The sequence below is a fragment of the Miscanthus floridulus genome, chromosome 8 (assembly GCF_019320115.1).
Source record: "Miscanthus floridulus cultivar M001 chromosome 8, ASM1932011v1, whole genome shotgun sequence".
NCBI lineage: Eukaryota > Viridiplantae > Streptophyta > Magnoliopsida > Poales > Poaceae > Miscanthus > Miscanthus floridulus.
Window position 1 is genome coordinate 116,031,518 of NC_089587.1, and position 72,089 is coordinate 116,103,606.

Sequence of the window (72,089 nt, forward strand, 5' to 3'; positions counted from 1 at the left end):
GCGGCACTTGCAGCGGACGTGCCGGCGGCTGCTGCTGCAGACGGTGCTCCGGTGACGGTGGTGATTGGAGGAGGGGCACGGGAAGTGCGGCGCGAGCTGGGGAAGGCGAGGGTATGGCCGGCTTGGGCGGAGGTGAATGGGAGAGGCGAGCGCACGGCAGCCCCTGTGTGATGGCCATGGTGGACGGCCGCGGCGGGAATCGAGCGCACGGCTGATTCCGGTGACTAGGACCGCTGCAGCTGGGTCAAGAGGGTGCGCAAGGATGATGCGAAGCCGTGGGTGCGAGCAATTGGGCGGAGATGACGCGGCCGCGACGAATTTCGCCGGCGCGTCGTGTTCGCCGGCGGCGAGCAGAGAGAGGAAAAAGAGGAGGAGCGCCGGCTGCTTCGCGTTTTAAAGGACGATGACGACGTCGCGGCTTCGGCAGCGTCTTCTCGAGCTCGGCCTCGCGCACGGCCGCGTGTCCACGCGCGCGAAACGGCGCGACTCCGCTGGGCGCTGCCGCTCGCCGCTCGCTGCTCGGCCGCTCCCGGCTTGCCCCCCTGCTCGCGAGCGCCCAGCCCCGGCGGCGGCGGCGCGACGCCCAGCCCTTGAGGCGGCACGCCCCGGCCCCGGCGCCCCGTCCGCGGCGCGGCGGCAGCCAGCCCCAGCCCCGCCTCGAGCACCGCGTCCAGGCCGGCCACAGCAGCAGCATCCTCCTCGCCTGCTCCCTCGCCCTTCCATTCGCCGCCGCCGCCACGGACGCGAAGAGCGAGGACGCGCCGGCTCCTCCTCGCCTGCTCCAGCGCCGTTCCGTTTTGCCCCGCCGCCGCCGCGGACGCGAGGAGCGACGACGCCTCGGCGCCCGCCTCTCCGCCGCCTCCACTTCGCAGGCGCCTCTGGTAAGCTCGTCGAGGTCCATTGTTCCAGATGAAGTGTGCTTTTCCCTTTTGTTCTTTTGCCTTTTGTTCTGTTTCTGAGTTTCCATGCTGCATGACTGGTACTGCATCAATCGTCCAATTTAATGACTGGTGCCATATTTCTTAGTTTTGGTGGCCATCTTTGATACCCTGATGTCACTGAAGTTTCCATTTAATTTTTAAAGAACACATACCAATGATTGCCGGCAAGCATTGCATAATGCAGACTGAGTTAAAATGCATCAGTCTAGGAAAAAAAATGCTTGCATCAATATCAGTTAAGGCCACGTGAGGTATGGAGTGTTGTTCTGAGAAAATTCTGTAAAGCAATACCAAAGAACTGATGTGTGTTTGTCAGGAATATAAGGAAAGAGTGAAGCATCTCCCAGGCTCTATAACGAAAAGGGCTTATATGGCCATCGCAGTTTAGTAAATCAACTTCTTCAGAATTTGTCAGGAATAATGAAAACTGTCCATCATATTGCTCTATGGCCCCTTTCACTCGCATGGATGGATGGAACAAGAGAGAGTGCCTATTTTAAGATGGCAGGTAACTGAAGTTAAGATGGCATGTAATTTGCGGTTACCACACTATCAGTGCTGCGCCCCTGAACCTGATAGTGTCCTAACAGGGGCGGCTATCAGGGGCAGGACTTCTTTTGGCGAAAAGTTGTCCCTATGACCACTGACTAGGCAAAGGACCATTTCTGTCTGATCTTGAGGCCCTTTCCCCTGATGAACTGTCGCTTAAGAATCTGAACCTTAGTGCCCAGGAAGATGAAAATGCCTGGTCAGTGCCAATTCTACATCCATAATTGATTAGAAGTGGTTTAATGCCATTTTGGGCTGGCCCTGCCTCAAAAGTTTTAATCTTAAATTATGCACAAACTTATAAATTAGGAGTGACCTGTCCAAACTTATAAATTAGCATAGTTATTGAATTTGTGGACAATGGGTGTAATACAATAACCATTATATGTATCGTGGCAATAATCATTAAATTTAGTTCTTCTATTTTTTTTTCTCAAGGGGACCTGTTTGCTGTTTTGCTAAGAATCCAGAATTGACAGTCATTTGGTGGTAACATCGGGACATTGCTGCTCATGTATTTATACCAAAATTGTTCCTTATGATGTCTCTCTGATAGGAGGGAAAATGGTTGGGAGGGAGGACTGCAGACTTCACCTGAAAAATTCTATATTGGCAGGCTTAATGTAGGTATAGCATTCTTCAGACTCTGAATATAACTCAAGAACACTGGTTTGGCAATTGTGTTGACTGACCACTCAAGTAAATGGACGGTGAATCTTTGGTAGGGTGCATTAGGTCTAGGAATGCCACCAACCTATCATTTAGCAAAAAAAAAAAAAAGCAGACCCTATAAGTAAGAGACTGTATGGTGTAAGTAATTTACGCTTGGCTGTATAGCACAGCATGCCTCATGTAATTTAGATTTGGCAATGGACCGTGAATCTTTTCCCCTTTTTTAACATTACAGTATGCCTCCTGTAATTAGTCAAGCCAGAACAAATAATGTTTCTTTTTGATTAACTGATGCAAAAGGACATTCCAAATTCCATCTTACCCAATGTGGTTTTCTGATAATCCAATGATACTACAGATGCTGATGTGATACTCTGATGGAATCCTATTTTTTTTATTATCTTTGATAGTTCTGTTTTTTTTTTTTGAAAAAAGTGTTGTTCAGAGAAACTGTTGTGTTTTTATTAATCCTGTCTGATGGAATATTTATTAGAAATTGGTATCTGGTTACACGTCATTTGACCTCGTGGTGTTCATATAACAGGTTTGTGATTGTAAAAACCTGTAAAGGGATCGAGTAGAGAGAAGATCAAATCAGGCCATCCAGCATTGGCCAACAACGAGGTGCCGACCAAAGAAACACTAAAGGAGATTTCTCAGTACATTGGACTGTAGATAACTCATGTTTATTCCAGTCATGTTTTAAAGATATCCAGATTAGAGAGCACTGATATGCTACACAAAACCTACTTCATAAGTCTATGTGATGTGGTTATGTTCATATAAATAGAATTTCTTATTTAGTGTATACATAGTTGCTGAAAAAGGCTGGATATCTTTCATCATGTTGGTCAATGATTCCTGACAATCCTAGCCATCTCAACAGCCATCCTGACTTATCTTTTTAGTCTTAATTTGCACCAGTGCATAGAAAAACAATATGAGGTCAACTAGAACCATTGGTTTAACGGTTCATGTTATTTGCTCTACTTGTTCATCTAACTAATAGAGATCCTATAATCATGTGTCCAAGGATTACTTTGTCCTTCAGTACTTAGTTGTTACAACCTGGCCATGTCTCTTCCTATTTTAGATTAATACAATGCAAAATAGTGGTTCTCGAGCGCCATTGGGAGACAAGACTAACACAACTAAAGAAGGTTACAGAATGCAACATGCTATCGAATATTCCATTGTGTTTCCTATGTATATGTTATATCGATTTTTTAAAAACTATCACCAGTTGATGCTAAAGACCAAGAACAGAGGGCTCGATGGCATGCAATGTCCCAAGAACAGAGGGATGAAAAAAATAAGAGGCTACGTGAGTCATCATAATAAAAAAATAAGCATCAAGTTACCGAAGCTACCAATAAAAAAATAAGCACTTATTTTGACATTGTTACTAAATTTGACGCTTGTTTATTTGAATGTGACTCGAAACAGTATGTTGCTAAGCCAAGTTAAAATTTATTTGTCTTCATTTCAACACACTATTTTTTGATACTCTTATTGCGTTGAACATTTGAGGCTCCTAACCTACTATTTTTTTCTTACTTTTATTATGTTGAATTGCATTCAAAATTTTAAGGTTCCCGTAGCAATGCACGGGCATATGCTAGTTTTATTTTTTAAAAAGTAGTTTAGTGGTGGTCACGGGGCTTAGGCTAGCCATGAGCTTAGGGTGTTGGAACTAAACACCAATGAGACACCCAGAAATCCAATCATCTTATTCTTTATCCTCTATTTTCCTTCTCATTTAGTATGCCCCCCTTTGGCACGACTCCAGCTCCGGCTCCTTATAAGGTGTCCTGCCAAACGACATCTAAAAGACAGGCTCCTTGCAAGGTGCTCGGAAGATCTAGAGCCGTTTTTGTACTAAGAAGCCGGAGCCAAAAAAGTGGCTTCTCCCGGTTCCTCCTCAAAAACTATAAATTATTACAAAACTGGCGTCGAAACCATTTTTACCAAATGTTTTCCAACACGGCTTTAGCCCCACTAGAGGTGCTGCTCCACAAGAGCTGGAGTTGGATCCCTTTTATGAGGAGCCGGTGCGAAACTAGCCTTAAATCCATGCAACCAACTTCTCCTTCAATAAAAAACAACTAGCAGTAGCTCCCATCAATGTAGCACTCAACCTCCTTGCTCAATCCTAATCAGTGCTGCTACCACTTTCCTTTCTCTTTGCTCCAATCTAATCCATGCAAAGCAAGAGTAGCTTGGGGCTAGGAGTGAAGCTCCACCAGCAAGTAATCAATGCCAGCCCTAGCCATCACACAATCCACCGAGAAATTGAGTGCAGGGGCCGAGAGCTGGCCTCAGATGGCCTTGGCTTCAATCTGTAGCCACAGCCGTGTGCTCTTAACCTTGCCAGAGGCATGCCATCCCATCGATTGCATCTTCAAGAATCAAGATGTCGTAGAAAAGACCACCACCAATAGAAACTCTGTGTGGCCTCCTCTTGATCCTCCACCATTCACCGAAGTTGCCCTCCTTGGAGCACCATTTTCGTCCGTTGAGTGGTGTGCCACTATTGTCACACAGCAGCTCGGGACTAGCTCATGGGTTCACAGGATGTGTGGGGAGGATAAGGGAGAGGGGGGGCTTGACGGGTGGGCAAATCTGAGTCAACATGTTGACTAGGCAAGTTGATCTAGTGTGGTGGCCAAACCAATGAAATAAAACTGTCATCAAAGGGGTGTCGTGGACAAATATATCCACCTTACAAAGTTGAATGGCCAAAGATTTCTGGTTTTGGAGTTCAGGGACTGCAATCAAACTCCAATGATAGTTTGATGGCCAAAATGGAGTTCTCCCTTTTTAAAAAAGTACAAAAGAAGAGTTAAGAAAAGATAGAATAAGTGCACAAGTTTCAACTAAACTTGAGATGAAAAGGCTATTGCAGTTAATAAGATTAAAATTTGAAAATCAAAATTTAGGTTCATGACATTATAATGTATATATGTTGCAACAAAAGCCATCATAGTTTAAGCTAAGATTTCAACTAAATACACATTAAATAAGACACATAAAGAAAAAAACTATGGATATACATAATACATAGAAAAACATGGCAACACCACAACAAATCAAGTTTATGGCATCATAGTAATCGATAAGTTTATAGGTATCTATTATGTCTATTGTGTTAGAAAATGAAAAAAATGTGCAATTTAATATAAGTAATTTTTATTAGTCTGTGTTGGTGAGAGACAGAGTGGACTAAAGACAATTGTGTATTCATTTCATGCCTATTACTGTACATGTCAGGGGTATATATAAAGGACGGAATCTTTGAATATACCACTAGATTCCCTTTTTTACCCCTAATCTTTGTAATACATTCATCATCTCCAATACAATGTTTTATGAGGTTACATCAGTCATTCTTACAAACAATTGCATCTCGTGTTTACAATTGTCGTGATTGAAGGACTTCATGGAGACTTCATTAGTCTTTGTACAACTAGTCTTCATATCTCAAGTCTTCATGTGACCACCCAGCTTCGTTTCCAATAATGTCCCTCTTCCAGGTCTTCGTCTTGCAATCGGCTTTGCCGAATTAAGGATGCTTCTTCCAAGTCTATTCCGAATGTCACTTTTTCTCTGTGAAGCTCCAACTCCAAAGGTTATACCTCTGCAAATTGACATTGATTATCCAAAAGTTCCATTATCAATAAAGGAGGGACTGTTCTCCAAGGTCGAAACCTCAACAGTTAGATGTATTAAACATAACCAATGCTTATGTCTCCTAAATTCCTAGCCTGCGTGAGATTTAATGAGGCCGAGAGTTGGGTTGATGGACTACATATATTGTTACTTAAATAGATGGAAGCATGTTAAGAATTGTGATCTATCCACAAACTTTAGATAAGCAAGCACCTGGCCTCGTTACATAGAAGCAACGGTAAAGCGAAACCAGGCACGTCCAAATTGAGAGCTGCTCAAGCTGCTTCTGCGGCAATCGATACGTACATCATTTCCCACACCGCAGCGCATTCCAATCACGGATCTGCGGCTGCTTGCCACGCCTTCTGCACGCGCACCACCGCTACCTGCTTGCCTCCCCTACTTCTCTGCTCTCACCCGGCATAGCCGTCGACGCCAGTGACTACCAATTCTGCACCATGACAATCTAACAACCACTCCTCTCAACTTCTCAAGTATCGCTCGGTTCCTCACAAGCCTGCTTCCCTGCTACTACAAGTCTATACAACCTAATCCAAAGATCTAGGACGCCACGACCCCCACAACAAACATTCGTCTTGTGCATTGGCGGGCAGCGGCACCATGGCAGCTTGGCCACCACTTGCTTGGCTGACACAATGTAGGATTACGAAAAAAAAAATAGCATCTCACTCTATTGCTTATCTTCTCCTATACACCCTCCGTTCTGTAATATTGTGGAATCTCCTTTGTTGCCTAATATACACACATGCCCAGCAACATAAAATGGTGAAAACAAAGGAGATTCCATAATCATTCATCAAGAAATAAATGCATATGGGATCACTTCTGTCCGGATAGGGTAAAGCCACCGCAGCGACCATATTCCACATTAACAATCTCAGTCCCAGGATACGAATTCTAGCAATACATATACAGCGCACCATCAAATTTTGCAAGAGGAAGTTGTACAGGCATGCATTGGGTATCATCCTAGACACACAACTTGGTAGTGTAGTTCATAGCTGTAGGGAATCAAAATCTTGTAGCCCCAATAACATGTCTACTCTAATTATTTCAGTATAACTGCAAACTTTGAGAACTGTCAGGCTCATGTGTTGCAGCCACTTAAGCATTCTTAGATGCCATTTCTCCTTACCGCCATTGTCTGTTAATAAAACAGAGTACATGCATATGTCAAATCATTCAATTTCTTACTGTTGCAATTGTAGCTGTTCAAAGGATGTTTTAATTAAAACTTACAGCTACTAATATGAACCTTAAATGCCAGAGTGTACCCCACCAACCACATGCAATTTGTTTTTAAGCAACCATGCTATGAAACTATTTCGCCTAGTATAATTTGTATTTGTGCAATAGGTCATCATTGATAGTTGAGGGAAATACGAGCAGCAGGAAAAAAATCTCCGAATGATGAGATGGTCTCGTCAAAACAACTAATGAAACATGCTTTAAAAGTCGCTTTAACCAAAATGCAGTGGCACAGCAGCACAAACAAGAAGAGGCTAAGTGGGCAAAGTTGAGCCTGCTTACTCGCATATTTACTTATTCACACAATTGAATTGACAATTTAGTTCTTTTACCAAAATAGAAAAGCAGCAAAAATTAAGTTTGTATACTAAAAAAGAACAGGGTATGCAGATTTGCAGAGAGAACACATGAACAAGCGGCTATGTGGAGAACAGGGTCAACCCTTCAAAATAAATTTTATACAATGGCATCAATGGAAAAATTATCAATGACAGACAACAGACTTTAGAGCAGAAATACTTGCAAACATTAAACACTAATGTGGTAATCCAACTAGTTTCCCATTTACAAAATTCATGGTGATGGCTGTGACAAAAGGGTACCACAGAAGCTAAAATGCCAGTTTTATAGGACGACGATTAGACCTGCTATGTTGTATGGTGCAGAATGTTGGCCTACGAAAAGACGACATGTTCAACAGATAAGTGTCGCGGAAATGCGTATGTTGCGTTGGATTTGCGGTCATACAAGAAGGGATCGAGTTCGGAACGATGATATACGTGATAGATTAGGGGTAGCACCAATTGAAGAAAAGCTTGTCCAACACCGGTTGAGATGGTTTGGACATGCGTAGTGGAATCCTAAGTCAGGATAGTAACGTGAAGAGAGGCAGAGGAAGACCGAAGTTGACTTGGGTAGAGGCAATAAAAGGAGACTTGAAAGGATGGAATATACCCAAAGACTTAGCCTTAGATAGGAGTGCTTGAAAAACAGCTATTCACGTGCCTGAACCTTGATTGCTTCTGCTGGGTTTTAACTCTAGCCTACCCCAACTTGTTTGGGACTTAAAGGCTTTGTTGTTGTTGTTGTTGTGTGGTGATGACTGTGCCTAACCAGTTATTTATATGATTTCTAATACAGATAATACAAGATTTGATCATTTTGCATTCTCTCGGGATAGTACGCTTCTTGTTGCATTGGGACAATTGACCACAAGAAACAGATCAATGCTACTGCACACAAACACGTAAAAGCTAGATGTGCAAATGGGTTTTGCAGTTAAGAGTAATGCACACAAAACATCATGTTGACAATAGAAAATATGTACTAGCTTGTACTACGCCACATTAACAAAAGTATAGCCAGAGAGTAAAGGGTGCAGAGACCTCAGACGATGTTGTCAGCAGGTGCATCGCCTTCGATGCCGGGCGACATCCTCCACAGCTTAAGTGTCAAACTGGGTATGGTGACAATGCAAGAAAGCACCATGGAACCCATTATCCCCTCCTCACCGTCAGAGATCCCTTGGCTGGTGACAGCGCGATCAGCACCAAACAACCAACAAGGCTGAGCAGGAGGAAAGCTAGAGATGCGAGCCATCCGATCAGAGCAGTGTCACCCAGCATGCTCCCCATTGACGCTCGAGGTATCTGATGAGGACAAGCATTTCCAGGTGGTCAGGCAGGCCAATGAAACACAAAACAGTTTCAGCGATCACAGGCACGCATGGATTCCAAACTTCCAATACAGTCTAGACTCGCCAGTATTGGTTAATCGAGTACAATAATCCGGTAGGATTAATTAGGATCAACAAATTTGAAAGCAAGTTGAATTTCTGTGGCGTTACCTTGTCGATCCCCATCCCCATGTCGACTCCGAGATCCGTGACGACCAATCGCAAGGCGGCGCTCAGTAGCTGCAGGAGGACGGCGAGGTCGAGGAGCGCGCCGAAGAGGACGGCATCGGCGGAGAGCTCGAGCAGCGCGCTGAACACCGTGAAGCCCATGCCATAGGCGCCGCCTGCCGAGGTCAAGTCGATGAAGGCCGCGGCGGCCACGCCCGCGCTAACGACCCACATGCTGGCAAAGCATAGGTAGGTCAGCGCTTTGGCCGCGGCGCTCCAGCGCTGGAACCGGCGGCGGCGAGGCCTTGGCTGCGCCGCCCGCGACAGCGACCGTCATGGGAGCCGGGGAGAGGGAAACCCTAGGTTCGTTGTAGACGCTTCTTCTCGACGGCAGTGGACGCGGAGTGGTTTTGGGGAAAGGAAATGGGGGTCGGTGGAGTGCGGGGATTTGCGAGGAACACGGGAAAGGGATTTAACGTCTAGTATAGCCGTGAAACAGGCCGTCAGGAGAGATGGAAACGGCGTGCGTCCGGTCACACATCTTGCGTTTGGGTTCGGCCTCATTAATCACACGGCGTGCATAATATCAGATGCCGCGTAGAATATTTTTCGGTAAAATATATGGTAAATCATTTATAATAGGAAACAAACAAAATATATCTTGTATTGACTGGATTATCCTAATTTGTGTCACAAAATCCTATGTTTGGGTTCACTATCATAGACATTACATATTGGAGTATGATACTATTTATGGTAGACTATACTTTCACTAAGGCTAGTTTTAATGGGAGTTTCATGGGTAACGTTACTTATAGGTCGACCGTCCAGACAGACCCCGTATAAGTCGGTATGTTAAGCCTCAAGTCCAATGGTTCCCGAACGAAGAAGATCCCCCGACTGATCCCTTCATGATCGCCTAGGGTTCGGGGGCTATGTCCATAGGGTACGCTCGCGTGCACCCTCTAGCAAAGAGATCCGGGTGAGCCTAACTCAACCGCAACTTCCGCTTGGGGCTCGGGGGCTTCCCCGAGCCTTGAGCTCCCGATCTACGGCACCTTCGGGCCGGACCCTTGGTTCCTACCTGGCTAACGATGCTAGCCAAGGTCCGAGCACAAGAAGACAAGCCCCAGGCTGCCGATGCCTGGGGGCTCCTCGGCGTCACTCCCAAGGCGTGCCCCTACCAACTGCTCCTCCGATAGGGTCACGTCCAGGGCGTGAAAAAAGAAGACAAAGCTTTCCACGGCCTCCGGGGGCTCGAGGGCTTTCGAGCCCACGCGTCAGCCCCTAGAGCCGACCTCCCTGCCACCAAGAAGACTCCAGAAGGTCTCACTCGGGGGAGGCCGGTCCAAGCCGACACCGTCTGACACGCAGAGTGTCAAAACAGAGCAGCCGGACGACGCCTAGGCTTCTTCGGCTCCAAGACACCTCGACGGTCCATGACGCACCACTGCAAGACCCTCCTAGACTCTTGCACACATTGACCATAGACTAGAACCCTCAAACCGACTTGTACCCGACCTATCTCATTATATAAGGGATAAGGTCGGACCTAGAGGGGGAAGATCCCAGTTCGATCACCAAACACTCCAGTCCATTCCATCTACCTCCACTCTGCACCAAGAGCAAGGCAACCCGGCGAGGGGCACCGAGAATACCTCCTCCACCACATCCCGTCGTCTCCTTCCTCTCCAACGAGGGGGAGACTCCACCGGCGATGAGACAACCTTAGGATTAGTACCAAGCTAACCCCCTACCAAACTTTCTTCCATTACACTCTATTGTAACCCTCTAGATTTTAGGTGCTCTTGAGTATAAGGATCATCAGCTGCTGGATGTAGGGACCGAATTGGCTCGAACCAAGAAAAACCATTACGTCTTCTCTGTGTGATTCTTGTGTTCCTGAGTCCACCCGAACCATCGGAGACCCCGTACTCTGACACCGACTCAAACAACATGCTTGCCGCGGTTTTGACCCCACGACAGCTGGTGCGCCAGGTAGGGGGCAGCGTCAAGTGCGATTCTAGCTCTACGGTGGCTGGAGCCACCTGCCTCATCGCCTAAGCATGCGGCGCCATCTAGACGGCGGTGTACGCTTCCCCAATGAGTTCTCCGTCATGGCTGGCTCCTTCACTCCGAGCTAGGTCCTCAACTTTGGGAGCCTAGCCTACATCGCCGACTGCCATGGCGAGCTTCATCCACTTCACGGGGCTGCACCAGCGGGCAACGAGCCCCTGGCACCGCCTCCTCCACCAGGACTCTTGGGAGTAGATCTTGAGGTTCTGGCCCATTAGATCCACACGTGGTCTGGGCCCAAGCCCTATCGTGTTAGACCGCCGCCAGATGTTCTACAAGCTGGCCAACATCCACCACCAGATTGCCACCGGTGAGGTGCTCCCGCCACCTGATCGCTTCTAGTACTACCTCCCAGACTTGTCTTTTAGGATATAGAACACGGTGGTGTCCTTCCAGCTGAGCTAGAGCACCTCATCAGTCGTGAGGCGCCGTGGAGCATCATCGTCTCCGACGCAATAGGGGCTGGCGTCCCCTTGCTCCCTGCCTTCCTCGAGGTCCTCTCGATGAATGGGCCAGAGTACGACTTCGACGACATTGACTATGACACCCTGCCGCGCATGTGTGACCACATCGACGGTGATGATCTTGCTGAGGAGGCGCCTGGGCTCATGCCGCTAGACCAGAGTCTCTGTAGCCACATGGCCTACCTTCAGGAGAAGACAGACCGCTTGCGCGCTCAGCAGGTGGACTTGGAGGCTGTAGAGGTAGAGCTCGAGTGCCAAGGGTAGGACTTTACGCGGTAGCAGACCGCGCACCATCTCGGCGACGACGATGACGCCCACACAGGGACTCCCAGTGGCCTCTGCTTCCCTCGTGCGGCATACAACATGGTGGCCACCGCTTGCCGCCTGGAAGACATCTCTGACACACCAGACCCAAAGAACAACAAGCGACTGAATGAGGCAAAGCGGCTCCTCTATGTCACCCTCAAGTAGCAGGCCAAGAGTTCAGCCTCTCGATGCTGCGCCGTGCTCTCCCGACCGTCCTAGACGATGACCACTACCAATGGGGGCGCTCCGACGCTCACACCCCATAGGTGGCGAGGAGCTGTGATGACACCTCTAGCAATAGCTCTGACTGGCCATGGACCCAGGACACCAAGCCTCGGTAGGAGAGAAGGCGCGACCTTTCTCCTTGACGCCCCCTGCACACCACCGGATCAGTGACGACCATGACATTCGCGACACCATCGAGGCCAGGCGCCATGCTCAGGCACAATCCCATACCCCTAAGCGATGGGGTGGGCCCCCCGTCCTAGATCACTTTGGCCCCCTGGCGTTCGGGGCAGCGATCCGAGTGGCCCCCTACCCTAGGCATTTTCGACCACCGATGCACATCTCCAAGTACGACGGCGAGACCAACCTGGACCATTGTCTGGAGGACTACTGCCTCGCCATGAATGCCGAGGGTCAAACATTGACTTTGCCATCTAGTACCTTCCCTGGCTTCTGTCAAGCTCAACCAGGGCTTGGCTCAAGTAGCTCGAGCCCAGCAGCATCCATGCTGGTGCGATCTCCGTTCGGTCTTCATCAGTCACTTCCAGGGTACCTACACCCAACCGAGGAACTCTTGAGATCTTCGCAACTACAGGCAGAGGGCCGACGAGACCCTCATGGAGTACATTCAACGCTTCTCCAAGAAGCACAATGAGCTCCCAAACATCATCGATGCTGACGTGATCAACGCGTTCATCTGCGACACGACATGCGAGGCACTCATCCATGCGCTCGACCACGAGACCTCGTGCATGACACGGGAGCTCCTAGACGTCACCACCCAATAAGCCACCTGCAAGGAGGCCATCCAGGCCAACTTCAGCAAGAAAGCCAAGGTCGTCGGCCACCTCAACGATGGTGATGGCGCCTACAATCTTGCCTCATCCTAGCGACGCCGCGATAGGTGGAACAAGGACCGAAAGCGCCGCGCGGAGGAGATGGTCACCGTGGCTGTGGGGGTATTAACCCCTATACCCTTACGGCTAAGCTTGGGCCGGCCCGGATCGATGGATCCGGTCCACCCGAAAGACGACGTGCGGCCCAGCCAACCTGATCGGAGTCCCGTATAAGGAGTCAAGGCAGATTTGGCGATCAGGCAAGATCCTGGTCGGTTAGAATAGGAATCCTTATCCGGCCACATATGGCAATTGTAACTGACTAGGATTGGTTTCCAGATCTGTAACCCTGCCCCCCGGACTATATAAGGCGGGCAGGGGATCCCTCTAAAAAACATCTCTCATTGACATACAGCAATACAAATCAGACGCAGGACGTAGGTGTTACGTCTTCTTGGCGGCCGAACCTGGATAAAACCTCATGTCTGTCTTGCGTCACCGTCTTGTTTGTGGCTTGCACATCTGTCTGCCGATAATCTACTATCTTGGGCATACCCCTAGGTAGACTGCCGACCATATTTCGTCGACAGTGGCGCGCCAGGTAGGGGGTGTGCGTACTGCTCTCTAAGCAAACAAGATGGTCATCGTCTCTGCCTCCATGGCTACGCCGAATGGCCTCAAGTTCACCGTCGGCCAGATCACCTGGACCACCGGCTCTGACGACTTCATCGCCATGACCATGGAGGAGGCATGGATTCAGTCTGCGCCGACCACTGCTTCACCTGCATCAGCTACGGCTTCGACCATGATGGGTACGGCTCCGACCACGATGGATCTAGCTCCGACCATGGTACATCTGGCTCCGACCACACCTGCATCATCTTGAGCCACGCCGATAACTCGTCGTCTGCTTCCCTGCTACAAAGGGAAGCAGATCGACAACACTGACCTGCTCGACTCCATCGATCGGGTCGGCACCAAACTCGCTGAAACCCTAGCTCTAGTAAGTACGATTCAAAGTCAACCTAACGAGCAGGTAACCACTCCCCACAATAGATCTACCCGACCAGCTCGGACCAGTCGTCCTGCATGACTTGGTATAGATCTCGTGGTCATATCTACTCCTGAAGGGTGCTCCGCTCGTCGCTGGCCAACCTCCGCGACGGGTCTCCGGCTCTCCGAGTACGAAGCCTCGATGGAGAACAACCAGGTCTAGCCCTACGGCCTGTGAAATGCTGCCTCTAGCTACGCATATAACCTACAACGCCGCTTGGATCTGTGTTTTATGCACCGACCTCGGCCGAAGCCGCGTGACTTCGTCAACACGATCCGGACTGAAGATTATCAAGAAGGATCCATCCACACAGTCCAAGAGGGCGACTCTAGCTCCTCGTCTGGCATCGCATCTAAAGCATCTGTACACACCGAGCTTCAGCATCACAAAGACGACGGCGCCAAGTACTATCTGGATCTACCAGACCATGCCTCGGGGTTTTCACAATTCCCGTCTTTCCCGCCAAGATGAGGGGATTTGATCCATGTTGTCAGCAATGACGAACCGCCAGCGGTTGGCGAAACAGAACAAGAAAGGACCGCGCGCGAAGCATGCAATATTGACCGGTTTAATCACTAACAAATCGAAGCTGAAGTAGACCAGGAGGCGCGACGCATAAGGGTCCAGCCATGCGACCTCAACGATGCTTTCGACAGGGTGGGGGACAAACAGGTCTTCAGGACTCCAAGTGCCAACGTAGCCGTCGCCATGGCGACAATGCAACGGCTACCCAACACCCCAGAAACCCAAGCGGGTCGCGATGAAATACAAGCCTATCTGACGGCTGCCATGGCCTAGACCGCAGAAATTATAAATCAAGTCTGGGCTCCATCCATCTTAGTCGAATCAAGCCACAGCCGCCAGCTCCCAAGTCGCTCATAGCCACTCAACCCACGTGGCTCGCGCAACAATGACCCATCAGACAACCGTTAAGGCAGAAACGGTGGCCACGATGGTGGTCAGGATGACAACCGCCGTCGGGAGGACAATCGTCGCGACGTCTGGGATGATAATCACCGAGACAACCGCGACAATCGCCGCGATAACCGCGGTCGCAGGGCTAATCCAGATGGCAATCGAGATCATCGTGATGGCAATAATGATCTCCGCCATTACCTCGGTGGACGCGATCTGCGCGCTCGCATCAACCAGAGAGCTGACGATCGAGCATCCTACGAAAGCTATCGCTGTATGGAGTATGACACTGCCCACGGTCTGCCGGGTTTGAAGCAGTTTACTCCACACCTTCGCCAAGTCATATGGCCCAAGAATTTCAAGCTCAAGAAACTTTAGAAGTACGACGGCAAAGAAAACCCCGAATTATGGGTCATGCTCTACGAAACCGCGTGCAGATCAGCCATGGCTGACGAGCACGTCATGTCTAACTACTTCCCAGTCGCTGTTGGCCATGTAGATCACTAATGGCTGGTCAGCTTACTTTGATTCTTGGCAGGAGCTTAAGCAAGCCTTCATCGACAATTTCATCGCTACTTGTGAACAACCGGGCAACAAGTACGATCTGCAACGGATCCAATATCAGAAAGATGAGCCACTGCGCGAGTACGTCCGGTGTTTCTCAGAGATGCGCATCAAGGTCCCATCAATCTCCGACAATGAGGCAATCGAGGCTTTCATCACTGGCCTCCGCTTCCACGACGCCCTAAGAGACAAGCTCCTCCGGAAGAGACCTGAATCGGTCACAGCACTCCTATCCACCGCCAAGAAATATGCGGATGCCGATGACACCAAGAAGATAATTATTGAAGAAGCAGCAAGGGTTCCACGTCCGACCACCCCCCACACCACGACGACTACCGCGACAACCGTGGTCAGAACGACAGTTTTGATCGCCGCAACCAGCGCAACGACTCCCGCGACCACCGCGACCAATGTAATCAGCGGCGTAACCGCTGTGATGATTACAGGAGCAAGCGTGCTCAGGAAGACGACAGCGAGGTCAATACCGTTAAAAAGGGCGGTGGACGTCGTAATTACGAAGACGACTACGCCAAAGCATTGAAGGGGCCCTGCCAGCTCCATCCTAAGTCAAACCATACCATGGAGAATTGCCGCATTCTCAAGTCTATCTATACGCGTCAACAGGCTCCGGATACATCCGACAAGCCTAACGATGCAGGGGAACAGCGCAACGAGGATAACGACGACGACGATGCAGACCCTCGTCACAAGTACATCAAGCCAACCGATCGTGTGCACACTATCATTGGAGGCAAAGTGTCCATCGAGACCAAGCGGGAACGCAAGCTGCTCGCCCATGCTTGCTTGAACGTGGCCAACGCCGATAACCTCCTCGCTGATTCGCGGCTCCCTCTGTGGTCTCACCGCGAAATCTCTTTCAGCAGGAAGGACCAATGGGCCGCAATACCAAAGCCAGGACATTTTCCCCTGGTCCTCGATCCTTGTATCAACAAGGTCCAGTTCGACAGAGTACTGATCGACGGCGGCAGCTCCATCGATATACTATTCAAGAACAGTCTGCCCGCCCTGAAGATAGCTCAGGCGGATCTTAAGCCATACGAGGCATAGTTCTGGGGTGTTCTCCCCGGACAGAGCTCTACACCTCTTGGGCAGATCACGCTACCTGTGCAGTTTAGGACCCCGGACCACTTCCGCACCGACTACGTCAACTTTGTGGTCGCTAACTTCGACGGCACCTACCATGCTATTCTTGGTCGACCGTCGCTCACCAAGTTCATGGCCATACCTCATTACAGGTATCTGGTGCTCAAGATGCCTACCGAGAAAGGAGTCCTAACCCTCCGAGGTAACGTGTACGCCGCTTACACCTGCAAAGACGATAGTTTCAAAATAGCAGAGGCCCACGACCTCTCTATTCGCGTGGCCGAGACCATGCTCGACGCTAAGAAGACCTCAGCCGACCACCTAGAGATCCCAGAGCTTGAGGCTCCACGCAAGAACATCAAGTCAAAGGAGCACAAGGTGATCCAGCTGGTCGATGGTGACCCCAGCAAAATGGCCCTTATCGGGGCCAACCTGGATCCCAAATAGGAAGACGCGCTCGTCGGGTTCTTGAGGAGCAACGTGGATGTGTTCGCATGGAAACCTGCCGACATGCTCGGTGTACCTCGGAACTTGATCGAGCACTCCTTGAATGTCAACAGCAAGGCCAAACCTATCAAGCAGAAGCTACGACATTTCGCTCACGACAAAAAGGAGGCGATCAGGGTAGAAGTTACACGGCTTTTGGCAGCCAGATTTATCAAAGAAGTGTATCATCCGGAGTGGTTAGCCAACCTGGTTCTTGTATGCAAAAAGAATAATGAATGGAGAATGTGCGTTGATTACACTGATCTCAACAAACACTGCCCTAAGGACCCCTTCGGCTTACCTCGCATAGACGAGGTCGTAGATTCAACCGCCGGTTGCGAGCTCCTTTCCTTTCTCGATTGCTACTCTGGTTATCACCAGATCGCTCTAAAAAAGGACGACCAGATCAAGACGTCTTTCATCACGCCTTTCGGCGCCTACTGCTACATGACTATGTCGTTTGGGCTCAAGAACGCCGGGGCTACATACCAACGCGCCATTCAGGCCTGCCTCGCAGACGAGATAAAAGACGACCTTGTAGAGGCCTATGTGGATGATGTAGTTGTCAAAACCAAGGAAGCACATACCCTTGTTGACAACCTAAAACGCACCTTTGCAGCCCTCAACACATTCCAATGGAAGTTAAACCCAAAGAAGTGCATCTTTGGTGTTCCTTCTGGTATATTGCTAGGCAACGTCGTCAGTTACGACGGCATACGCCCTAATCTAGAGAAAGTCAAAGCTGTCTTAGACATGAAACCCCCTAAAAAGGTGAAGGATGTCTAGAAGCTTACCGGATGCATGGCTGCTCTCAGCCGTTTCATATCAAGATTAGGAGAAAAAGGGCTACCATTTTTCAAACTACTCAAAGCATCCGAGAAGTTTGAGTGGTCAGAGGAAGCAGACGCTGCCTTCACGCAGCTAAAACAATACCTTACATCACCTCCGATCCTCACTGTTCCTAGAGAAGATGAAACTCTCCTACTTTACATTGCGACAACCAATCGGGTGGTCTCCACTACCATGGTGGTCGAGTGCGACGAGTCGGGCCACGCCTATAAGGTACAGCGGCCAATTTATTTCATTAGTGAGGTACTCAACGAATCCAAGACCAGGTACCCACAGATTCAGAAACTGCTCTACGCCATACTGATAACATCCCAAAAGTTGAGACATTACTTCGACGGATATCGTGTGGTGGTCATGACCGAGTTCCCTTTGGGGGACATCATTCGTAATAAGGATGCGAACGGGCGCATCGTCAAATGGGCAATGGAGCTATGCCCCTTCTCCTTGGAATTTGCAAGCCGTACTACAATCAAGTCTCAGGCACTCGTTGATTTCATCGTCGAGTGGATAGATTTAAGCACTCCTGCCTCTCTGGGATCCGACGAATATTGGACGATGTACTTCGACGGCTCTCTCAACATTGACGGTGCAGGAGCAGGAGTTCTTTTTGTGTCACCATCCAAGGAGCAGCTCCGGTACGTCCTCAGGATTTATTTCCCGGCATCTAATAACACCGCCGAATATGAAGCATGCCTACATGGTTTACGCATTGCGGTTGAGCTTGGTGTTAAACGTCTCTATGTCTATGGAGACTTGGCTCTGGTCATCAACCAACTCAACAAGGACTGGGACACGACCAGCGAAAAGATGGACGCATACTGCAAGTCGATAAGAAAGCTAGAAGGCAGGTTCTATGGCATCGAGTACATACACGTGGTCCGGGATAAGAACCAAGCAGCAGATGCGCTATCAAAGTTAGGATCATCCCGAGCCAAAATCCCACATGGCGTATTCGTCCAAGACCTGCTCACGCCTTCCATCGAAGAGGAAGATTCCACGGTCGACAAAGCTCCAGACCAGCAATTGGTGGCTACGGTTCCGGCGCCGAGCACAACCGAGCCGCCTCCGACCACTCATGAGCCGGACTGGAGAATACCTTTCATCAAGTACTTAATAGATGGCAGCGGTTATACTGATCGGACAGAAAACGAGCGCCTGATGCGTCGCAGTAAGCAGTATCTGCTCATCGATGGCAAGTTATGGCGCAAAAATGCAAAGGAGGAAATCTTGATGAAGTGTATAACCCGGGAGGAAGGCGAACATCTCTTGGACCAAATCCACTCTGGCTCCTGCGACAACCACGCGGCCTCAAGAACACTGGTTGGTAAGGCTTTCTGGGCAGGGTTCTATTGGCCGTCAGCAGTAGCCGACGCAGAGAAGCTAGTCCGCCACTATGAGGGTTGTCAGTTCTTCGCCAAGAGAATCCACGTACCAGCACATGAGATCTAGACGATTCCAGCCTCTTGGGCCTTCGCATGCTGGGGACTGGATATGATCGGGCCTTTCAAACCCGCCCCTGGGAAATTTACATGCGTCTTCGTGCTGATTGACAAATTTTCTAAGTGGATAGAATACATGCCTTTGGTACAGGCATCCTCAGAGAAGGCTGTCACGTTCCTCGACCAGGTCATCCACCATTTCGGCATACCCAACAGCATCATCACTGATCTGGGTACTCAGTTCACTGGGAACGCTTTTTGGGACTTCTGCGATGAAAGGAGCATAGTAGTAAAATACGTCTCAGTGGCGCACCCTAGAGCTAATGGAGTGGGCAAATGGCATGATCTTGGACGCATTGAAGAAGAGGATGTATAGAGAAAACAACAAAGCTCCCGGATGATGGCTCAAAGAGTTACCAGCCATGGTCTGGGGCCTCAGAACTCAGCCTAGTCATAACATCGGCGTCTCACCATACTTTATGGTTTACGGCGCTGAGGCAGTCCTCCCACCAGATATAGCTTTTAGATCAGCACGGGTAGAGAACTTCGATGAAGACAAGGTCAATGAAGTACGGGAGCTAGAAGTGAACAACGCAGAAGAGAAAAGGCTCAATTCTTGTGTACGTACGGCCAAATACCTTGCTGTTTTGTGCAGGTACTACAACAAGAACGTTAAAGAACGGTTCTTCGTGGTCGAGGATTTGGTCCTGAAGTGGAAGACAAACCAGGCTGGTGTCCACAAACTCGCAACCCCATGGGAGGGACCCTTCATGATCAAGGAAGTCACACGACCAACGTCTTATAGGTTAGCTCACCTGGACGGTACGGACGTACCAAACTCATGGCACATCGACAAGGTTAGACGTTTCTATGCTTAACTACTGAGATATGTACTCCTCTTGTACTTGCGATTTACTTCAATAAAGCAATTATGATTTCTCCGACCACTCTAATGTGTCACTTCGAATTTTATGGTTATTCTAACTTAGCCAGTAAAAGCCGACCACCACTCCTTCTACGGTTTTTGGAGCAGGACCTGTCTCTGGTTCTTCCCAACGCGTGCATGGGATCCACTCTCTACGTTACGGGTGATCGGCAGGCCCCCTTTGGTTTGACTCGTCCGCGTCTATGTGTGCACAGGTCACCGTACCTCACACTCTGACCACACAGCAAACTAGGGCCGCACAAACTTTTCGGGATGATGTGTTGAGCAAAATGGTATAACTAAACAGAACGTTAACATGTTCTCACTTAGTTACACCAAGAAAAAGTTTCAAGCTTAAATACGTTTTATACAAAGAAAACAAGCTTATAATGATATACAGTTATGTTATTACAAGCTTGCCTGAAGAGGCTCAAGTTTACAATAACACAACTATGTCCTCCTTCTACAGCTCTAAGCCTATTACATTGGTTGGTCGGGGCGCGTGGCACTTACTGCTCGCCGCTTCCGATATCCTACTCGGGTCTCGGGGACTCTTGTGCTAATCGAGCTGAAGGGGATGGCCCCGCCGGTGCCTGGCTGGTCGAGACCATAGGCTTCGTTGGTTGGCTTGCAACTGACAACGTTTCCAGCTGACTTATCGATGGTGTCCCCTATACAGGTGCTGTCCCACCTCCACATAGGTTAATGTCGCCAATTATCTTTGACGACAAGTCCAGCTGGGCCGTCCGAAGCTCCTCCACCTTGTCTGGGTCTACCTCCTTTGGGTACCCAGCCTCCAGGCACTTGAGATCGATTAGGGGGTAGTGGGCATGCACCATGCTTAGTACATGGGCACCCGTGTACTCACCCGCCTCCTTCACGAACTCTTGGAACCATCCCCACGCTTGTCTGCATCTCTTGACCAGTCTGAGCTCGGGTGTCCTTGGCTCTTCCTTTGTGAGCGCCGGGTCAATAAGGTCGAGGACGGGCACAATGCCAGTTGCCACTTCTTAGCACCGGTTCTTCCACGTGTCCCGCTCCTCGGTGGCCTCGAGGCATCGTGCTTTCGAGTCGTCACGCTCTTTGATCATGGCCTCTAGGTGCCTCTTGGCATTGACTTTCAAAACTGAACACCGTACAAGACATCAAATGTAATGACATGACAAGACAAGGTGGGCAACAGAATGAGAAAGGAGGTCTAGAATACTTACTTTTCAGTTCCTCCTTCATTTTGGTTGTGCGGTCCCAGAGTTTAGACTGGTCGCACGCTAGTTTCTTGTTGTCCTCCTTTAGGCAACCACATTCTACGGTCATGCGGCTATTCTCCCCTTGGAGGCGGGTCACTTCAGCTTCTAAACCTGTATTAAAGCTGTTACTGCCAACAATGCAACAACACAAGTCCTGCACTTGCTATGATAAGATTAAAACTTACTTGTTTTCTCCCACTCTTTGTTATTGAGCTGGCCGACCAGGTTTTGGTTCTGTGCCTCTTGCTCTATCCTCTCCTGGTCGGCGGCTTCAAGTTGGCAGTGCAAGTGTTCCACCTCGGCCACCAGTTCTTTGTTATTTGCCATGATTCCCTCAATCTGGTCGAAGCACCTCTTTTGGTACTTCGCGGTCTTCATCAAGTCCTGCATATAAACAAGCTCAGTCAGACAGATCGACTACATAACAGGGTCAAGTGGTCAAGCCAAACATACCTGGACTTCTATCACCAGACGCTTTGCCGCCCGTTCGACTCTTAGGGTCTCCTCGACCTCTGGGATTTCTTCGTGCATAACCCACTCATCGTTCCACCAGCGCGACACATATACATGTTGTCGCTTATCTTGGGGATGGCCCAGGACCTCTTCTACTTCGTCCTCTACAGCTTCCTATTTAGGGGGCAGCGCTGGTCTAGAATCTGCAGTCTCCGCGACCACCATGGCTTTCCCATGAGTCGTTGCATCGGCAAGAGTGCTTTGCGCCACCTCCAGCTGCTGCTCCTCGGCTTGGTTTGATTCCCTTGGCGCCAAGGTATCCACCTCAGCAGGGTTAGTGCTCGAAACATTTGTACTCAGCTTGGCTATCTTCTCGACGAGCTGCTCAGGGGCTGTCGTTGGGCCGCTTGCCTGCTGAGGTTCCGGCGGAGTTTCTTCTACAGGTTTCTCTACGGCTGGCTGCTGGGCAATTTCTTCTGCCATTGTTGGCGAAGTCGTGCCGCACCCGGCTAGCTAGTCGGGGTTTTCGGTGGACGCCGACCTAATGCACCATGGAAAAAGTTCAGAAGACAATAATATTCAATACAAATTACAAGCTTACGTCAAAGTCACAGATACTTATAGCTTTGAAGCACGGAATGATGTGGTGAAGGAGCGTCTCCTCGATCGCCCCTGCTCCGCGTGCTCGGCGGGTTCCACCGGGTCTTTCCTGATTACCGGTACTGGCGCTGGGGTTTGATGCTCAACACTTCCCTTGCCTGTCCTCTGTGTTGCAGTGGTCGGTGATGCGATCACTGCTGGCACAGAGAAGCCACCCTGCTCCGTCGACCCCATTTGTCTCCTCCTCTTTCGGGGGACGAGCTGGAAGATGTCCGCATCCTCTGCTTCGTCGTCTGAGAGGGGGAAGATGGCTTGGCGTCGTTTGTTGGTAGCCGAATGCTTGCCGGCAGCTCTGGTCGATGCGTCCTCCACAGCCTCGAGTGCCGCCCAGTGGACGTCGTCGGTCCTAGCGCTGGTCTGGGCGGCTGGGTCGGCAACTTGCGGCCAATCTACACCAGGGGGTGGAGACACGAACATTGCTGCCCGGTCACGACCATTACTCTGAGACACATAACGGAGACAACAGTCAATTTCTTGTTACAACATGATTCTACAGTTACAAGGAAGCATCATTTACCTTTGGGGGAGGTCAGGCCAGCTTGAAGGCGTGCTTGATGTCATTTAACCTGACGTAATTTGGATCGGCCAGGTTGAATAGCTCCCTAATCCTGGCCTTGATTTCTATCTTGTCGAGCGCCTCTTTCCTGGTCCTTGTTGGATCTGCACTTCCCTGGTACTCGAAGCCAGGATGTACCCTTTTCTGGCGAGGCTGGATCCTTCGGCTGATGAAGTTCCCGACCACACTTGGGCCATCTAGCCTTCCCCACGGGATCATCCCGAGCAGTTCTGCGATCTGCTCCAAGTTCTTGGGCTTCTCCGACCAGCTGTTCTTCTTCTCCGGAATCAGCCCCACGTCGCACAGGGTGATTGTGTTCGGCTCTTCATGGATGTAGAACCATTTCTTGTACCATTCATCCAGCGAGGTGTTCTAGGGGCAGTGCAGGTACTAGGCCTTCATGCCGTCACGTAGATTGAGGTAGACGCCTCCGGCTATCTTTGAGCCGCCGCTCCCTTTCTTCCACAGACAGAATAGGTGGCAAAAGAGGTCAAAATGGGGCTGGAAGCCACCATAAGCCTCGTAGAGATGGATGAAGGTGGAGACAAGAAGAATCGAGTTGGGATGTATATTGCAGATCCCAATCTCGTAATACAAGTAGAGACCCTGAAGGAAAGGGTGCACTGGAACCCCAAAACCCCATTTGAAGAAATCCTCAAACACCACAATCTCACCTGGTTGTGGATCGGAGAAGCTTTCTCCTTCCAGCGCACGCCATCCCATGAGTGTCTTGTTGTGGAGCACTCCTATGGCGATGAGGTCTTCGATGGTCTGCTCGTTGCTCCGTGATTTCCACCACTCCTTCGCCATGACTCTGCCTTTCTTCTGGGCATCTCTCTTCGCCATTAGTCTGTCCTTACTGAGGGGGTGGATGCGGTGGCAAGGGGATTGGTGATGATTTTCGGATGAATAGGGTTTGGCAAGAGGAAGAGGAAGTTTTGCGGCGGCAAAGGACAATGGGGATCGGTAAAAATACCCTACCAGATCTATATTATAAATAACAAAGAGCTCCATCGTTTCGTCCGCCTAAGATTCTTGGGAGACATGCGCACGCAATGCAGATGGTTGTTCACACAACCTCGAGATCTATGCCAATAAACGCGCCCCATCGTAACCAGTGTACGCGCCTCTTCGTTGACAGTGTAAGAGGGCCCACACTGACGCACCCCTATACAGGTGCCAAGCGACTGTTTGCCAGAAAAGAGCAAGAAGACAGAGTGACGTACTATGCCCGTCTGCTTTTTTGACCAGACGTGTTAGACTGGACTTGGCAGAGAAAGGAGATAAATAAATACACCAAATAAATACACCAATGGCGTTCGTATTTTCGATGCTTGTCTTGTGCTCAAGGATGGATCAGACTACTATAATGCTCGAGGACTGCCCAGACCACTGCCATGCTCGGGGACTACCCAGACCACTGATGTGCTCGTGGACTGCCAAGACCACTGCCATGCTCGGGGACTGCTCCGACCACTACTGTGCTCGGGGACTGCTCCAACAACTGATGTGCTCGGGGACTGTCCCGACCATTGCTTGGAGAATGGTTCTCCTCGGCTACATGTGATTTGTACTCACATACAGTTGAGAGACATTTATTTAGACCTTGCTACAAGGCTCATACTTCACCTTCCAGCAAGCTCGGGGACTACGTCGGTATGATGCACCTGCCGGTGCATCTCGTATCGCCTGGACAACAATTGGATTCTTAACTTCGGTGGAAATTCTTTTTTAGACCCTGGAACCACATGCCTACGTCACCTACTACTAGGCTCGGGGACTAAGTGGGCACACTTCATCTTGCGGTGAATGTGTTTTAATCGACCCCTGTGCTTTGAATGATTGTAAGGATTATCAATGTGCTCGGGGACTGTCCCGACCACTGCTCGTAGAGTGGTTCTCCTTGGCTACATGTGAGTTGTACTCACATACAGTTGAGAGACATTTATTTAGACCTTGCTTCAAGGTTTATACCTCACCTTCCAGCAAGCTCGGGGACTACGTCGGTACGATGCACCTGCCGGTGCATCTCATTTTTGTTTGTACGACAATTGGGTTCTCAACTTAACTGGGAATTCTTTTTAGACCCTGGCACCACGTGCCTACATCACCTACTACCAGGCTTGGGGACTAAGTGGTACACTTCACCTTGCGGTGAATGTGTTGGTTTTTTTGACCCCTACGCCTCTGACGTTCAAGGACGCTATGCTTCAAGACCACTTACATTTCTTTCCAGAAATACAAGTGGGCACACTTCTCAGGATGGAAATCTTTTTCTTTTTTCTTAAGAGCACCATACATTCTTCAGACAACTTACTTCTCCGACGATGAGGGTGGTCAGAAATGTCAAGAACTCAAGCCTTACTTGTCGGAGAAGGTTAAAATGGCGTGTCTCAGCATAATACATGGTGCTCGGGGACTAGCTGTGGGGGTATTAACCCCTATACCCTTACGGCTAAGCTTGGGCCGGCCTGGATCGATGGGTCCGGTCCACCCGAAAGACGACATGCGGCCCAGCCAACCTGATCGGAGTCCCGCACAAGGAGTCAAGGCGAATTTGGCGATTAGGCAGGATCCTGGTCGGTTAGAATAGGAATCCTTATCCGGCCACATATGGCAATTGTAACTGACTAGGATTGGTTTCCAGATCTGTAACTCTGCCCCCCGGACTATATAAGGCGAGCAGGGGATCCCTCTAAAAAACATCTCTCATTGACATACAGCAATACAAATCAGACGCAGGACGTAGATGTTACACCTTCTTAGCGGCCGAACCTGGATAAAACCTCATGTCTGTCTTGCGTCACCGTCTTGTTTGTGGCTTGCGCATCTGTCTACCGACAATCTACTACCTTGGGCATACCCCTAGGTAGACTGCCGACCATATTTCGTCGACAGCGGCCGAACGTGCTACCAGACCTTAGCCCCATGGGCGCGTTGTACGCCCAGAACACTTTGAGAAGGCGCTTGAGTCCCCCTGCCCGTTCCACGGGGTGTAGGCAAAGCATCTTCTCAAGGACTATGCTACCATGAAGGGCTACATCCGTAGCACCCTTGGCTAATAGGGCAAGGCCTAGAAGCCTGCCCCAATGGGTGGTGACCTAGCGGACGGTGCCTAGGAGGAAGACAATGAGTTCCCTGAAGCCAAGATCTGCCTCATGATCTTCGGGGGCTCCTAGGTGTATGAATCCCACTGGTAGCGCCGCATCATCGAGCAGGAGGTGAACGCCGTTCACACCCTCACCGCCCCGATGCGGCTCCGATGGTGCCAAACAACCATTACCTTTGACCAAGAAGATCACCCCGATTGCGTCCCTTATCTGGGGTGCTACCCACTCATGGTTAGCCCGATCGTGGGCACCACGTGGCTCACCAAGGTGCTGATGGATGGGGGAGTAGCCTCAACATACTCTACACTAGCACCCTCGACAAGATGGGCATCCCTCGGAGTAGCCTGCACCCTAGCAAGGTGCCGTTCTATGGGATCGTGCCAGGGAAGGAAGCCATGCCCCTCGGGCGTATCTGGCTCAATGTCACCTTCGGCCAGCCAGACAACTTCCGCAAGGAGCCGCTCACCTTTGAGGTCGTTGACTTCCCCGACATCTACTATGCCCTCCTCGGTCGACCATGCTTTGCCAAGTTCATGGCCATCCCTAACTACACTTATCTCAAGCTTAAGATGCCCGGCCCGAAGGGGGTCATCACCATCGAGGGCAACTTCGAGCAAGCCTACTACTACAAGCAAGACTGCATCACCCAAGCGGCCATGCTCATCGCCCCCTGCGCTCCCGATGGCCCTAGCCGTGATGCAGGAAGGGCGCCGATAGAGGAAGCAACCAAGGCAGCGGCGGTGCTCGACCAACCGAGCATCGGCAAGGTGGTTAAGACCTCTAGCGACAGCGGTGGCTTGGCTGGCCCCTCCATCTAGGCGCTCGGCCCCCTAGAAGGGGTTGACCCAATCGAGGTGAGTTCTGACCTTTCGCCATAAGGGAAGGCCACTGCCTAGCCATCTGCCCAGAAGTGTCACCTCCCGAGCCATGGCCCACCTACCGACCTCCTTCGTTGGCCTACCTCTCCAACAATAAAAACCAAGATAAGTTCCGTCCTCCCAACTTTCTTACTTCACGTACATCTATTTGCTCTATTTTTCTGTCTTCCTTGACCTAAGCCATCCCAACGATGTCTTAGCTGCACCAGTGGATCGACTAAGCTAACCACTTGCTGACCTTTTCTAAAGGAGGACCGCTGCAGAAGGCCCCCAAGCGAAGCAAGGATGGGACATACAGAGCAGGAGGAGCAGGTGAAAGATCGACAAGGTGCTAACGAAGCGGCCTTGGCCATCGCGTTACCAGCTATGTCCTCTTTCCCCTCTCTTGTGTCCATTCCATTTTCTTTGCAGCTATCTGCCTATCTCCCGATCCTTCATCGAATCATTCCACCCCACCACATGCTGGACCGAGGGCCCCCTAGAAGGAGCATCACCGAGGGTTCAAGGCCGGCCCACTAGGCTTCAAGGTCATCTGAAGCAACTAAAAGTGCGAGGGACATTCAGGAGACGAGCCCACACAGCTATAGCCGGGATACTTAGAAGCGCCCCAACTATCAGACGAGTGATGTCTGAGTATCGGCCTCGATCCGCTCGTGGTGACCTAATGAGGGAGGTAGCGAGCCCTCGAGCACCGATAGACAGGCTCGGGAACTATATGAGTGGCTTAGTCGAGAAGCTAAGAATCTCCCCCCTGGGGGACATGACCAAGCACAGAATGATCATAAACATGGGGTTCTCATGGACTTTCCCGCTAGTAGCACGGGCGCTAAGATCTTGGCCAACAAGGCTATTGTCGTGGCAGCCCAGCCCACCGAGGGAACATCAGCCCTGAGCTAAAGGCTCGATAGAGCCCATGAAGACTTTGAGGCCCCACAATGGCCTCGGGGGCTGCGCCAGCTCCCCAGACAGAGCAGCTCGACCCCCTGATCAATGGGCACTCAGGTGGCGCATCCCCTAGAAACCAACCAATTCCCTAGAGTTGGGTCGGGAGCCACTGAGTAGTGGGCCCAATGAGGGCCTCTGTCTGAGCCTCGGCATGCTCCCACTTCCCTGATCTATGGCCGCAAAGGGTCGGCCCCAGAAGGCTGGCTCGAGAGGATCAGGACCTATTATCGTAGCCCTTAGAAGGGAGTGGAGCTCTGGATGATCAGATGGCTCTGAGCCAGAGCCCAACACTCTTGATAACTCGGCCCACGGCAGGCTCCAATCAGAAAGGAGGGCGCCCTTGGGCCTATGATCGGTGACTCCTAGACAAGCTCGCCGAGCTCTCGCTCTAGTCGAAGACCCATGCGACATAGACTTGCAAAGGGATCAACATCATCTTTGATCGCCCTTGATAGTTGAGCACCATCCCCGCCAAGGGGGGTTCGGTCACCAGAAGATCGAATTCAGCCCTTCGTCGCCATCACGCTAGGTGAGGCCACGAAGGGCTCGAGGGCTCCTGACGAGATCCTAACATATAGGTATGTTAAGCCTCAGGTCCAATGGTTCCCGAACGAAGAATACCCCCTGACCGACCCCTTCAGGATCGCCTAGGGGCTATGCCCATCGGGCATGCTCATGGGCACCCTCTGGCAAAGAGACCCGGCTGAGCCTGACTCGATCGTAGCTTCCGCCTAGGGCTCGGGGGCTTCCCTGAGCCTTGAGCTCCCGATCTATGGCACCTCCAGGCCTAGTCCTTGGCTCCTGCATGGCTAACAATGCCAGCCATGGCTTGGGCACAAGAAGATAAGTCTAGGCTACCGATGCCTGGGGGCTCCTCGGCATCACTCCCAAGGCATGCCCCTACGAACTGCTCCTCCGACAGGGTCATGTATGGGGCATGACACAAGAAGACAAAGCTTCCCACAGCCTTCGAGGGCTCAGGGGCTTCTAGGCCCACGTGTTAGCCCCTAGAGCTGACCTCCTCCACCACCAAGAAGACTCCAGAAGGTCTCACCCGGGGGAGCCGGTCCAAGTTGACACCATCTAACACGTAGAGTGTCAGAATAGAGCAGCTGGATGATGCCCAGGCTTCTTTGGCTCCAAGACACCTCGACGGTCCATGGCGCACCACTGCAAGGCCCTCTTGGACTCTGGCGCACGTAGGCCATAGATTAGAACCCTCAAACTGCCTTGTACCCAACCTATCTCATTATATAAGGGATAAGGTCAGACCTAGAGGGGAGAGAATCCTAGTTCGATCACCAGACACTCCATTCCATTCCATTTGCCTCTGCTCTGCATCGAGAGCAAGGCAACCCAAAGAGGGGCACCAAGAGTCCCTCCTCCACCACATCTCGCCGTCTCCTTCCTCTACGATGAGGGGAGACTCCACCAGAGGCAAGGCAACCTTAGAATTAGCTCCGAGCTAACCCCCTACCAAACTTTCTTCCTTTACACTCTATTGTAACCCCCTAGATTTTGGGTGCTCTTGAGTATAAGGATCATCAACTGTTGGACATAGGGACGGATATGGCCCAAACTAGGATAAACCGTTGTGTCTTCTCTATGTGATTCTTGTGTTCCTGAGTGAACCTGAGCCACCAGAGACCCCATACTCTGACACCAACTCGAACAACATGCTTGCCGTGGTTTCGACCCCACGACGCTTTGCATCTCGCCCATTGAAAGGTCCTAATATGGTAGACATGAGTGACATTTAGATGTGAGCCTTTTCAAGCTTAGAGTGAGCTTTGACAAGCTTCTCATGGGCTTTTATTAGCCTCTCATGAGTGACGTTTAGCTCATCAAAGGATTGCTCAAGAAATTTGACTTTCTTGCACAATTCTTTACACTCCTTTCTCTTCATCTCAAAGCAAGTGTGCACTTTCTCACACATGTCCATGAGCTCCTCCTTGGTGCACTCCTCATCATCATCATCATCACTCCTACAAGCATCACTTTCACATTCATCATCATCACTCACATCATATTTTACCTTGGTAAGCTTTGCCATGAGGCATGTCGATGGAGTGTCGAAGACGGAGGGCTTGTTGTTGATGGCGATGCTTGCTTGTGCTTTCTTGATAGATTTCTTGCCATCATCACTAGAGCCATCACTATCCGAAGAGCCATCACTATCCCAAGTGACCACATAGCCTCCACCCTTCTTCTTCTTTTGGAAGGTCATTTTCTTCTCCTTCTTCTCCTTCTTGTAATTCTTCTTCTTATCCTCATCATTGTCACTATTGTAGGGACAATCCGCTACAATGTGATTGGGGCTCTTGCAATTGTAGCATCTTCTCACATATTCTTTGCTTTTGGTGTGATCTCTTATCTTTCTTACACCATAGCCCTTCTTCTTCATAAATTTGCCCATCTTGCGCACAAAAAGAGCCATAGCTTCATCATCAATATCACTAAGATCATCATCATCACTTGATTCTTTCTTGGACTTGCCCTTGTTCTTAGATGATGAGCTAGCCTTGAATGCTACACTCTTCTTCTTCTTGTCTTCATCTTCCTTCTTATCATCCTTGTCAACCCCCTCTCTTTCCACATGGTATGTCTCTTGTGTCATGACATCACCTAGTACTTGGTTAGAGGTAATCTCCTTCAATCCTCCTCTTATGATAAGCAATCTCAACATCTCAAATCTTGGAGGTAGGCACATTAAGAACCGATGAGAGGCATCATCATCATTAATCTTTTCTCCCAATGCCTTCAAATCATTAACAATTACTTGCAATCGATGAAACATCTCCAGAATGCTCTCATCTTCCTTCATCTTGAAGCTTGTCAACTTGTCCTTGAGAATATACAACTTGGCACTCTTCACCGCCGGTGTGCCTTCCTATGTTTCCTCCAATCTCTTCCACACCTCATTAGCTCTATCACAATCCTTGATTTGCTCAAACACCTTAGAATCAATGGCATTGTATATGGTGTTGAGAGCCATTGTATTGCATTGCTTGTTGGCCTTGTGTTGCTTGGTGAGATTGTCGGGATCAATGATAGCATAGTCACTCTTGGTCACATCCCACACTTGATCATTGATTGAACCAAGATACATCTTCATCTTTCTCTTCCACTAATCATAACATGTGCCATCAAAGAACGGTGGTTTGCCCCCCACATGGTTGAACACAACTTGAGCCATAATTTAACACCGAGGTTGTTAAGCCTTCAGATGCAATCACTCAAGCAATGCACTTGGATTCTCTCCCAATCTCACAAGGACGATGAATCAATGATGGAGATGAGTAGGAGGGCTTTGGCTAAGCTCACAAGGTTGCTATGTCAATGCAAATGGCCAAGAGAGTGAGCTTGAGCCAGCCATGGGGCTTAAATAGAGCCCCCCTCTAAATAGAGCCATTGGCTCTCTGCCCTCAGCTTTCACAGGGCGACCGAACATAGGTCACGCTGACTGGACGTAGGCCCCCAGCGTCTAGTCATGGATCTTCATCCACGGGTCCCCTGGATTCAACGTTAGCCACCTGATCCCAACGGTCGATTCTCAACGCCCTCGTGGTTAAGTGAGGACCAGACGCGCCCAACACAGGATCGAACGCACCGGTGCCTGCCTTGCCCGCGCGTGGCAACACATGACCGAACGCGCCGATCAACCGTGGTGCCCACACGTCAGGTCATTTCTAGAGAGCTCCCCGAGTGCCTAAACACTGACCTGACGCATCTAATCTCCATTGACCAGACTCGCCCAGAGTCAGGTCTTCTCCATGCTCACTCAAACCTCATACCTCAGCGTTCGTCAGCCTGACCGGACGCACCAGTGTCGAGTCAGGTCACCTTTTACCCCAGCGTCCGGTCATGCACCAGACAGAGGCCGAGCGCGCCAAACTTCATTTTATAATTGACCGAACACAGCACCTCTGAGTTCGGTCACCATGTGACCTGCGTCTAGTCACTGCTTCTCAGTAAAAATAACCTCCTTCACTTCACCAGCTTTTCCACCCTTGCTCAAATGTGCCAAGCACCAAGTGTATCACCTTGTGCACGTGTGTTAGCATATTTTCACAAACATTTTCAAGGGTGTTAGCACTCCACTAGATCCGAAATGCATATGCAATGAGTTAGATCATTTAGTGGCACTTTGATAACCGTATTTTGATACGAGTTTCACCCCTCTTAATAGTACGGTTATTGATCCTAAATGTAATCACACTCGCTAAGTGTCTCGATCACCAAACCAAAAACCACCTATGGAATATCACCTTTGCCTTGAGTTTTTTGTTTTTCTCTTTCTTCTTTTCCAAGTCCAAGCACTTGATCATCACCATGGTCACACCATCATCATGATCTTCACCATTGCTTCACCACTTGGAATTGTGCCACCTATCTCATAATCACTTAGATAAACTAGGTTAGCACTTAGGGTTTCATCAATTCACCAAAACCAAACTAGAGCTTTTAATCTCCCCCCTTTTTGGTAATTGATGACAACCCTTTCACAAAGATATGAATTGAAATTCATTTGAATCCATATTGCTTGCCTAAGCATATTTATCATGTGTAAAAGGATATGGACAAGTTTCATGAACCCCAATTGGTAGCATTTGCTCCCCCCTACATATGTGCTAAGAGTTTGGATTGAAGCTTGCACATATGCATGGATTGGAAATGTGGGAGGGCAATGTCTACCAAATGATGCTAAGGTATAAGAGATGGACCTTTGAAGCATGATACCAATTGGAGTACACCATTATACCATCCTTAGCATCATTAGTAACTAGACATACACAAAAACTAGAATACTCTGTGAGATCAATATTAGAAGCAAGGGTCTAGTTTTTACAATATAAATACAAGTCTAGTTACTCATCCTATGCATGCTAGTTTTTCATTTCATCATTCAAACCTACAACTAGCATCCACCACACAAAGCATGGATATTTGAAATTTAAAACTTGTGCCATGCAAGCAAACATATGAAATGCACATTCAAATGCATAAATCAAGTTTATGAGCTTGCTCCCCCTACTTGTGTGCTCAAATTTTAATTGATCCCTTTCCTTTGTCATATTACTCCCCCTATGTCAAAGTTCTCCCTTTAACCTTATCTTTGTGCAATTTCTCCCCCTTTGTCATTAATGACCATAAAGGTTCAATTTTAGATAGGTTAGGATTATCAATGTCAATCAATGGGGTGAGAATCATTTTTCCAAATTTGGTTCAATCTAGATCACTTGCCAAAGATATTTAACTCGGTTTGATCCAAAGAAAAGCTTATTCACACCTCATTTCAAGGGTTATCTTATACCATGTTGAATTAAACACTTATAGCTCATTTTCTAGATCAAACATTAGGTTCACAAGCCCACAAACATGTCATATGCTACCACTAGATCAAGTCAAGCATAGAAGCAATAGTGGTACCATACAAGCATCAAATTTATTTGATTTTCATGAATGAGCCTATAATATGTGAGGAATGACTAGATGCACTAATCATGTCCTTAGCAAAGGATGTATGCATGCCAATCAACTTCTACCTTGAATTGCTCGAAGGAGAGGCATGTCATATAAGTGGGGTGCATTAACACATATTTGAGAAATGCAATATGTTCAACTCATTGCTTCGCTTGCAAAACTTTTCTCATCCAATGTCTTGGTGAATATGTCGGCAAGTTGATCTTCGGTGCCCACACTTTCAATGCAAATGTTCCTTTTTTGTTGATGATCTCTAATGAAATTGTGGTGAACATCAATGTGCTTTGTTCTTACATGTTGAACTGGATTGTTGGTGAGCTTGATTGCACTCTCATTGTCACATAGCAATGGCACTTTCTTGAACTTGATTCCAAAGTCATTCAAGGTGGCCTTCATCCAAAATATTTGTGCACAACAACTACAGACGGATATATATTCGGCTTCGGTGGTTGATAATGCAACACTATTTTGCTTCTTTGATGACCATGCAACAAGTGATCTTCCCAACAATTGATATGTGTCCGAGGTGCTCTTCCTTTCAACTTTGCATCCTGCATAATCCAAGTCAGAGTAACCAACTAGCTCAAACTTTGCTCCTTTGGGATACCACAAACCAATGTTTTGTGTATGCTTCAAGTACCTCAATATTCTCTTTGTATCCTTCAAATGACTTTCTCTTGGCGAGGCTTGAAATCTTGCACACATGCACACACTAAACATGACATCCGGCCTTGATGCGGTCACATAGAGTAGGCTTCCAATCATAGACCGATATAACTTTTGATCCACCATGTTGCCACTTGCATCACTATCCAAATTTCCATTTGTTCATATTGGTGTACTTATGGCTTTACTATCACTCATGCCAAACTTCTTGAGAATGTCTTTGATGTACTTGCCTTGACAAATGTACCATTCTTCAATTTCTTGATTTGAAGACCAAGGAAGTAACTCAACTCTCCAATCATGGACATCTCAAACTCATTATCCATCATCTTCCCAAACTCTTCACAAAAGTCTTGATTGGTTGATCCAAATATGATGTCATCAATATATATTTGCAACACAAACAAGTCCTTGCCAATCTTCTTGGTGAAAAGGGTGATGTCAACCTTGCCCATCATGAACCCTTTAGAGAGTAGAAAATCCCTCAACCTCTCATACCATGCTCTAGGCGCTTGCTTCAAGCCATACAATGCTTTCTTCAACTTGTACACATGGTCGGGCTTCTTGTCATCTTTAAAACTAGGAGGTTACTCAACATATACTTCTTCATTGATGTAGCCATTGAGAAATGCACTCTTGACATCCATTTGATAGAGCTTGATGTTATGGGCACAAGCATAGGCTAGCAAGATTCTAATTGCTTCCAATCTAGCAACCAGGGCATATGTTTCTCCAAAGTCAAGACCATAAACTTGTGTATAGCCTTGTGCTACCAATCTTGCTTTGTTCCTTACTACTATCCCATCTTGATCTTGCATGTTTCTATAGGCCCATTTGGTTCCAATCGCATTGTGGTTCTTTGGTCTTTCAACTAGTTCCCATACTTCATTTCTTGTGAAGTTGTTCAATTCTTCATGCATTGCATTCACCCAATCAATATTTTTCAATGCTTCATCTATCTTCTTTGGTTCAATGGATGGCACAAATAAGAAATGCTCACAAAATAAAGCCAATCTTGATCTAGTTTGCACACCTCTAGAGATATCTCCAATTATAGTGTCCAATGGATGATCTCTTGCAATATGAGTTGGTTGGAGTATTGGAACTTGATTGCTTGCACTTGCTTAATCATTAGGTTGAGATGATGTACTAGCCACTTGTTGATCTTGCACATTGTCATGAGAGCCACTTGTACTTGCATGATTAGTGTCATCTTGAACATTTGAGTTAGTGAGCACTTGCACTTGATCATCTTCTTCATCATTCACTTGCTTAGGCATTAATTCACCAACATCCATGTTCTTCATGGCATTTGAAAGTTGAATGCCTCTAATATCTTCCAAGTTCTCATTCTCATCTTGGAACCCTTGGTTTCATCAAATTCAACATCATGAACTTCTTCAAGAGTACCACTTGCCAAATTTCAAATTCTATATGCTTTGCTAGTGGTTGAGTATCCAAGTAGGAATCCTTCATCACACTTCTTCTCAAACTTGCCCAATCTAGTGCCTTTCTTCAAGATATAGCATTTGCAACCAAAGGCCTGAAAATATGCAATATTAGGCTTTCTACCATTCAAGAGCTCATATGGTGTCTTCTCTTTCAATGGGTGACAATATATGCGGTTGCTACAATAGCAAGCCGTGTTGATAGCTTCAGCCCAAAAAGATTGATTCACATTGTACTTACTCAACATTGATCTTGCCATGCCAATCAAGGTTCTATTATTTCTCTCAACAAGGCCATTTAATTGTGGAGTGTATTTGGCCAAGAATTGATGTCTAATTCCAAATTCATCACACAACTCATCAATTCTTGTGTTCTTGAACTCACTACCATTGTCACTTCTAACTCTCTTGATGGTTGTTTCAAACTCATTGTGAATGCCCTTGACAATTGATTTGAATATTGCAAACACATCACTCTTGTTCGCTAGAAAGAATACCCATGTGTATCTAGTGTAGTCATCCACTATCACAAAGCCATATTTGTTACCACTGATGCTAGTGTGTTGTATTGGCCTAAACAAATTCATGTTCAACAACTCAAATGCTTTACTAGTGCTCATTATGCTTTTCTTATGATGGGTGTTTCCAACTTGTTTGCTGGCTTGACAAGAGCAACAAAGCTTATCTTTCTCAAACACAACATCTTTCAAGCCTCTAATCAAGTCATGCTTAAACAATCTATTCAATTATTTCATTCCAACATGACCAAGCCTTCTACGCCATAAGCAATCCATACTAGACTTAGTGAACAAGCATGTTGACAATTGAGCTTTACTAGCATTAAAATCAACCAAGTATAGATTCTCATATCTAAAGCCTTTGAAGATCAAGTTAGAGCCATCTACACTTATGATCTCTACATCATCTACCCCAAATATGCATTTGAATCCAAGATCACACAATTGAGCCTCGGATAGCAAATTGAAGTTCAAGCTCTCAACAAGCAACACATTGGAAATGCTCATGTCATTGGATATTGCAATCTTACCAAGCCCTTTGACCTTGCCTTTGCCATTGTCATAAAATGTAATACTATCATAACCATCATTACCATTGGTGTTGATTGAATTGAATATTCTTGTATCACCGATCATGTGTTGAGTGCACCCACTATCAAGAACCCAATGCCTTCCTCTGGCTTTGTAATTGACCTACAAAAGAAGATCAATTCTTTTTAGGTACCCACACTTGCTTAGGTCCTTGGAGGTTAGTAACCAAGCTCTTTGGCACCTATATGGATTTCTTCTTTGAGCCCACCCATGGTGCACCAATAAACTTAGCATGAACACCATTTGTACCCTTAGTAAGCACATAGAAAGAATAAAGCTTAATTGAGGATACATTAGCATTCTTATTCTTCATGCATTTTTGCTCTACATGACCAACTTGCTTGCAACTCTTGTAATACTGGCCATTATTCCTCACAAAACTAGTTTTGTGACTAGCAAAGGCGGCCTTGCCTTTCTTGGGGATATAGCCCAATCCCTCTTTGTAGAGAGATGCCCTTTGGCTACCCAAGCACATAAGCAAGCGGTCCTCACCACCATAGGCTTTGCCTAAGGCACGAGTGAGCTCATGGACCTCCTTCTTGAGGGTCTCATTCTTAACCATTAGTGAGGCATCACAAGTGAAACCATCACTACTAGATGAGGTAGAAGTGTTAGTGCTACAAGAAGGGTTAGTGGGAGCAACAATGATAGGCTTATAGAATGATTCATCAATTATATTACAAGTTAAGCCTTTATCGCATGTTACACCATGCTCCTTCTCATTTTGCTCATTAAGTAAAGAGGAATGAGCTTTTTCAAGCTTCTTGTGAGCCTTGCCAAGCTTCTCATGGGCTTTCTCTAGCCTCTCATGAGATGAATTTAGCTCTTCAAAGGCTTGCTTAAGGGCTTTTAGTTTCTTTCGCAAGTCTTTACATTCCCTTCTCTTAATGTCAAAATGTTCTTTAGCATCTTCTAACATGTCAATTAGTTTATCTTTAGTGGGTTCATCATCATTGTCACTTTCACTTTCACTTTCACTTTCATTATCATGTTCCTCATCACATCCATCATCGCAAGTTTGTACCTTAGTGGCCTTAGCCATGAAGCATGATAGAGAGTCAAAGAGAGAAGGCTTCTCATTGATAGCATTGATTGCAAGAGCCTTCCTCTTGGTGGTCTTGTCATCATCATCACTTAAGGAAGCATCACTATCCCAAGTGATCACATATGAACCACCCTTCTTCTTCTTCTTGATGGTCATCTTGTCCTTCTTCTCTTTCTTTTTCTTCTTGTCCTTCTTCTTGCTCTTCTTGTTGTCATCATCATTGTCGCTATTGTATGGGCATTGAGCAACAAGATGATCCTTGCTTCCATAATTGAAGCACCTTCTTGACTCTTCCTTGTTCTTGGATGAAGACTTATTTCTTCTAGCATGGTAGCCCTTCTTGATCATGAACTTGCCAAATCTCTTGACAAAGAGAGCCATCTTCTCACCATCCATCTCATCAAAGTTCAAGTCTTTATCTTCACTTGATGATTCTTACTTTGCCTTGCCCTTGGATAATGTGGCCTTGAATGCCACTATTCTTCTTGTCATCCTTCTTCTCATCTTTCTTCTCCCTCTTTTCTTCCTTCTCATCATCATCTCTATAAGCATCATTGATCATGATATCTCCTAAGATTTGGTTTGGTGTCATTGTGTCCAAACCGGTCCTCATTAGCAAGGTGACAAACATACCAAATCTTCTAGGTAAGCATCTCAAGAACTTATGAGATAAGTCCTTGTCCTCTACCTTCTCACCAAGTGCTTTGAGATCATTGACAAGCACTTCCATCTGATGGAACATGTCTGGCACACTCTCATCTTTCTTTATCTTGAAGCTAGCAAATTTCTCCTTGAGAATGTATGCTTTTGCACCCTTTATTGCCTTGGTGCCCTCGAATGATTCTTCCAACTTCTTCCAAGCCTCATGAGTCATCTCAATGTTCTTGATTTGCTCAAATGTTCTCTCATTAATTGCATCATGAATGGCACTTAGAGCAATGTCATTGTTTTAGAGTAGCACTTCTTCGGCGATGGTGGGAGCCTCTTCATTTGCAATCTCAATCTTGGTCTCCACCACCTTCCACACATTTCTATTGATTGACTTAATATATGTTGTTATCTTAGCCTTCCAATAAGGATAGTTGGAGCTATCAAATTGGGGTGTCTTCTTGGTATTGTTGATTTGAGCCATTTTGACACCGAAGGTTGTTAAGCCTCAAATCAAGGTGACCACGACTCTGATACCACTTGAAAGGTCCTAATGGCTAGAGGGGGGGGGGTGAATAGCCTATAAAAATTTCTACAACAACACTAAGCAAGGTGGTTAGACAATAATGAGGCAAAGCGAATGTTGCGCTAGCCTACTAAAAATGTAAGCCACCTATCACAATTCTAATGACTATAATCTCTATGCACACAAAGGCTATGTCACTACACTAAGTTAGTGAGCTCTCAAAGACTAACTAAAGAGCCTTACTAACCACTCTACATGACTCTTGCTTGCCCTCAAAACTAGCTACACTAAAGGGCTAAGCTACACTAAAAAAGGTAAATACATGTGAAGGATGGAGTGTTATACTACGGTGTAGAGGAATGAGCCAATCACCAATGGAGTCAATCAATCACAAGTATGAATACCAATGAAGACCAATCACCTTGTAATCAAATGACGACACAATGATTTTTTACTGAGGTTCACTTGCTTGCCGGCAAGCTAGTCCCCGTTGTCGCTATTCACCCACTTGGAGGTTCACGCGCTAATTGGCATCACACGCCAAACCCGTAATTGGGTGCCACACAACCAACACAAGATGGGGATCCACAAGCCATGAGCAATCCACTAGAGTACCTTTTGGCTCTCCATCGGGGAAAGGTCAAGAACCCCTCAAAATCACCACAATCGGAGCCGAAGACAATCACCAACCTCCGCTCGACGATCCTCACTGCTCCAAGCCATCTAGGTGGCGGCAACCACCAAGAGTAACAGGCGAATCCCGCAGCGAAACACAAACACCAAGTGCCTCTAGATGCAATCACTCAAGCAATGCACTTTGATTGTCTCCCAATCTCACAAAGATGATAAATCAATGATGGAGATGAGTGGGTGGGCTTGGGCTAAGCTCAAAAGGTTGCTATGTCAATGCAAATGGCCAAGAAAGTGAGCTTGAGCCGCCCATGGGGCTTAAATAGGGCCCCCTTGAAATAGAGCCATTGGCTCTCTACCCTTAGCTTTCATGGGGTGACCGGACGCATAGGTCACGTTGACCGGATGCAGGCCCCCAGCGTCCAATCGCCGATCTTCATCCACGTGTCCCCCGGATTCAATGTTAGTCGCCTAATCCCAACGGTCGATTCTCAGCGCCCTTGCGGTTAAGTGTAACACCCCTGGGGTTACGAGCTTGCTTAGCACTGAGATTTAGGTCCGAGAGATATTAGCCAAACAAGTTTTCAAGTTTTAAAAATTTATAACACATGTGAAATGATAAGCGAATCCTATGTGACTCACTTTTGTGGTTGAGAAAAATCAAAATAAATGTTGTTAACTAGTGTTCTTGAGAGCTCAAAAATCAAATTTGATGTTAAGATAAGCTCATTTCGTTAAGTCGACAAACACTTGAACTATTGTTAAAATACCATTTTTTGTGAATTGTATTGAGCAAAATAGTTAAATGGTGCTTAAATATTTTATTCCTATGGGTTAGTATAAGGTATGGACTATTGCATGAAGTATTTGTTGGTTGAAGTTAACAAGGTTTAGACCTATTAAAAATTGCGACAAAAGAGTTAATGGTTACTTAGCCCCAACTGAAATACTTTACCTTTCTATGTATGGAAGGGTAGTAGACAATGCTATTTTGACATGTAATTTCTAATAAAAATGTTTAGACACTAGCTGCATGTTTTGGTATTGTTGATTGCATCAAAGTGAGTACATGAGCATGGTGTAGGTCAAAGTTGTGTTGGATGTCATGTTGCTCTCGTAAAAATTGCCCAAATCTCCTTAGAACGCGTTGTAACCGCGTTGTTGGCGCTCTATTCGTGAACCAACACTCCAGCGATGAACCCAAGTTGGCATCCTTTTCTCTCCCTCTCTAGTTGCTCTCGGGTCATGACGATTGCTCTGCTAGGTAGCTGGTAGTGTCGACTTTAGGTTAGTAGGATTGGTTGACCTTCGGTTGAGATGATCGGCATTCTTTGCTTCACTTTAAAATGTGTGCACGGCACCAAGCGCAGCCGCTCGGCCTAAGTCCGTGGTCACCACGTGTGCGGACGCTGTGGGCGTCGGTCTCATGCCGTGGCCAGGTCGTGGCTGTGGGTCAGTCGTGTGCACGGATGGTGCCTCGCAGCGCCTCGTCCTAGCGTTGGCTGGCCCAGGTTGGCCACGGTCTAGCTCCCGTTGTGCTGTGCGCTCGGCCAAACCATGCCTGTGGCTACCATCGCTTGGTTGACATGGCACATTCGCCTCACCCCTCGTATCACCTACCGCATCATGCCCTTGGCGTATGCCGCTACCGCCATGTCTAGTCGATGGCCCAGTCACTGTGGCAATGGGATGCCTTCCTGCCTCACTTGCCCTCGCTAGCCGACGTCGGTGCGCCTGGTCTCATCACCTGTGTGCACGAGCTCGCTCTGCCACCGTTGACCGGAGCCCCGCTTTAACATGCCCTACCGCTCGAGCATCCGCATGCTTTTCTCCACCACATGACCACAACGGGTGCACCATGCCCTCTGCCTCTCGATTTGTTTAGCTTGAAGCTTCGTAGTTCAATTCCTTGCACCAACAAGTGGCCCAGGGAGTCAACTAGCTAGGCGACCCATATCGAGGCTTTGCCGCGCCTCGACGCGGATGAAATTGGTCTTTTCACAGCCGTCGGTCATCACGCCTCTGAAACAGAGCATGACTTGGGGGTAAGGCCCTACCCCTTGGTAGGGGTTCAACTAGTTGTTCCTATGAGTTCACCTTGGTCCCCTTGTGCTGTTGCTCATCTTTGTTTGACTAGGAACGACGCAAGTGAGGACCTAACGCGTCGGTGTCAACCTTGGAGCGCTACCGATATCACTGTGCACACGTGGCCAGGCCACCTCGGCACTCCTCCGCCTCAACCATCACCACAGCATAAATTCCGGTGAGCCACTAATGCTTATCCACCACTTCTACTCTGCCGAGCGTATGTAGGTTCGTCAGAACAGGCACACCACCACCGTGGATAGCCGCTCACCGCTGCAACCCACGACAATGTGCCTCCGAGTCCCTAACCGCCACCCATCCTTCCGCGTTTAGCTATAGATAGTGGTCGGCCCCTTACTTCTGTCGTAGCACTCCTAGGTTGCCTGGTGTAACCGCCTAATGCCGTCGGCCACCGCGCCGGCGTGCGCGGGGATCCCCAGGGACCTCCCCGTGGTAAATGTGAAAACTTCCGAGGGTTTAGTTGCAAGATTAGTGATGGCAGAAATAGTGCGCATAGTAGTCATGTTATTATCTAAAAGTACGGGGGCTTTTCTGCAAAGCCGTAGTCGTGCGCGGGCGCCCCCGGCGTTAGGCCGTTGCTGGGCCAGCCAGCTACGTGCGCTCGCGTTCCACGTTGGGCCAAGCCGGGCTGCTGGGCCGAAGGTTGCCACCAGCCCTTTTCCTTTTCCAAGCATTTTCTAATTTAGTTTCTAAGATAAACTTGTAAATTCAATATAAAATTGTGTAGTTAACCAAAAATTGTGAAACCAATTTGGTTAGGTTTCTAAAATCATGATCTATCTGCTAGTATATTTTGTTCACGTAGTTTTATAATTTTTTCAGAAGTGATCTAATTAATTTGAGATGCTTAATATTGTTAAGATATAAACTTGAAGGAATTTTTGTGATAAATTGGTGATAGTGTTGGCTCTAAAATTTTCATAGTAAATTCCTAACATTATTAGGTGTTCACTGTAATTTTTGTAGCTCCATAATAATTAGTTTGCTAAGGTAGCTAAGTGAGCCCTAGTTCTAAAATATATATTTAATCAATAAAATACCAAAACACATTGGGATTGTAGAACTAAAACACTTGTTTGGAAATAACACCTTATTCGACAACATGGATACGTAGCCTAGCATGTTAGAGCTATATTGTTAGCTTGCGAGGCATAATCGTATATTTAAGAGTTACGGTTACCGTTGATTAATTGCGTCTCTACGTTGCATCCATGTATATCATAATAGGAACAACGATGGATTATGGAGTCGACCAAAGTAGCAGAAAAGATGGTGCCTTGATGATCATGTCACCAATGGAATGCTAATACTTGGTTATATCTTGCCCAGGCAAGCCTCGGTGCATAACCCCTATTATTCTACACTTTATTTTATGCTTGTGCATTAAGTTTTAAGGAGTTGAATGAAAACCCACTTGCATATATATATCCTTATCCTATGAGTCCTACTAGTATGTTAGGATTGTGTAGATTGCTATGCTATAGGATTCGGTAGAAGTTGAGTGATTACTTGTCACTTGTGAGAGATAGGAAATATATTATTGTTGTTATTATATTACTATCACATGGAATATATATGGATGATAATTGGAGACTGGGCAGAATGGTACTTTGGATCTAGACTTGGTTAGGCATTCGAGCGAGGCTTGAATTGCACTTGTTCCGCCTGCTATCGGTGTTTCAAGTAAACACCAACGAGTAAATTTGTATTATTGCGCGTCTGGCCCGGATGGTGTGCTAAAAAGACACAAGGTTTGTGGCTGCTGCTCATGTTATTTGCACCAAAAAATTCATAGTAGGGGCTACAAACGGGCGAGAGAGGGATGGGTTCTAAGTCTCTAATGGAAAGGACAACTGGGCGCTGAGAGCTTGGTTGCTGCTCAGCTGTGTGTGATATGATGCGCGGTGTGTTCAATTGATCCCTCTCTTTAGTGGGGTGCCCTACCTTCCCTTTTATAGACCATGGGGAAGCAAGGATTATAGATGGGAGAATGAAAAAAAACTAAAGGCCAAGAAAGTCCTTCAAATATGCCAGGTCTTCCTTTTCCTCTGAGTGAGCCCTCCCTAACACGATAGACGATGCCAGGGATAACTCCATGCTTGGCGTATTTCCGCTAATCCTAATAGGGCCATGCTGGGTGTCTGTCCGCTGATGATGCCATGTTCTGGCTCTATCAGCAAGTGGTCATGTCCCATCCTACCCCGGCAGGCGGCGCGATGGACTAGGGTGTTGATCCGCGACCCTACAGAGAGCAGACGGTGCAGTGACCGCACATTTGTCACTATAGAGGATGCAAGTCTCCTTCTGGACCACAGTAGTTGTTGTATTCTTCTGTCAGGATCCACGCCCGAGGGCAAACGGTGGCGCCCACAACACTGTAAGACAAATGTCGACGACTACAACACTGTTCAGGTTCTGACATGCCTGGAAGAGCTTTAAAGTGCCCGTCTTGTCATATCCTGATGGTATTTTCCTACAGGCATGCTGGGTATGGTCCTCGGTATTATGGTTGACTTGAGTGCCCTGCCTTATCTATGTCCGTAGTTATGAAGGAGTAGTCCCCGGACATCGAGCGAGGTGAAGTCAGCCCCCGGATGTTAGGCGAGGCGGAGCCTGCCCCCGGACATCGGGCTAGGCGGAGCCTGCTCACGGACGACGAGTGAGGCGGAGTCTACCCTTAGACATTGGGTGAGGCGGATCCAACCCCCAGACATCGGGCGAGGCGGAGTCTACCCTTAGACATCGGGTGAGGCGAAGTCTGCCCTCAGACGTCGGGCGAGGCAGAGCCTGCCCTCGGACATCGGGTGAGGCGGAGTCTGCCCCTAGATGTCGGGTGAGATGGAGTCTGCCCTTAGACGTTGGGCGAGGCAGAGCCAGCCCTCGGACATCGAGCGAGGTGGAGTCTGCCCTTAGACGTCGGGCAAGGCAGAGCCAGCCCCCGGACGTCGAGCGAGGTGGAGTCTGCCTTTAGACGTCGAGCGAGGCAGAGTCTGCCCTTAGATGTTGGGTGAGGCGAAGCCATCCCCCAAGGGCCAGGCGGGATGGAGTCTGCCTTTAGACATCAGGCGAGGTGAAGCTAGCCCCCAAGAGTCAACTTGAGGCAGGGCCTATGGTCTCGGTGGACGAACGAGGAGTGATCCGGCAAGCGGTGTAGTCGTGCTCTTGACCGTGCAGACGAATCAACGTTGATGGTCATTAGCTCCTCCTCTTTAGGTACCCTCCAATGCCTGGAGGGGCTCATTCGCCATGGTCTTCTTTGCGCATAGACCACCACCGAGGAGTGGCATCTGCCTAGCGATGAGGACATGCCATCACTGCCCGATGGCTACATCATGTCCTTCGCTCACTTCAACGAGCAGGGATTCGCCACCCCTACCCACAAGTTTCTTCGAGGATTGCTGCACTACTACAAGGTAGAGCTGCAACACCTTAATCCCAATGGAATTCAACATATTGTGGTGTTCATCGCCCTATGTGAGGGGTTCCTGGGGATTGGTCCCCACTTCGACATGTGGCGGTACTTCTTCGTCGTCACCCTCCTGAAGAAGCGGTAGAAGAAGCAGGAGTTGAACGTGCCGATAGGATGTGTCGGCATTCAGCTCCGCAACAACTGGGTCAGCGAGTACCCACCGATGCGTCTATCGACCTCCAACAAGGGGTGGCATTCACATTGGTTCTATGTCAAGAACGATGCAGCCGCCCCCTTGCTAGAGTTCACCGGGCGCCTCATCGAAGAGGTCCCGAAATCATGGAGGAAGTGGGGGCCCCGGAGAAAGACAAGAAGAGAATCCAAGACCATCTCATTGCCATCTAAATCCTGAAGGAGAGGGGCGTGAAGGGGTCAGGGATCATCGGTGCCTACCACATGCGGAGGGTGGCGCCACTGATGAGGCACGCGCTTCCCCTGCCAATGATGGCGCCTGGGGCATCATTCGATGGAACGACGCTCGCCGAGGGAGTGCTCTCCCCCTTTGAAGTGGCGCAACGCATCAAGGAGACGATGGAGCCTCCATGAGACGACGCCGACGCTATCCTTGAGTTCATGTATCCGGTGTTGGGGCACCTCCTGATGTGACTAGAACCAGGGTACATTGTCTTCGTAAGTTTTCTTTCCTTGTGCCTCCTTTTTGATTGAACTCCCGACCTCTTGATGCTAATATTGAGATAGGGGGATCAGCCAAAGAAACTCATCCTTACAGATCACCCGGCTCTGCTGCCGAAGGCGAAGGAGGACAAGAGGAAGAAGCAGTAGAAGATGCTATGGGCATGGGAGCGAGGGGAGGACACAGACAGTGATGATGATGATGATGATGAAGATGACGAGGTAGTTGCCGACACCGAGTAGGATAACCTGGAAAGTGAGGATATGCTGATAGGTATCCACTCGTCCATGCAGGGACCCTTCTTGTTCCACACAAGGGAAGGTGCATCCGTGAGGCCAGAGGAGGCGGGCCAGACTGTTGGCCAACCTTAGAACCATCAGAGGTGGGTGGATCTACCGCCGTGACCGAGGTGCTAGAGGGTGGGAGTGGCCCTGCTGCCGCTCCTCAAGAGCCAACAGGGGCAGGCGGATCTGCCACCACACCCGAGGTGCTAGCGGGGGGTTGTGGCTCTGCTGCTGCGCCTCAAGAGCTAGCAGGGGCGAGCAGATCTGTCATTGCGCCTGAGGTGCCGACGGAGGGGGTGGCTCCATCGCCGCACCCCTAGATGCAAGGGAGGTGAGCCCCTCTGTCTAGGAATAGGGGGCGGGCTCTAAATGGCCCCACCCCGATGAGGTGGAGCAAGGACCTAGGGGTCCGTCCTCCAAACGTATCCTCCGCCCACCAGCGCCGATGTAAGTCATTGACTCCTCTATTGTCTCTATTGTCTCTATTTTTCTTTGTTTTTCTCTATTCTCAGCGTGACTATCACCCTTTGTTTCTTGTAGCATCCTAAGACGGGGTACTTCTTTGGCACTAGTGCCTAAGAAGAGCATTGCCATTTAGGCGAGACAATGATCGTCGCCCGACATCACTCTTGTTTTGGGTGGAAGCAGAGCCGGTGTCACAGCCTCGTCGACCGGTCAAGCACCACTCGTGGTGGCGCCCATGCCCTCGACGGGTCAAGCAGACACTGGGGCTGAAGGAGCGCCCTCAGAGGTCACCAAGCAACCGACGACGGAGGTGATTCCACTGCCAATGTCGGTGCGGACGGAGCTACCGCTCGCACTACGTACTGTGTGGATCAAGGTGTGGTGCGACACCACACCGCACCGTACTCACTGTAGCAGAATGGCATGGTGGAGCAGTAGAACCAGACAATCGTCGGCATGGCTCGATCCATGATGAAGGCCAAGAGCATACCAGCAAGGTTCTGGGGTGAGGCGGTGACCACGGCGGTGTTCATCCTCAACCGTGCACCCAACAAGGCCCTAAAGGGCAAGACACCGTTTGAAGCTTGGTATGGGCGCAAGCCGAGCATGTCCTTCCTCTAGACATTTGGTTGCATTGGCCACGTCAGGAAGACAAAGCCGGTCCTCACCAAGCTAGAGGACAGGAGCACACCGATGGTGCTCCTAGGCTATGAGGAAGGTATTAAGGTGTATTGGCTCTATGACCCATGTCGAGGCAAGGTGGTTGTCTCGCGTGATGTTGTGTTCAACAAGAAGGTGTCCTAGGACTGGGATAGTCTAGGCACAGGGGAAGCTAGCGGCTTCACCAGCACCTTTGTCGTCAAGCACTAGGTCATCCACGGTGGTGGAGACGTTGGAAAGGAGGTGCCGACTACTCCAGCAATAGAGTCAAGCACTCCTAGAGCGATGCCGAGCACTCTGGGAGGGGTGCTGAGCACTCTAGGAGTGGTGCCGAGCGGTCCTGTAGTGGTGCCGACTACTCTAGGACGGGTGCCAAACGCTCCCGTAGTGGAGCCAAGAGGTCTTGTAGTGGTGCCGACCACTCCAACACTGGTGTCGAGCACTCCTATAGTGGTGCCAACCACTCTAGGAGTGGTGACAAGCGGTCTAGGAGTAGTGCTGAGCGCTGCAGGCAGGGTGCCGAGCACTCCAAATGTTATGCCGACCACTCCGGTGAAACAGGGGACTCTATCGACGCTAATCAAGTTCACTTGACCTCCAAGCGACATCACATAGTTCGTGGATGCTTTCCACAATGGTGAGGAGGTGCGGTTCCGTAGGTTGGACGACATCGTCGGTGACACAAGGTCCTCAGGCCTGGTGGGTTGGCTACTCAATGACCTCGAGCTGCTTCTCATCAGTGTAGAGGAACCACCCACATTCACGTTGGCCAAGCACGATGCAAATTGGCGGTGGGCGATGCTAGAGGAGATGAAGGCAATAAAGAAAAACGAGACTTGGGACCTCATCGATCCACCTCTAGGATGCTGTCCGATCAGCCTGAAGTGGGTGTACAAGGTCAAGCGAGATGAGCGTGATGTCATTATCAAGCACAAGGTGCGCCTTGTCGCCCAAGGCTTTGTCCAGCGTGAGGGCATCGACTTCGAGGAAGTCTTTGCGTCGGTAGTGCGTATGGAGTCTATCTGACTACTGCTGGCTTTGGCATCAATGAAGGACTAGCGCGTCCATCACCTGGACATAAAATCAGCCTTCCTCAACTCCGAGCTGGCAAAGATAGTCTTCGTCAGGCAACCTTTGGGTTTCACCATCAAGTGAGCAGAGCATAGGGTGCTCTGACTACGCAAGGTGCTCTACGGGCTTCGGCAGGCCCGACGAGCGTGGAACGCCAAGCTTGATGCCACACTAGGGGAGCTTGGGTTCACATGATGTGCAACTGAGCACGCACTCTACACACGGCGACGAGGGAAGGAGGATCTCATCATCGGCGTGTATGTGGACGACTTGATTGTCACTGGCACGTGTATGGAGGACATCGATAGCTTCAAGCGTGAGATGGTGGCTCATTTTCGAATCAGCGATCTCGGCGCGCTCTCCTACTAACTTGGCATTGAGGTGAGACAGGGGAAGGAGGCACTCATGCTCGATCAGAGCGTGTATGCCTTGAAGCCATTGGAGCAGAGTGGCATGGCTGAGTGCAAGTTGTGTGTGACTTCAATGGAGGAGCGGCTGAAGCTGACGAAGGCTAGTACTATGGCGAGGGTAGATGCAACACTCTATCAGGGCATCGTCGACGGTCTATGCTACCTAGTCCACATGAGGCTGAACATTGCGTTCATCATGGGCTACGTCAGTCGCTTCATGGAGGATCCCCGAGAGGATCACTGGGCCACGGTGAAGCGGCTGCTGCGCTACGTCAAGAGGATGGTGGATCAGGGGACCGTCTTCCCCAAGACTAGCAAAAGTGGGCTGTAGCTCACTGTGTTCAGCAATGCAGACATAGCGAGGGACATCGATGGACAGTGGAGCACCTCTAGCATGCTTGTCTTCCTCGGGTCGGCTCCAATCTTATGGTTGTCATTGAAACAGAAGGTGGTGGCACTATCCATGTGTGAGGCAGATTATGTGGCGGCGGCCATAGCGATGTGCCAAGCTATGTGGTTGCACCGGCTGCTGGGCGAGCTGACCGGTGTGGAAGCTCACCCACCAGCACTGATGGTGGACAACCAGCCCGCCATTGCCCTCGTGAAGAATCTAGTTCTTCACGACCAGAGCAAGCACATCGACGTCAAGTTCCACCTCCTCAGGGATTGTGTCGATGGAGGCCAGATCATCATTAAGTTTGTCGAAACTGGTCGGCAGCTCGTGGATGTCCTCACCAAGCCGCTCGACCGTCTTTGGTTCACGGAGCTGAAGAAGATGATTGGCATGGTGGAGGTTCTATGGTTAGCAGCTGGATTAGGGGAAGAATTGTGAAGTAATCTATTGCTCCCCTGTACGTGCAGCAGGGGTAGACACCGAAAGGGCTCCCCTGCCACTACACTGTAGTCGCGGCAGGGGCAGGCACCGAAAGGCTCCCCTACCGCACTATAGCCATGGTAGGGGTAGGCGCCAAAGTCAGCCCTGCTGTCACATCTAGTCACTGTAGCAGCATGATAACCTGGCATGTCTATGCACTAGGATTATATGGGTAGAGTTGTATATATAGCTTCCCACTGCAACTCAGTAAAGAGAGCGAGTTCGGTTTTGCCATCTCCTCTATAGAGCTCCGACCAATGTTGGTGCTTTGTGCTGTGTGTGCATGCTCTATTCTCCCTCCCTTCTTCTACCTCTAGCCATAGTGTGTGGTTGGCAACGCCGGTGAGCGGTCGGCTCACCCATGTGGGAGATCTAGGGCCAACAGACCGTGCCCAACGTTCCCACATCATAGATCACTGAACCCATTCCCTCCCGACGAGACCCCATCACGGGCGAGTCCCCTTTCACTAGAACACCAATGGGCATGAGCAGGGTGAATGCCAATGAAGCAAGGAACCCAAGAGCGACAGGGTCACATAGCGTGTCCCGCATTGCCGCATACGATGTCTTCAGAATCAGAGTAGGCTCCTGGACCAGAACCAAAAGGTAATTAAATCAAGGCTAAAAATTGTGCATATGCAGTAAAAGCTTCCAATTTCAGATGACACCTATCCTATTGGCATCGCCGTGCCAGAAAAATTGGATCCAAAAGGCACTATTTTCCCCCATTCCGTACCTTCATTACCTCAATGTCACTGGCTATCACCATCGCCGCCTGCGCGCGGGCCATCATCAGTGCCATCAGTAGCACGTTGAAGGTGACCACAGCGCAACCCTCACCACAGGTGAGCCGCTTGATTTCCTTGGTGGCCAGGCCCCAGAAGAGAAGCCACATGCTTGCGAGGAACAAGCAGATGACTATGTCAATGGTGGCCTAGGCGAGGTGGGTGCACACCAACCACGCTACGGTGCACCGTGCTAGCGGCGGCGGTGGCGACGGATGCACCGCAGCGATAGCGATGGCCATGGAGGTGGGGAAACCCTAGGTTCTCGAAGCTTCTGTAGTGGTTGGCTGTGCTGTGCGTACTCTGTGCCAATTGAGCGAGGTGAGGAGGGAAAAGCAACAAACATGAGAAAGGGTGTTTTATGGTCGGTTGCGGCCGGATTTTGACGGGGTTAGGGTTTGCATGGAAAGTTTCATGCTGTTGTTTTTATGACAATGAAATTTGGATGGAACACTTATTCTCAATACAAAGTTTCATTCTATAGTTTTATAGGCATTTAATTCCATGACATATAGATAGTTGGTAATTGTGCTAAGAGAGTTTTATCTTGATGAAACTCATTTATTCTCTCTCTTCTTAAGTACACTGCCATGACATAAATAATGCCTATGTGACAATCTATTTAAGGCAAATGAAACCCACGTGAAACTACTATTGAGACTGGCCTTACATTTGCAAGGGCCTGCACTTGCTCGCTGCACTCACACTACTACAAGAATGGGGCTCTTTTGCGGCTAATAACTTGATCACTGGAAATGGAAAAAACAATAGTGGGTCTTCTCTCCTGCCTATCTAGTTCAGATTTTCAAAGGCGGGGTGCTTAAGACGCTCGCCTCTAAAATCATTTAAAAGACAAAAAATTGAGCCCAATGCCAAGCCCACCTAGCCACCACACCGTCGATCCATCCACCTCACCATCAAGCCCATCTAACCACCTCGCCATCGATCCATCCACCTCACCGTTGATCCATCCACCAAGGAATGGGCAGGATGGACTCGTCGTCAATCCATCTACCTCTGCCTCGCTCCTCCTTCACCTCCTACAAAGGAGCATCGATGTAGCTAGGAAGGGAGAGAAAGCCGAGACGAAGGCATACTCACCTAAGCTACTGAGATGCACTCGGCAAAGCCCAAAATACACTCGGTAAAGGCTTTGCCGAGTGCCGCACTCGGCAAAGGGCACTCGGCAAAAAATTAATCGGCAAAGAAGCCTTTGCCGAGTGCTTTTTGTTGGGCACTCGGTAAAGCCTTTGCCGAGTGCCGAAAAAGCACTCGGCAAAATGAAAATGCGAAAAAAACTAAAAAATAATAGCAAAATTTTTTTTGGGGGAGGGCGCCACCGGCCAGCGCCACCGGCCATCAAAGTCGCTGCATTTTTTTACGCAAAATTCGCGGCTAACGTGGCCGGCAGGATTCGAACTCATGACCTCTCCCTCGCGTGTCTGCTGCTCTACCACTACACTACACTGCCACTTGTGTCTAGATTCCGTTATCTATCCTCATATATTATACTAAACCGAGAGTAAATTGCTTGTTTGAGGCCCTAAACGAATTCAAATCAAAAAGTGGTCAACTACAAAGTTCCATAACTTTTCGAGATCTACAATTTTCATTTAGAAGTTTTTCCATCCGAGGTCATTTGAAAAATTCGAATTTCAAATTTGAGAGATTCAAACGTAGTTTTGCATGATAAGATGATTTCAAATCAAAAAGTTGTCAACTACATAGTTTCATAACTTTTGGAGATCTACTATTTTCATTTAGGAAGTTTTTCCATCCGAGGTCTTTTGAAAAATTCAAATTTTAAAATTTTTAAATTCAAACATCGTTTTTGCTTGACAAAATGATTTCAAATCAAAATGTTGCCAACTACAAAATTTCATAACTTCTCAAGATCTACAAAGTTTTATTTTGGTCATTTGTTCGGTAGTAACATTGTTCACAAATCTTATATATCTCTCTTCTACTTTCATGAAACTAATATGAGAGATGTAGATTTTATGAACAACGTTATTGTCGCTTTGTCAAATGAAGAAATGACCAAAATAAACTTTATATATCTTGAGAAATTATACAACTTTGTAGATGAAAAGTTTTTCATTTGAATTCATTTAGGGCCTAAAATATTGCTTTGAAAAATGATTTGTCGAGGAAAAAAAAAAGGCACTCGGCAAAGACGCATTTTGCCGAGTGCCAAAAAAATGGCACTCGGCAAAATGCCTCTTTGCCGAGTGCAAAAAAAGGCACTCGACAAAGACGCATTTTGCCGAGTGCCAAAAAATGGCACTCGGCAAAATACATCTTTGCCGAGTGTCAGAAAAAGGCACTCGGCAAAGACGCATTTTGCCGAGTGCCGAAAAATGGCACTCGACAAAATACATATTTGCCGAGTGCCGAAAAAAACACTCGGCAAAGTCGTCTTTACCGAGTGTCCGATAAAATACATTCGGCAAAGCTTGCGACACTCGGCAAAGTATCGGTTTCCAGCAGTGATTGGTGGGCGGCGGAGGTCCATCGGGTTACCCAGCATGAAGACAAGCTTCTTCAGAGCGTTCCGCCTCGCCATCCACGTCGCGCTCCGGAGCGTCATCACCCGAACCGTGACGCCAGTGGCAGGGCCACTGCGCGAAGATGATGGTTGTGGTGACGACATTCTCACCGCGACGACGAAGTGGCTAGGACGCCACCTCCTCCATGGGTCCTCTGAAAGGGAGGGTGGGTGAGAGACACGGGAGCATTGGGAGGTGACGCGAACTTGCCTTCAGCACCTCACCCAGCCGGGCCGCCCAGAAATGAAGCTTAATTCCATTTCCTGGGAGCCAGGTGAGAGAAGGCCTTTTGCACCTGGTGGGCCTAACTCGTTGGTGGGCCCAGCAAATCCAACACAGCATGTTGCTGCCCACGGGTTCGGCCAGGCTGACGAGCCACAACAATCAAACACGCCCTTAGCGCCTCCCAAAATAAGAACTCTTGTTTCCTAAATTTTTTTAGTAGTGCCATGAGACTTTGGCATTGCCCATTCACTTTTACGGCCCATTAGAAACATACAAATTATATAAAAAATTAATAGAAATCAGTTTAGTTTCATAGAGGAAACGTAAAAAACAAAAAAGCTTTATCAATGATGATGCGTAATGGTTTTAAGCTTTTCATCAGATCATACTAGCTTCAGACAATAAAATTTCACATTTTAAACAAGGTAGCAATAGTGAAGGTTTAGAATTGTGGGTTATAGCAAATAGGGGCATCTTTTCTAGGAGCTATATAAAGCTATAACGTAGCCGCAGCGGAGCTAGGACAAATAGTAGCTTTTTAAAAACCATGAAAATACAAGTAATTAAGTGATTCAATAAACATGACAATTATGAAATTTAATGAAGGAAAACATGTTTTCACGGTTCTAGGAGTCTGGGAAACATAGCTTAATATGACATTATAACATGATTCATGAAACTCAAGTTTTTGATTTTTCAAAATATCAACTTAGCAACAAAAGACAAATAGATAATAACTAGATTGTCGTTGCTTTTGCTGAAAATGAAATAGCGCCGCTATTTTAAAGCCACAGCTAAGCAATTTAATGGCGTAAAGTGCGGGATCTAGCTGACATAGCCGTAGAAATAACAATAGCTTAACGTAGGCTCTCCCATCAGCTACAGCACTACTATATATATATATAGCTACTATTTAAATCCATGGCAATAGCTTGTTTATTTGGCTATTTTTTTTAGTCTGCGAGGACAAGTTTTGACGACTAGTAATCTTTAACCTCCCACCTATATGCTTGACTATGGTTGTGGTTGAGAAACTTTTTCAAATAGCACCTACATTCATCCTTAGTTCCTCGAGCTTCTCCTCTACGTAGATGTAGATACGACTAGATAGAAGAGACGGGGTCATGCTAGACGTGCTTAACCCTTTTGTCTCAACATAACTACATTTCTAAGTAGTCAGAGTTTTTTAGTTTGATCAAATGTATACAAAAAAAATATACTGATACTTATGATGCATAATAAGTATCATTAAATTATATACTAGTGATGTATATTTTTATAATACACATTGGTCCCGTTCGCTGGTCTGAAACTTGGCTGAAACTGGCTGAAAAACATTATTCCGGCTGAATTGTTGTGAGAGAAAAATACTGTTCCGGCTGAAAAAAGAAGCCGAACAAGCCATTTTTAAGACAAGCGAACGAGACCATTATGAGATACAAATATTGGTAATATTTTTTATAAATCTAGTAAAAAATGGACTCTTCAAAAATGAGATGTGCAGTTATTTTATGACCAAGAGAATAGGTACTGAATTGTGATTGAATTCATGCAGTTACACACTTAGTTGATGGTTTTTTTTCCATAAACAAACCTGAAGATTTGTTTGCCGCACTAGTACCCAGCTAATCTAAGCAAACTTGCGGATTGAGTCCTTCGTCTCTTTTGGTGCTAGATTCAACTAGTTCAAAGAATTGCCTCTGACTGAGTGATCCACGTTGTAAAGATTAGTATATGACATGAATAGTAAAACCCAAATCAATTTCACATGGAAAATGCTGATATAATTTGAAGGTTTCTAGGTTTTAAGTCGTAACCAATGTTTCAGTGAGCCCAGCGTGCCTAGGCAGTTATTTTTACACTTGTACTTTGTCTGGTCAGTAGAGTAACTCCTTGTTAAATGTAGAATACATGGCATTATAAGAAAGAATTTGACATTATCACAAACGTATGGGTTCAATGACTATAGTTCATCTTTCTCCATCTCTATTTGTCATATTTTTCATTCAAGGATCATGTCCTAATCAACTCTAAGCAAAAAAAAAAAAAAAAAAAAAAAAAAAAACTGGAGAAAAGCCTGTGGTGCGAGTCGAAGAGTGCTGCTCCACCGCCTAGGCACTACTTTTAAACGTAGGTTGTAAGTGATGATACTATTGAAATGATTAAATGGTGTAAGAGGGCAGTAAATTAGGCTCTATTAATTAATTGCAACAGCCTTAGCCTATACAAAATCTAAACCATCTTAGCACCTTGACTCCTGAGTTATTCTATAAAAGCAGGCCAATGAGTTCTTAGTGCCAACACGACTAATTAAGTACTTAGCATATGGTCATATTAAGAGTAAGGTCCTTAGTTTTGCAAGTATAAAACCTATGTTGAGCACACTAACAATTCAATCCTAGTTGTCAATATAATCAAGAAACTTGCAATAAAAAAGAGTAAAGCAAGTAAATAGTAAGGCAAAGAGACAGCCAAAATTTTCCCCATGATATCAGGTTGTTCTCAAACAACCCCCTAACCCACATTGGAGCACCAAAGAGTTATCACTAGTAGAGAACAGACCTTTGATCCTCGGTCAAAATGGGCTCTAGTCCCGGCATTTTTTTTGCGCCCGGGACTAGAGATACCTTTAGTCCCGATTGGTGGCTCCAACAGGGACTAAAGGTCCCTCCCAACGGCTACTGCGCCAGACAGAGGTGGCAGATTTAGTCCCGGTTGGTGGCTCCAACCGGGACTAAAGGTCCCTACCACCTCTGTCTGGCGCAGTAGCCGTTGGGAGGGACCTTTAGTCCCAGTTGGAGCCACCAACCAGGACTAAAGGTCCCCCCTTTATATATCGGCCGTCTCCTTCTTCCTCCCCGAACCCGAGCTCAGCACATTTTGAAGCTCACTGCACTAGTGTTCTTGCTTCCTTCCTCCATTGTTCCTCCATCCATTCTTCGATTCCTCCGTCGATTTCTTCGATTTCTCCGTCGATTCTTCAGTTGTAAAGGTTACCAATCTCATACTCTCATTTTTCACCATTGTCTTATCTCATTTTGTTCACTATATATATATATGGTTCTTTATTGTGGTTTTTTTCATTTGTAAGCAATTTGAGCTCAAAATCACTACAAGCTTGCATATTTACATGAAGGAAGGTTAAAGTAGCTATTAAAAACTAGTATTCACCGTTCATTTGTAGCATGCATAGCACACTTCATTGTTTAGAGATATAGAGAATTTTAGAGTTTTTTAATTTTATTTGTTTATAAAATGAGAAATTTATAGTGTATTAAAAAATAAGTATAGGGACTAGTGCCTCCGACTGGTATGACAGATGCAATGCAAGGCCGTGTAATAGGAAGCAAATCCGTTCTCTTTTGACGATACGCCCGAACAGCCGGGCCTGACAGATTTGGTGGTTGAACGGGTCCGTCGGCCGTCGCCGTGCGACTGTACGACAAAGAACGGCATCGATCGACCATAGTATTTTATTGTCTGGAGTCCGGTCCGGGGTGCAGTGCAACGCAATGACAATTGACAATGCGTTGCTAGGTCAAAATATGGTCATTTCTATGGACTCCGCGACTAAACATTTTATTTTAACTTTTTATGAAATAAAAAACTTAGAAAATAGTTAGAAAATTATAGAAAATCCGTACTAGTTGAACTTGCGGACCGTGTTCAGCTCGGAGAGCATGTTTTCTGCCGAGCGGTAATGGACATCAAGGAGGAGCTTTGATTCTACGAGGGAGAGCGGCAACGGTCGTGGAAGACCGTGTTCCCTTCCTCGTAGAATCGGAGCTCTTCCTTGACCAAGTACGGTGCCGTCCGGTGGAGAAATGCTCGTCGAGATGATCACGTAAGCAAGGTCAACTAGTATGGATGGTTATTTATTAAAACATGTTTTTGAGCTATAAATGCTGCTGGCCGTCTTCTTCCTCCCCGAGCCCGCCCGAGAGCTTAAGTTCAAATTTAAGCAGTGTTCTTGCTCTTTCTCCATCCATTCTTCGATTCCTCCATCAATTTCTTCGATTCCTCCGTCGATTCTTCGGTTCTAAAGGTTACCAACTTCATACTCTCATGTTTCATCATTGTCTTATCCCATTTTGTTCACTATATATATATGGTTCTTTATTGTGATTTTTTTTTCATTTGTAAGCAATTTGAGCTCAAAATCACTTCAAGCTTGCATATTTACATGAAGGAAGGTTAAAGTAGCTAGTTGAACTAGCGGACCGTGTTCATTTCGGCGAACATGTTCTCTACCGAGCAGTAACGGACGTCAAGGAGGAGCTTTGATTCTATGAGTAAGAACGGCAACGGTCGTGGAAGACCGTGTTCCCTTCCTCGTAGAATCGGAGCTCTTCCCTGTGGATGATGTCACTGAACCTTGTACATCGTGTGAGCTACACATTCCGAAGGGGAATTCCACAATCAAGGTGGCTATCGGTCTTGTTAATCCTATCGACCGAACCAAGACACCAAGGATTCATGGGAATATAATCCAAGAAGGATATGCTACCATCTCGGTAGATAAAGCTGAAAAAGGTTTTAGTGATTTGCCTCTTGACATTCCTGGAGGTGATGGCGAGAAGACTCTAGGAGAAGCAGAGAAGACATTCATTCTATGGCGCAAGCGCTACATCATCATTCCCGGGATGTCGCCTCCACCTCCTCCTGATCTACCTCACCATAGGTGCGGATGAAAATACTACATCATTAATTTATATTGGCTTAAATAATTAACAATCTACTCATAATAAATGTCATTCCTTTTTTTGTAGCAGATCCTCCCCCAACCTAAATCCAATTGTTCAATCGCCAGATCATCATAGTGCTCTGTACGATGACAATGTGTTGGAAGGCGAGGCTACATCCACACCATCTCCAAGGAGGTCTCCAACGCCGTAGCCGCCACCTCCAAGGAGGTCTCCAATGCCGCTGCCACCACCTCCAAGGAGGTCTCCAACGCCTCCCCCGCCCCCGCCTACCAAGAAGCCAAGTACTAGCAAGAGGCCAGCCCCGCAAACGAAGAACCAGTCCCTGCCAGCAAAGAAAGCCACCGTGAAACCAAGGGCTATTCCCAAAATAATATCTGAAGAGAAGGAAGAAGTAAATGATGCATATAAAAAAGATATGTCCAGATTCTATGACAAACTTAAAAAGAATCAAGAAGCAAGGAGAAACCTGGAGAAACCGTACTTCTTCGTAGCTCCAGATATTCTAAGAAAAAAGGTGGCTTCTTACCAGCAACAACAGCAGGAATCTCGTAAGCCGTCCAAATCAACGTTAACAGACTATGACCGCACTCTCGACAAGTCAATTGAGGCGGCACAGAAAAAGAAGCGGGCAGGGAAAGGAGTTGCACAACTCGGACAACAATCGCACCAATCAGTCCCCCCACTAGTTGTTGGTAATGAATATCGTTCGAATTTAGAATTAATGCATCAGGCAAACATACCTCCGGATGTCGATTTGGATCACCTTGGTGAATTTATTAAAGAGACTGGTCTCGACCTTTACCAGATGTTTGGTGATGGAAACATTGAGAGTGCGGCGGAGGTTGATATTTGGAAGAAAAAATTTGTACTAGGCCAGAGTCTATACAACCCTCAAGCCTTATGTGATCTGGGGACGCAAATGTACCTGCTAAACAAGTGGTACATGCAGGCGTCTACCGGTGGAGACTTTTGCGTTGGTGTCAGAATTAGAGACGAACATTGGTTCCGTGGCGATGATGTTATGTATGTTGACTTTGCAGAATTTCATCAACTATGCCACCTAACATCTCTGGACAAAGTTATCATTAGCTGCTATTGCCTGTAAGTAATAATTCTTTCAATCTATTATTAAACTCATCATATGTGTGTATATGCATATAAATTATCCTAACAAGTACTATATATATGCAGATTTACAATGACAGAGCTCAGAAAGGAAGGCTGCAATGAAATTGGTTTTGTTGATCCCCATATAGTATTCAAAGACCCAGTTACTCTAAAGACTAATTGGAAGTCTGAGTCAGAGAGTAACCTCATGAACTTCTTAGTGAACCAACGCCACAAGAAGGATATACTCTTTCCCTACAACTTCAAGTGAGTGTTAATAATGTCGATCATCCTTAATGGCTCATATGTTGATTCTAGTTAATTAATGAGTGTTATGCGTTATATCCTATAAACACATGCAGCAATCACTGGATATTGATGGACATCAATCTGGTGAAAAGTCACTTGATAATCTATGACTCAATGAGAAAACCACAACAAGACTACCAAGATATGATAGATATTATCCAGAGGTAATTTTGGTATCTCTAGCAACTATATATACACACAAACATGATGATTAACTATATCTGATGATGTGGCAAATTTTTTATTAGGCAGTGTTTGGAAAACCTTTATTGAGAAGCAACACATGGGAAAATACAAAGCGCCACTGAATGTAATCCCTTTGAAAGTAAGTCTCCTAAATCGCATCATCTTTATTAATTAAACATATAGCTTTCACCGGATCACCAGATTGGATGACAAATCTTTTTCTCGTAAGGTGGTGTCTGAGGCAGGAACAGGGGAACAACTACTGTGGTTACTATGTTTGTAAGTTTATCAAGGTGGTCTCCCAAAGAACTCCTACAGAGAGACTCAAAGTACGTTAAAAATACACTATATATTCATTTAATTATTATTATTGATTGTGTTACTATGTCTTTATATATATATATATTTGTATGTACATATATTAATTTATTTTCCTTTAATTCAAACCTATAGGCTCGATGGTTGGAGGAAAAGGTCATACGGCAAGACCAAATCAAAACAATTCAAGAGTCTATAGCCAGATTTTTTAATGAGCAGGTCATCGATTCCAAGGGCGAGTTCTACTTCGACCCAACACTGCCATAGAAACCAAGCTAGAGGATGAGAGGAAACTTGTTATATCACAACAACTGTAATGCAATCTTTTGTAATATATGCACATGAAATAATATAATGTAAAATACACATATGCATGCATATATATATATATATATGCTTGAATTATGTGATTTAATATGTTCATTGTGCTTGAACCGAAACATACTATACGCGCGTATAAATGTATAATTAGCGGCGTACAATACGACTTCGAAAACCTATTTTAAAAAGAAAACAAAAAAATGAAAGGAAAAGAAAAAAGAAAAAAAACCTTTAGTCCCGGTTCGTATTACCAACCGGGACTAAAGGGTGCTGGCCATCGTGGCATGTCAGGAGGCACCTTTAGTCCCGGTTGGTGTTACCCACCGGGACTAAGGGCCTGTTTGGTTCTATGGACTAAACTAAAATGTGGACTAAAATGCTCACTTTTAGTCCCTAAAATGCCAAACACATGGACTAAATTTTGGACTAAAGGGTTTAGTCCTCTAGTCCATGAGGGGGTGACTAAACTGGACTAAAGTGTTCTGGAGACAATCCTGCCCCTCGTTACTCCCCATCCCACCCGTGGCCAGCAGCTGTAATATCTTCATCTCAACAGGGGTAATATTGTCTTTATACAACTGCATTAATGGACTTTAGTCCCTGAAACCAAACAGGGTCTGGACTAAACTTTAGTCCAGGGACTAAACTTTAGTCCGCGGACTAAAGGAACCAAACAGGCCCTAAAGGTCCCCCTTTAGTCCCGGATGCTTGCTCCCGGGTGGGGAACCGGGACTAGAGAGGGTTCCCCACCACGAGTAAAGCTCTATTCTCTACCGGTGTATCAAGACTCGGCTAAACTTCATCCATTAGTCAATACACATTTGCTGGCATGGTAGGTTTCAATACCATGTACAACTTTTGGAGCCTCCTCACAAAAACTTCACCAAGGAAGGTCACTGAGTCCTCCACCGAACCATCTAGGTGATGACAATCATCAAGAGTAACAAGTTTTCAAGCTTCAAATCAAACAAACCCAAGCAACAATCAGGTTGGTTAGGTGATGGCAATCACCGAGAGTAACAAGATTTAAGCTTCAACTCAAAGAAACCCAAGCAACAACACTAGCAGCATCCCAGGCTAACACGTACTCAATTCTCGCTTCTTAGCTTTGGTGGTCTCCAAATGTTTTATTATCCGATCCTCTCTATAACGCTGACATCACTGGATGATCCATCGGCCTTTTCCTGCACTAGATCATACGGTGGCGCTGGTATGGCTGATTCCTATAACAACTAGTTGAGAATGTACCAGAATATTCCCAACATATGATGGGTTGATGTGTCACACACACTACTACAGATTTGATATCTGGTCCCGGTTGGGAACTGGTTTTAGTCCCGGTTTCCCAACCGGGACTAGCGATCCGAGACTAAAGTGTTGTTCTTTAGTCCCGGTTTGCCACAACCGGGACTAAAGATCCTCCTGGCTTTAAAAAAAAATAATGTCTCCCACCGCTGTGCCCCCTGAGATTCGAACCTAAGACCTCATGCACTGCCTCGCGCGGAGCTTACCACCCCACCTACACAACACATCTTACAATGGATGGGATGCTTTCCTTTTGAACTAACCCATCGGAGGACCTTTAGTCCCGGTTGGTGTTACCAACCGGGACTAAAGGGTCCTTTAGTACGGGTTGGTGTTACCAACCGGGACTAAAGGGTCTACCTTTAGTCTGGGTTGGTATTATCAACCGGGACTAAAGGTTGGAGGACTTTTTAGTCCCGATTGGTGGCTCCAACCGGGAATAAAGGAACATTTAGTCCCGGTTGGTATTATTAACCGGGACTAATGGTCCATTAGTCTCGGGGGCAAAAAATGCCGAGGCTAATGCTAAATTGAGACATCGTTCTAAAGTCTGTTCTCTAGTAGTGACAGTCACATCGGATCACATTGAGTACTTCTTGTTCTGTGAATAGTGTGTCGAGTGCTTCTAAAGCATGAGGTTGTAATATAGAACTCATCCCAATTGAAGTCCTCTACTCTCGTCTGTGGAAGGCCCATGCATGTAGAGTGTATGAGAAAAGGATGAGAGTGTAAGAGGAGTGTCTGAGAATAGTATAATGATGAGAGGTACAGAACAGAGTGTATGAGAAAAAGGAGAGGGTGAGAGTGAGGTACGAGATGACGGAGGGGTGAGACGGACAAAAAAGGATAAGGATGAGAGGGATGGGTAGAGTGTATGAGAAAAGGATGGAGATAATTCGATGAGATTGACGACTTGTTAAGCTAACGGTGCTAGTCAGGGAGTTAACACCCACTTGACGGAAGTGCATGAGGAAGGGAAAAAAAAGGGTATAGGAGTCATGGTGAATTTTTGAATGGTACATACAAATCAACCATCTTTTTCGGTGGTATACATGGAATCGTCGCAAAAGAGAATAAAGATAACAGAGACGAGGCAAAAAGTGTGAGATAAGAATAAGGACAATGAGAGGGACAAGGTAGACTGTGTGAGAAAAAGACAAAAAGATGAGAGAGAAATAACCAGTCTGTTCGCTTGTTGGTTTCGCCCAGGGTTTATCAGCTAGCCAATAGTATTTTCCCCTCACAACAAACCAGTATTAGTCAGGGCTTATCAGCCAGCCAATAGTATTTTCATCTCACAACAAACCAGTACTAGTCGGGCTTATTAGCCCAGAAACCAACCAGCGAATAGGTCGAACATAGCTTATGAGAAAAGGATTAGGACGAGAGGGGCGGGACAGAGCGTGTGAAAATAATAAAGATGAGAGGGACGGGAGAGTGTGAGAAAAGAACATGAGAGATAGAGTAAAAGACGAACAAACGATAAGAAATAGAGTGAAAGACGAAAGAAAAATAGTTGGCTCTTTATTTTTAATAATATATGTATATGATAATTATACTAGACAACCTCTGAAAGATAACATCTTTTGCTGAACCATATTGTCGAGTTACGCAGGTAGCAATGCTCATTGTTTTAAATCTTCCGCTATAGCTGACGCTATAACCTGCTATAGCCTTGTGATGGAGAGTGCCGCTATTTGCGTTCATGTACAATTTAGCCATTATATCTCGCTATAGCCCGCAACTTATTTAGATGAGCTAGCATGCGCTGTCAGTCAAGCGTACGTACTGCCACACACCAACGACATAATAGGGATGAAAATGTTCAGCACATGGATCGATCAGAGGTGCTGATGAAGAACATGACGCATGGCTTGGCGAGGTTGCAGGTGGCCTCCAACGGGACGGCCCGGGGCATGGTGAGCCCACCGCTCTCGGTCACGTCGATCTCGGCGCCATCGATCCTGTCCCAGTGGAAGCACTGGGTGAGCGTGGTGAGTACCAGGCCGACGGTTGCAGCACGAGCGTCTCCCCGGGGCACCTGCGTCGTCCCATCCCGAACGGCAGCATCAGGCGGCCCTCGGCCTTGCCGTCCCGGAACCGCTCCGGCCTGAGCACTACCAGATTCAGCTTCTTTGCCGAGTGCTTCAGGCACTCGGCAAAGACCGATATACATTCGGCAAAGTCATTGCCGAGTGTAAAGGGCGCTCGGTAAACAGTTTATCAGCAAAGACCTCTTTGCCAAGTGCATTTTATCGGACACTCGGCAAAGCCTTTGCCGAGTGCTAATCTGACACTCGGCAAAGAAAAGTCGCCATGACGACGAGCGTCACTATGACGGCGGCTTTGCCGAGTGTCAAGGTCAAGCACTCGGCAAAGATCGCCACTTTACCGAGCGCCGTTGACTCAGACACTCCACAAAGGTGGCCGCTATGCCGAGTGCCACCGGCAAGACACTCGGCAAAGGTAGCGTATTTGCCCAGTGCCCTGTCAAGACACTCGGCAAACAGGTGACCTTTGCCGAGTGCCTGGCCCATGGCACTCGACAAATTTGTGATGTTTGCCGAGTGCAATGACCTTTGCACTCGGCAAAGCATGTTCCTAGGTAGTCACTTTGCCGAGTGTCATGGCCATTGCACTCGGCAAAGTGACTAAAAACAACATTTTTTATTTATTTTTTACATTCCATCCAAACAAACAGAAGATATATATAACAAACATCACCAACATTACATATATATCATCAACAACACATATATATCACCAACACCACATATATATCACAAACGTCACATATATATCACAAACGTCACATGTCTCACAATATATCACAAATAAGTTCACAAGTAATCCAAGTGCTCCATCATCTACAACCACAATTGCAAATAGAAGTACCATTAACAACCACAAGTATCATCACCAAGATGGCCAATGAGACTGATTTGGTCAAGGATTCGCTGAAGCATAAGGATCGTTCGATGCCGCCGATTGATTCTGCACAAAGGAGAAGAGATTGCATGTGTGAGACAAGATAAATATATACCATACATGAATAAAACTTTCATACTCCACTAGATTTGACCGTAAGCATGAACATACAAACTAAAACATTTATACTTACATGAGTAGAATAGTGAGGAGGTGGAGGTGGAGCGAATAGCGAAGGTGGCGGAACTACACCCGTAGCGGCGCCAAGACTTTGCATGTACTGAAGAATCTCCGCCATCCTCCGCTGCTCGGCCTCCCACTCGGCCTCCACCCTCTCCATCTTCGCCTGCATCTGCTCCCGTATCCTCCTCTCGTGTTCCAGCTGGACCTACAATATATTCACCCTAATGTTACAATAATGCAAAGAAAAGGTATGAAAAAACCAATGTACGATGAATAAACTAGGAATAACCTCGAGTGCCTCCACCCGGTGGTGTGAAGTGTCCTACCGAGGTCGTATGGCTGGGCTCGTGCTCGTGCTGCTTGCCGAGGCGACGCGGTGCAGGTAGACCCGCAGTGGCGAGGAAGGCGATCGGGGTCGTCGAGGTACTCCGGCTCCACTCCGACGGGCTCTTCTCTAAAAAAAGAAACATAAAACTGTCAATACAAAATTTTGGCAGCACCTCCCCTGCACGGTGAGGTTTCCAAAACCTGCAAGAAAACTAACGGCACGATGGCCGACATGCACATATATATGAACGACACGATGGCCGACATGCACAAGATTATATCCAACCACATATATATATAACAATGTCACAACCACTCCTATGACTCCTACGACTACCACCACTGCTACTCTACCACTACTACTACCGCAACTACTAGTAATACTACAACGACGACGACGGTAGGGCATACCTAGTGGGCGTCGTAGAGCGGTGGTGAAGGGGCCAGGGCGCCGGTGGACAAGGCGACGGCTAGGGAAGCGCGCGGGGACGTGGCAATGGCGGCTGGGGCGCCTCCTCTTCCTTCTCCTTCTTCCTCCTCCTCCTTCTCTTCCTCCTTCTTCCTCCTCTCTTCCTCTCCTCTCTTTCTCCTCCTCCTCCGGCGGCGCGGCGCAGGGGGCGGCGGCGGCGGCGATGGCGCGGTCAGCTGCCTGCGTGCGTGTGTGCGGTGTGTGTGGGCCGGCAGGGTTAAATATTTTTTTAATTCTCGGCAAAATATTTTTTTAATTCTCTGCCGAGTGCCACCTGACCTGGCACTCAACAAAGAAGGTTTTTTTTTAAAAAAAATTCTTTACCGAGTGCCCCCGATCTGGCACTCGGCAAAGTATTTTTTAATTTTTTAAATTCTTTGTCGTGTGCCACCCGGCCTTGCACTCAACAAAGAGGTTTTTTTTTTTAAAAAAAATTTAAAATTCTTTGCTGAGTGCCAGTCGTCCTGGCACTCGGCAAAGAGGCTCCTTTGCCGAGCGCCAAATGCAGACACTCGGCAAACCGTTTTTATTTTTTTTTTCTTCCTGCCCCAAACTTTTTCTATAGTCCTCGTACAATACCTGATACTCCATGTTTCAATGTGGCACATGTCTTAGACTTTTTCTATATTTCTTTAATTTATTTCATTTAATTGAATTTTCTTAGCTAATTCAAATTATAACTACTAGTCATTCGAATAATGAAAAAAAAATAAATGGAAAAAATGATATTCATGTTATTTAGTATAATGTGATGCCGTATCCAGGAACAGACCACCAATTTCGAACATCTTGTTCACGAAACATGACCACGAACTTGCGGTTGAGTTGTTTTTAAATTCTATAAAACGCAAACGAAGACCGAAAATCTTGAAACTTGTCGAGATGTCATGATATCATATGTGGAGGCTGTGATAAAAAAAATGAGGAGGTTTTGCGCAAGTTTGTCACGTACGATGCTTACCATCTCATCGGCTTCTTCACGAAATCATGAAACTTCTTCGGAGATTCTTCGGTTTGCAAGCATCGTACGTGACAACTTACGCGAAACCTTCTTAAATTTTTATCACAGCCTCCACATATGATATCATGACATCTTGAAGAGTTTCATGATTTCAGACTTGGTTTGCTTTTTATAGAATTTAAAAACAACTCGACCGCAAGTTCGTGGTCATGTTTCGTGAACAAGATGTTCAAAATTGATGATTTGTTCCTGGATATGGCCTCACGTTATACTAAATAACATGAATATCATTTTTCCATTCATTTTTTTATTATTCGAATGACTAGCCGTTATAATTTGAATTATCCAAGAAAATTCAATTAAATTAAATAAATTAAAGAAATATAGAAAAAGTCCGATAAATGTGCCACATTGGAATATGGAGTACCAAGTATTGTACGAGGACTGCAGAAAAAGTTTAGAGATCAAAAATAAAAAAAAGGTTTGCCGAGTGTCAAAAAATGACACTCGGCAAATCACCACTTTGCCGAGTGTCAGGAGAAGACACTCGGCAAAGGGTTAACGGCGGCTGCTGGCCGTTAACGATGGCCGCCCTTTGCCGAGTGTTCTGGTTTGCCGAGTGCCCGACACTCGGTAAACCTGGTCTTTGCCGAGTGTTATTGTTTGCCGGCACTCGGCAAACCACCTCTTTGCCGAGTGTCAGTTGTTTGGCGAGTGCTTTCTCTCTGGAACTCGGTAAATAGTCTCTTTGCCGAGCGTCCAATAAAAAGCACTCGGCAGAGTCTGGAACACTCGGCAAAGAAACCATTCAACTCGGCGGGTTCCTCCCACACCGCAGGGTCCCTGTGGATGGCGTACGCGTTGACGAACAGCAGCGTGCCGCGGGGCACGTCGTAGCTGCCGACCTTGCAGTCCGCCGCCGACTCGGGCGGCAGCAGCAGCGGCGCCACCGGGTAGAGGCGCAGCGTCTCGCTGATGACGCATTGCAGGTAGCCCAGCCCGGGCACATCGTCCATGGTGATGAGGCGGGAGGTACCCACGGCCGCCTCGATCTCCGCCTCCGCCTTCTTGAGCTCCTCCGGGTGATTCAGCAGCAGCGACATGGCCCATTCTATCGTCGACGACGTCGTCTCCGTTCCAGCTGTAAACAAGTTCTTTTTTTTTGTTTCATCACAGCACATGGGTAGTTGTTTAGTTGTTACAGGAGAAAACGACAGTCAGTTTATCCAGTGTCTCGATCAGTCACATGGAGAAACAAAAGCTAGCAGACTCACTCACCCCGCACAATGCCATGATCATGGTGTCCGTGTACACATCCGGCTCTGACTTCTGCAACGAGAGCATGACGGCGATCATGCTCTTCTCGCTGTCGTCGCTGTCGTCCAGCCTCCGCCGCTCCGCGTCGATGAGCCGCTGCAGGAAGGCATCCCTCCTGCCGACGACGTCCCTGATCTTGTTCCTGACGCCCAGCACGTCGAACCGCCGCAGGAACGACGGCAGGTAGTCCCACAGGTTGGTGGCGCCGAGGTAGGGCAGGATCTCGTCGACGATCCGCCTCAACTCGTGCGCCTCGGGCGACACGTCGTCAGCGTCGGTGCGCGACGTCTTGGTCTGCGCGATGGTCTCCATGAGCACGCTGAGGGAGAGCTCGAACAGGTTGTCCTTGAGCTGGACGCGCCCGGACGCTTCGGCTGCGCGACTGACCCGGCGCAGCATGGCGCGCACTTCGGCGGAGATGATGGGGCACATGCTGCACGCGACGCGGTGCGTGGAGAGGAGGCGCACGGCGGCGACGCGGCGGAGGGTGCGCCAGTAGGGCCCGTAGCTGGACACGGCGAGCGCGGCGCCGCCGAAGGAGGCGAGCTCCTGCGAGGGCAGCCTGGGGCGGTTGGCGAAGGCCACGTCGTGCTCCGTGAAGGACGCCTCGGCGCACGAGGGAGAGGACACCACCACGGCGGCGCGGGAGCCCAGGCGCAGAGAGAAGACCGGGCCGTGGCGCGCCGCCAGGCGGGCCAGCGCCGAGTGGAACGCGCGCTCCGATACTAGCAGGGGAGGTGGCCGAGGAACGGGACGGCGGGAGGGCTAGGAGGCAGCTTGCCGCCGCCAGCACGGCCCACGACCACGAGGCGGTGGAGGAGGAGGAGGAAGGCCGCCAGGGAGAGGCCGGTGGCCATGTAGTAGGCCTTGTCGTCCATGCCTGCGCGGAACTGGTGACTGACACTCACTGATCCTCGATCGCAGCTCGCTGGTGTTCGTCCTGCATGGCGTGGCAATATAGGCCTTGTCGTCCATGCCTGCGCGGAACTGGTGACTGACACTCACTGATCCTCGATCGCAGCTCGCTGGTGTTCGTCCTATATATATATATATATATATATATATATATATATATATATATATATATATATATATATATATATATATATATATATATATATATATATATATATATATATATATATATATATATATATATATATATATATATATATATATAAAAGCACGCCGGGACCCACCCAAGCAAGCGATCACAGTCACAGATACGATACGACGCCCTCGAAGGCTAAGATTGTCATACAGTTAATGTTGTAGACGCAACGGATGACGTTTGGCGGTGTTGGGGATGATCGATCGCAAAGGCCATATGGCCAACTCGCCCTGCGCGATATCTGAAGGACTGGGACGTTTTCTTTGGAGTTTGGAAGCAAGCTAAGCACTACAATTTTGGTATATAATATGTCTCCATTCGAGATTGTCAGAAAATTTCAAAAGTTTGAATCTCAAAATATGATAACTTAAAATGAACATTTTGGACTCTAAACGACTTCATATAGAAAAAAACTTGTCAACTATAAATATTTAGGACTGTCTATTGTTCAGCAGATTACTATAAGCATCATTTTCAGGCAATCACATCGCCAGAGCCTTTCCTTTGGCTCTGGAAATCAAAATGCATCCCCAGGATCAAGTTTTTCGCTTGGCTTCTTTTACAGGATAGACTCAATACTAGGAATGTCCTACACCGAAGAAACAAACATTTGGAAGAAGGATATAACTGTCCCATGTGTCATGATAATGTGGAAGAAACTGCTATGCATCTTTTCTTCGAGTGTACATCCAACGTTGCCAGTGGCGGAGCCAGGATTTATACTCAAGGAGCCCCCCCTTGGCTCCGCCAGTGAGCGTTGCACGATGGTTTGTGCTTGGATGGCAGTGGTCAGTGCAGGGCAGTTTATTCCAAATGCTCAAGCAGCAGAAGAGGCATGTTCAGTCGGCGTTCTTCAAGGAAATATTCGTGGTTGCAGCTTGGTGCTCGTGGAAGGAACGTAATGATTATGTGTTCAACAAGGTACCTTCAGTACAAACCTGGAAGAGACGATTTGCAAGTGAAGTTAAGCTTCACCTCTGCCGAATCCGCGAAGATTTACATGTGCAAATTATTAGTTGGTTAAATTCTTTGTAATTTTCTCTTGCTGCTCTTTTCCCGTCTTTGGGGATTAGTTTTCTCCTCTGTATAGGTAAGTCTTCTTTGGGTTAGCTCTTGGCTACCCCCGCTCTTCTTTCTGTAATCCTGTGCTGTTTTTCTTAATAAAAGCCCTGGGGTGCAAAGCTCCACAGTTTCCGGTCAAAAAAATATTTAGATCTCTTTGACTACTACAAATTTGGTATTTACCTTGTCCACATTCAAGGTCGTTTGGAAAGTTTAAAATTTGAATTTCAAAATCTAAGGACGCCAAATACATATTTGGCACTCTAAACAACTTCAAATTAAAAAACCCGTGAACTACAAAGTTGTCGATTGTATTCAGAACTAAAATTTTGGTGCATACCATGTCAGCATCCTTTGTCATTTAGAATACTAAAATTTAATTTCAAATTATGAGAAATTAAACTATTTTTTGGGACTCTAAACAGTTTCAAATGGAAAACTTACCAACAACAAAGTTGTAGATCATGTTGATCTCTACAATTTTGATATAAAGTTCATTTTCATAGGAATTCATGTGTAAAAACTATAAATTATTTTTTATACAACTATTTTTAGATGCGGACGTTGTAAATGTGCCATGCCCGTTTATCGATTTCTAGAGGTGGATCTTCAGAATTCCTGTCTCTGTTAATAGTCAGTTGTTTATGTAAATAGTGGATTAACAGAGGCGGTCTCTTAGGATGTATGCCTGATGTTTAACAGAGGTGGAGGTTTGCTACATACCTGTCTGACCAATTAACAGAGATGGCTCCTAAAAATACACCTGGTCATTTTTTTGTCAAAGTTGATGGTTTGTGCAATCTGAGCGTGCTAGCTTTTTCGGTGTTGGATCTTAACTGCAACAACAGATATAGACGAAGATAGAGTCAAACGGTGGTGCAGTAATAAAACTAGTTGAACGAAGGTTACAGATTTCCATGACACACTGTTAAGAAAAGAAAGGAAGAAAACAGTAGTCGAAAATGATTACATTTGCTTAATCAGAAATGCTGGTTGATTGACGTAGCTGAATGAACTTGTCGACGAACCAAGTACATCATGCCGAAGTGTCGTGCCATATTGGTGTAGTTTCCGCCTCCTATAGGCTATTGCCGAAGTATGTGTTTGCCGGCACATGGTTTATTTCAACTTTCGACCATGCATGCACGCATGCTTGCAAGAGGTCACTTGTTTCTGTTGCACTTTTGGGATAGGATACATCATTGTTTTATGATATTACCTACAATTGGTGTGATCGGTGTGGTAGCAATAATCTGGACCTATAATTTAATTTAGTACCCAAATAATTTAATTTGGTGTGATCGGTGTAGGAGATTTCGAGATAAAACTTCAAGGTTTATATCGGTAAGAAGATATACGAATTATCTACGACAATAGCTATTGCTGGTACAGTTTGGTAGAGTGCATGTTTAGTCGCCACAAGTCATACTCTCTTCTGTCTCCCGTCTGTCGCAGTGAACATAAATAGATGAACCACGGCGGCCCTCTTATTGGTTGATGCATGTTATAGTATTCGGTACGTGAAAGAGCTACCTTCTCCGGTTACAGGAGAACAGCATGATTATATACGCTTGTTGTGGTCTCAACAACTTATACTACAGATATTCGTCTAAAAAGAAAAAGAAAAAAACTAACAACAGATACTGAACAAGGCAACCAAAATATCCACTATACAAGCAGCTGGCAACGAAGCGTCCGTTTCAACTATAGTTTACTAGCAAATATGCAAAACGTTCAGCTTATTTTGTAGTTGCGTGAACGATTTATGGCTTAGAGATTTTATTTAGCAATCACGTCATACTTTCAATTCGTCTGGAAATCGAACTTTGTATTACGTCTACGTGTGTGCTGCTCTAACTCATACGTGCACGAGTGATTTAAAGATTTATCAAAAACCGTGCCATGTGTTCTGATTTGTTTTAGGGTTGGGTTCCAAACCATGTCCAAACACTTAACTAGCGCATGGAAGAGAGCGTGTGGGGTATGACACCGGATACTCATGACAGACCATAGGGGCTGCGCCCTCAGGGGCGGCCCAGCCCACAAGACGAAGCCTTGCGGGGCACGACTCTAGTCGGCGCCTTCCGCAAGACGTCTGGAAGATATCCCAAAGATACTACGAGATTCCATATGATCCCAAGATTCCTATAATCAGTTATTACTTTCCGGTTATCTCTCATATCTAACCGACTTGTAACTCTGCTCCCCGGACTATAAAATGCAGGCAGGGACCCCCTCCAAACACACGCAATATCAGACGATAGCTAATACAAACCAACAGACCACAGGAGTAGGGTATTACGTCATACTGACGGCCTGAACCAGTCTAACTCGTGTGTCTCTGTTGCCTTCTTGT

At 47.3% G+C, this 72,089-nt stretch overlaps 3 protein-coding genes, 1 long non-coding RNA gene and 2 pseudogenes across 5 annotated transcripts; 3 read left to right on the forward strand and 3 right to left on the reverse strand.

Moving 5' to 3' along the window:
- Positions 1–559: 559 nt before the first annotated feature.
- Positions 560–3,007, forward strand: LOC136473340 (uncharacterized). The gene is made up of 2 exons (XR_010762587.1): positions 560–881; positions 2,707–3,007. It is a non-coding gene; the product is annotated as an uncharacterized lncRNA (long non-coding RNA).
- A 2,375-nt stretch (positions 3,008–5,382) lies between these two features.
- Positions 5,383–9,373, reverse strand: LOC136473341 (uncharacterized). 2 transcript variants are annotated; one of them, XM_066470997.1, is made up of 3 exons: positions 8,947–9,373; positions 8,486–8,749; positions 5,383–5,799 (listed from the first exon to the last, which is right to left on the reverse strand). In XM_066470997.1, exons 1-2 carry the CDS (start codon positions 9,175–9,177, stop codon positions 8,597–8,599), a joined length of 384 nt encoding a protein of 127 aa, XP_066327094.1. In that variant the 5' UTR covers positions 9,178–9,373; the 3' UTR covers positions 5,383–5,799; positions 8,486–8,596. The 2 variants fall into 2 exon arrangements, with proteins under 2 accessions (XP_066327094.1, XP_066327095.1); XM_066470998.1 differs by having other exon boundaries at positions 5,383–6,996.
- Positions 9,374–26,535: 17,162 nt separating this feature from the next.
- On the forward strand, positions 26,536–27,030 carry LOC136469764 (uncharacterized). Its single transcript, XM_066467834.1, has one exon. The coding sequence runs from the start codon at positions 26,536–26,538 to the stop codon at positions 27,028–27,030; it is 495 nt and encodes a 164-aa protein (XP_066323931.1).
- Positions 27,031–48,685: 21,655 nt separating this feature from the next.
- Positions 48,686–49,021, forward strand: LOC136469766 (uncharacterized mitochondrial protein AtMg00810-like). The gene has a single exon (XM_066467835.1). The coding sequence runs from the start codon at positions 48,686–48,688 to the stop codon at positions 49,019–49,021; it is 336 nt and encodes a 111-aa protein (XP_066323932.1).
- Positions 49,022–49,936: 915 nt separating this feature from the next.
- LOC136469767 (uncharacterized) lies at positions 49,937–50,591 on the reverse strand (annotated as a pseudogene).
- Positions 50,592–63,216: 12,625 nt separating this feature from the next.
- On the reverse strand, positions 63,217–68,438 carry LOC136473342 (cytochrome P450 81Q32-like; annotated as a pseudogene).
- Positions 68,439–72,089: the final 3,651 nt, after the last annotated feature.

Bases quoted from the DNA above. Each gene is read 5' to 3' on its own strand.
- LOC136469764 (XM_066467834.1), top strand. From the start codon at position 26,536: ATGGGCATCCCTCGGAGTAGCCTGCACCCTAGCAAGGTGCCGTTCTAT.
- LOC136469766 (XM_066467835.1), top strand. From the start codon at position 48,686: ATGCTCGATCAGAGCGTGTATGCCTTGAAGCCATTGGAGCAGAGTGGC.
- LOC136473341 (XM_066470997.1), bottom strand. From the start codon at position 9,177: ATGTGGGTCGTTAGCGCGGGCGTGGCCGCCGCGGCCTTCATCGACTTG. The intron at 8,750-8,946 runs GTAACGCCACAG...TGTCCTCATCAG, and splicing joins TGGGGATGGGGATCGACAAG to ATACCTCGAGCGTCAATGGG.